The following is a 72,089-nucleotide window of genomic DNA, read 5'->3' on the forward strand; positions in this document are numbered from 1 at the left end:
CAGGCCTTGGATCATCTTAGTTGCTCTTCTCTGAACTTTTTCCAAGGTCTCAACATCTTTTTTGTAGTATGGTGACCAAAATTGGTTGCAGTATTCTAGGTGTGGTCTCACTAGGGTTTTATTTCCATTCAAAGGAAAGTAGTAGTTGTTAGAATTTCACTGATGACATAATTTCATTCCAAGTAAATTTGGGTAATGACTTGTTAAACACTAAGGTTTGCCTTTGAAGTACTAACTACCAGAAAACTGACCATTTGATGATAGCACAACTCTGCTAACAAGGATAGACATTTTCAAGTTGACTTTGGAAACAGAAGCAAATGCCTACTTAGACTGTAGATACAAGATTATGTACTCTATTGTTCAGAACGTCTGACTGTTATGAAAGAAAAATAATTGCTAATGTCCTTGGGTAGGTCTCTGCTTTCTGACTGTAGCTTCTCTACAGCCTCACCAGGTAACTGCTACTACATACAAAGAGGTTTTCTAATTGCATTACTGTACTTTTCTAGCCTTAGGGCTATTTTCAGGGCCTCACATTTTTATTTAGTCATTGAATTTTGGTGCCTGCTCTAAGTGTATTGAAAATCCTTTAAGGAATACCTGGGAAATGTTTGCTGATATTTGAGCAACACTCTGTACCCCCAGGCAAAATGAGTGCCATCCTCTTTAAGAAAAATCTGGAGACAGATTTTAATTTGGTTTAAATTTGATAGCGCCTATCAACTATATAAGGGACGCGGTGGCTCAGTGGGTTAGGACGCTGAGCTTGTCGATCGGAAGGTCGGCAGTTTGGCGGGTTGAATCCCGAGTGCCGCGTAACAGAGTGAGCGCCTGTTACTCGTCCCAGCTTCTGCCAACCTAGCAGTTCGAAAGCACGTAAAAATGCAAGTAGAAAAATAGGGAAGGTAACAGCGTTCCGTGCGCCTTTGGCATCTAGTCATGCCGGCCACATGACCACGGAGACGTCCTCGGACAAGCGCTGGCTCTTCGGCTTTGAAACGGAGATGAGCACTGGTCCCTAGAGTCGGAAACGACAAGCACGCATGTGTGGGGGAAACTTTACCTTTACCTATCAACTATATATGCTCTTTATCAGTCACAGATACCCTTTATTCCATTCCATTCCATTCCATTGTAACAGAATTGCATTTTCTAATATATATGTATATACATTTCTCTAAAATGCATTTAGATATGCAATTTATTCAAATTGTATTAAATTTATGGTGTGCTATAATTTACCATTTACCTTTTAACCATTTGTATACATTTTTTAAAAAATTACCACTGTTTTTTAGATATTTCATTCACAAATGTAGATACATTTCTTGGGCAAATTTTTGAGTGGAGAGACTTGTAAATATATTTAGTTTGGCAAGTATTATACTAGAAGTTGGCTTATACTTCAAGGACTAAAATATATCACGTCATATTCATAATGAAGATACTGTCAGAGACAAAAATCTTGGTCTCTGTGGCAACAAATATTGCATACCCTTTAAATGTAGACTCTTAGCTTATCTCTCATATTCACTGAATTAACTGTAAAATACCCAAAGCTAATATTTTAGAATTTTCGGCTAAAGATTGTCTCTGAGTAGCTGCAGGAGTCTGCCATTAATCTCTTAAGTTACAGCTGCTCTATTCTGAACTGTAAAGATTTCATATATTTAATGGTCTCAATGCAAGTTGCATATTTCTTTGAATGACAATGTGGTCTGCTTTCCAAACAATTGTGAGACTTGTTTGTTAGAGCTATTTCTATAATAATACAGAGACCTTGTTAATTTAAAAATTGACATATACAGATCATGGGTGAGGGAAACCAGCAGAGATAAGAATAACCATTCACTAATGAAGTATCCTGAGACAATTATTAATTTGCAGCAGCTAATTACTTTTCTTTAAACAAAACAATGTGAAAAATAGGAAGCAAGGAATAAATTGCCTTCTAGAATGATAAAACTTGTTCTAATGCTGAAGTATTCAATGCATGGTGACTCAAGGACATTTATTATGGTCTTGTCACTAAGGGACATTTTATAACATTTTATATGCCTAATACAGTGTAGCAATCGTCTTTAGACTTTTTCATTTATATAATTTTTATTAAACTCATCAAAGTGTAAAATACACATAGTGGGAAAATGAGTAAAGGGAAAAGGGGAAGAGAAAACTATAGGATAAGGGAGAAACAGAAAAAAACATTAGCTTCTGACTCTTCAGTGTAGTAGAATAAAAACAATAATATTATAGTCTCTACTTTTTACTTTTGCATACTTAATTCATACTAGCCATCTCTGTAGCAACAAACCTGTCCTATCAACAAAGCCCAAAATCAAAGTTTCATATTTTTTGTCTTGAACACAAAATCCAAATGTAGTTTCCAAGTAGAAACAAAGTTGGATGTGTACTTTTCTTTGATTAAAGCAGTTAATTTGGCTATCTCTGCTAATTCTATCAGTTTTTCCAGCCATTCATTCACTGTGGGAATTAATGTATCTTTTCATTTTTGGGCATAGAGGACTCACAGCTGTCAACATATATAACATATATAAGCTCCAATTTTTCCCCAAGTTTCTGGTCCATTAAATGTAAAAGAAAAGTCTCTGGTTTGATTTTTATATTCATTTTGAGAATCTTCTGTATTAAAATATGAATCTTATCTCAATATTCTTTGCTTTGTCATCCATCCACGAAAGATGATAAAAAGTTCCTTCTTTGCATTTATATTTCCAGCATATATTTGAAGCATCTTTGTATATCTTTAATAATCTATTAGGTGTTAAACATCATCATTATATAATTTTATAGTTATAATTCAATGTCCAATTTAAATATTTAATCTATATGTTTTCCCATTGTTCGAGCATTGTTCAAATATTACATTACATCCAAAATTCTTTATCTACCTGTAACCTGTAATCTACTCCTGATGTCTGAAGGCTGCAGTCTCAATAGTCTTGGAAGTTTCAGAGCTTAAGAAAGCTGTTTTGCATGGTGATGCTCTCTGTATAATGCAGAATTACTGCTTATTTTTATTTATTAGATCTTTATCCTACCTTTTCTGAAGAATTTTTGAATGACATACAGTGTTCTTCATCTTGTTCTCCTTCTCTGATCCCAAGGTCTATGAAAAGTTTAAGAACTTCTCATGATCTAAATCTGAGATATTGATAAAATCCAGTATTTGTGATATAAGCAATCCAAAATCTAATAGCAATCACTTTCTGACATGAATATTCCTCTTGAATGGCGAGTATATTTGATAAACTTAGGTGTTTTTTCTCTAACAATAATTTAGAAGATACCCACTCACCTAATCCCATTTAAGCAGAAATGCAACTGATAGCGAAGAATCTTTCCCGTAACTACTATACAAATAAAGGCAAATATACATGTCCCAGGATAATGTAAACCTATAGTCCCAGTGACTGACTCAAGTTCAATTTTGCAGTAACTACTGTACTATTCTTACTGCTATAAAAACAACAACCTAGGACAAATCAAAACCATACAAATACATTTTATTTATCAAGTCCAATGCATTTAGGCCTGACAGCTTCAAATGCCATTGCTTTGTCTTTTCTCTCAAATGATTTCATTTGTCAAGGCTCAAAGTCCAATGTATTTGCTGTTTGTTGTTTGAGTATAATATTTGCCACAGAATAATTCCTAAGGTTATCCTTAAACTATACAGGTTTTAAAACTGGAGCACCAGCTTATGAAATCAATAGGGTGGTATAAAAGGTTATGGTATATTTTCTATTGTATATTTTCTATTGTATACCGTATTTTGTCTACGTGAGAATACAACTGACATAAAATAAAACATAGCACTTTTTTTGCCTCCAATTTTCATTTCAGTTGCTGTGATTAAACATTGAAAATGTTTAATTTTAGAAATTTCTAGAAATTTTCCAGACCTTATTATGACAAATTTGAAAGCATGCTATTTACATTTCTTGGTCATTTGGAGATATGATAAAAAAGTGTTGATGACAGAGCATTCCTGTGACTCTCTTATATAACCAGTAATATACATCCTCATGAAGTTATTTAGAAAAAAATATATTTTCCCCCAACTAGTATTGTGAAAATATCAGTCTAAATACCCACATCACATTTATAAATATGAGAGAATGTCAGGGTACAAAAATGTTGGCAACAGCAATGAGCCTCTGGCTGATTTCCTTTCTCTTTACATCTCTACCTTGCCTTTTTATAAAGACTTGTATGTGATTGATCAGTTTAGATTTTCACATCCAAAGGCTGTGCTATTTTAAAAGACTATGTCTTGAATGACAGTCTATACCAAATAAATACTTATTTCACATGAAAAAACTGTTCCCACAATTTGCTATTGGCAAAAAAAGGATATGATGTCTGCATTGCTGACATAATTCCAGCAAAATAGTTACTTCTCTTGGTGGCAGAAAGCTCACTTGTGTTTGAAGGTTAATTCTTTCCATTGATGTTTATAAAGTTTGTGCCAAGTCTATTTTTCAAGTTACTTTTGAAAAATCTGAGAAATATAAACAGGTGGCATACTGACTGACTCTGCTGAGGTGGAATTATGAGAGTGGTAGGCCAACACTGTTCCTGTTTGGTTACCTTTGACTCTCATATATCTTGACTTTCATATATCTGTAAAGAAAGACACTCTCTTCTCAGGTTCTAACAGAAATATAGAAGTTGGTTAAATGTTTAATAGCATCAGTAGTAGTTAGGTAACCTCAGGCTTGAGCTTTGGGACTGATGGACACATTTGACATATGAAAAGCGGTCATAAATACCCACATAAAATAGCTAATATGGTGGGCATAACAAATCCCAAGCATTACATTAGATGATTAGCTTCCTAGGGTGTCACATACCATATTATCTTTATTTTTTGCCAATTGGCACATTTCCAAACTATGACTTTGGCACATTCATAAAAATATAGAAGATGTTAAAAGCTGCATACTTAGTGTCTACTATGAAAATATCTCATAAAAATTGAATGAGTGATTCTTGTACTCAAAAGAGTTGTTCAGGACTAAATGAATTCTGGATTGTTGGATTAAAACATTTCCCAGAATTTCATATGTTGCAAGAACTTGAGTTCGGTACAGCATTTAGTTATTGGGAGCCTTTATGTTTTGGAATGATCAACCCTTCTAAGTTTCTTCACAGCAGAATGAAGAAATTTCTTCACAGCAGAATGAAAAATAAAAGGAGAGCCAGCTCAGTTTTTAATTAATGAGCACTGTTAAAATTTTGTAGAAATGATGGGTTTGCATTTATTGTGTTGAAGGACACTATTATAGAACAAGAATGCTATAAAGTTTATTGCAAGATGGAATTCAAGGGATTCCTGGATATCCTGGAAATAAGTTAAGATTTGAATAGTTAAGGAATTATTTTTAAGATATGTTGATTAGTGCTTAAGTAGTACAAGATTTACTTTACAACCATGATCTGGATGACTGAGAATCTCCGTAGAAGATTTATTTTATGACTATGGAGATTCTCAGTCATCCAGGTCATGGTTGTCCCAAAGGTGTTTTTTCAGGAGGCAACTGGACTTTCTTGTTTTTCTTTGAAGACGTTTTGCTTCTCATTCAAGAAGCTTCTTTAGCTCTGACTGGATAATGGGGAATAGAAGGATTTATATTCCTTGCAGACAGCTGGTCATTTGCATTCTTTGGAATGCAACCATTTGCACTTCAGTTTGAGATGTACAAAACACAGACCATCCCTAATGGCCTGTGCCTGTCTTCAACAGTGAAGGGTCACTGGTCAGAAAACATCCTGTAGCCAGGAAGGCTCCATACCCTTTTGCACTACTCATGTGACCCTGAGGACACAGGTAAACCTCCAAAAGGCCTCAATGACTCTCTAAAAGAATGCAAATGACTAGCTGTCTGCAAGGAGTGTAAATCTTACCATTCCCCACCATCCAGTCGGAGCTGAAGAAGCTTCTTGGATAAGAAGTGAAACGTCTTCAAAGAATAACAAGTCCAGTTGCCTCATGAAAAAGCACCTTTGGGACAATATTTACTTTACTTTATTTTAAAACAAAATGTACAATTGTGATATGGGGAAGGAGGATTCTTTGGATAGTTACCTGTTCAATTTGCTGTCAATGGTATCCCAATCTTTCTGAATGAAAACCTAGTCCATAGAGTCCCTGCATCTTGTTATTAGGCAATAATTGGATATGAACATAGGAAGGACACACCTTTTGGAGTACCTTCGTTGCAAGTTGGTTATCTTTGTCTCTGGGTTCAAAAGTGCCTACACAAAACATTGTTTGTCCAGACAAATAAATGCTACAGCAGAGCTGAAACATATGATGTCATAAGCAATGTGCATTTTAGCACTCAAATCTTAGACAAATGTTATAGTAGACTTTTCAGAGTTACTGCAGATCCTTTTAATGTGTCTATATTATTAGAAGTATTAATAGAATGGAAACTAGTCAAGGAGAGAAGCAACCTAGAACTAAGGAGAAACTTCCTGACAGTTAGAAAAATTAACCAGTGGAACAACCTGCCTTCAGAAGTGGTGACTGCTCCAACACTGCAAGTTTTTAAGAAGAGACTGGACAGCCATTTGTCTGAAATGGTATAGGGCACGGGTCGGCAACCCGCAGCTCTGGAGCCACATGCGGCTCTTTCAGCCGTCTCCTGCGGCTCCCGGTCCTCTGCCATGTGCAGTGCAAAAAAAAAAAAAAGTGGGACTAAAAAAGTTCAACCAATCAATTCAAATTTCTCATGGGAAAAAAAAACTTGCGAAGCTTGAATTGATTGGTTGAAGTTCTTTGGTTTGTGGGACTTCCCACAAGCTGTTTGTGGGACTGCCCACAAGCCTCTTTTCTTCCTCGGACTGCACATGGTGGCAGTGGAGGAAGAGACAGGAGGACTGCGGGAAAGGTGAGTGGGTCAATCAGATGGGGCGTGCCGGGGAGGGAGAGTTCTGTTTGTGTGTGTGTGTGTGTGTGTGTGTGTGTGTGTGTGTATGCATGCGCGCACCTCCAAATCTGTTCATTGCCAAGTTTTCTTCCCAGTGAGGAGGGTCCGCTAGAAAGAGGGGATTTAGAAGCTTAGTTGGTCAGCCCACAAGCTTTTTCTTACCAGTTTTGCTAGATGAGGAAAGACGCAATCCCCTTTCTCGATCTGTACCCTCCCTAATACCCATTGGGCACCAATCTGTCTGTTAGAAGGAAAGAAACCAAAAGCCACCCTTTTCACATTCCTTCTTCCAAGCAGGGAACCTTTTGGGGAGGAAAGGGTGAAGCAAACACACCCCTCCCCCAACCATTCCTTGCAGAAGAAACAGAATGATCAGCCACATTTATTAGGAAGCTGCCCCTCTATTCTGGAGAGCCAGCAGGGACCCTGCTTCGTTTTTCCTACATCGACAGGGCTGGTACTCCCTTAGCCTGGAAAAAGAAGAGTAAAAAACTCAAAAAGATGGTTCTTGCTAGCGGCAGGGAGCTGTGAAGGTTGGTGACTCAGGAGAAACAGCCAGGGGGAAGGTGGTATCAGAAGAAAGGGATAAAAGGAAAGCTTTGATCTTGCTCTCTCATTCACTCACACGTTCCTCACAAAAACTTCTCTTGCTCTCATTCACTCACATTTTGCTCTAAAAAGCTTCTTTCACACACTCATTCACTCATTATTTGCTTGAAAATGCTTCTCTCTCGCTATTATTCACTCACCAACTCGAAAGGCCAGCCACGGCGCCTCCATTGACTTCCATGGGGATGCTTGGCAATGAAGGGGCCAATTAAAACCGCTCCCGCTAGTGCTGCTACTGCTAACTTTTCACTTGCTGCTTGGAACTGGAGAATCCCTGGATGGCACTGCTGGGGTAGAGAAGGCTGCCTGGGTTCGGCCGTGGTGGACACCAACGAAAGTAGCGGTGGAGGCGGTGGTGAGAGAGATGCTGGAGGTCTGCTGCATCTCTGTCAGCTTTCGCCTCCCCCGCAGAAAGAAATCCCTGTGCCGGCCCCCATGGTAGCAGGGAGCCCCAAGAGCAGGCAATCACTCCACCGGCGGCGGCTGCTATTAGGGGGGGCCTAGTGTGCTCATCAAGATGCTGGAGTGTCTGTGTCAGCAGCAGTAGCAACGCCTGCCTGGTGTGCAGAAGAAAAAGGAAGGTTGGTGGCGGCAGCGGCAGCTGCGGTTCAGGCAGCTTAGTATCCTTGCAAAGATACTGGAGGTGCTCCAGGCCTGGCAGAACCCCCACTCTGTGCAACTTTGGCAGATGGGTAGCAACGCCTGCCTGCCACGCGGAACAAATAGGAAGGTTGGCGGCAGCGGCGGTTGCTGTTGAGGCAGCTTAGTGTCCTTGCAGAGATCGTGGAGGTGCTCCAGGCCCAGCAGAGCCCCTGTGCTGCATGGCTTTGGCGGACGGGTAGAAACGCCTGCCTGCCACGCAGAAGAAAAAGGAAGGCGGCGGCAGGGTGCCCGGCAGAAAGTACTCGGCAAGTGGGCATGGGCTCCTCTGGGCCTGGAGCACCTCCAGTATCTTTGTAAGGGCACTAAGCTTCCTCAACAGCAGCCGCTGCTGCCGCCGCCAACCTTCCTGTTTCTTCTGCGTGGCAGGCAGATGTTGCTACCCGTCCGCCAAAGCCATGCAGCGTGGGGGCTCTGCCGGGCCTGGAGCACCTCCAGGATCTCTGCAAGGGCACTAAGCTGCCTCAACAGCAACCGCCGCTGCCACCAACCTTCCTATTTGTTCCGCATGGCAGGCAGGCGTTGCTACCCGTCTGCCAAAGCTGTGCAGTGTGGGGGCTCTGCTGGGCCTGGAGCACCTCCAGTATCTTTGCAAGGACACTAAGCTGCCTGAACCACAGCTGCTGCTACCGCTGCTAACCTTCCTTTTTCTTCTGCATGCCAGGCAGGCGTTGCTACTGCTGCCGACACAGACACTCCAGCATCTCGACGAGTGCACTAGGCCCCCCCCAATAGCAGCCACTGCTGGTGGACTGATTGCCTGCTCCTTGGGGCTTGCTGCTGCCATGGGGGCTGGCACAGGGATTTCTTTCTGCGGGGAAGGCGGAGGCTGACGAAGATGTGGCAGACCTCCAGCATCTCTCTTGCTGCCGCCTCCACCGCTACTGTCATTGGCGTCCACCACGGCCGAACCCGGGCAGCCTCCTCCACCCCCAGCAGTGCCATCCAGGAATTCTCCAATTCCAAGCAGCAAGTGAAAAAGTTAGCAGTAGCAGCACTAGAGGGAGCGGTTTTAATCGGCCCCTTCATTGCCAAGTGTCCCCATGGAAGTCAATGGAGGCGCCACGGCTGGCCTTTCGAGTTGGTGAGTGAATGAGAGCGAGAGAGAAGTATTTTCAAGCAAAGTATGAGTGAATGAGTGTGTGAAAGAGGCTTTTTAGAGCAAAATGTGAGTGAATGAGAGAGCGAGAGAGAAACTTTTGCATACAGAACATGTGTGAATGAGAGCAAGAGAGAAGCTTTTCCAAGCAAAGGCGAGTGAATGAGTGAATGAGAGCGGAGGGGGAAGGGCAGCTGTGTGTCTCGCCTTAGGCTCCACTCTTCTGTCAAGCTTTTTGTTCTTTTTGCTTTTTTTGTGGCTCCCAGTTTTTCCTTTTGTGAGGGAACCGGTTCCAAGTGGCTCTTTCACTGTTTCAGGTTGCCGACCACCGGTATAGGGTTTCCTGCCTGAGCAGGGGGTTGGACTAGATGACCTCCAAGGTCCCTTCCAACATTATTATTATTATTATTATTATTATTATTATTAAATAATATTATAGCTTTTCATTATTATTAAACAACAACAACAACAACAACAACAACAACAACAACAACAACAACAACAACAACAACAACAACAATAATAATAATAATAATAATAATAATAATAATAATAATAATAATAATTTCCTTCAGGAAGAAATATCTTTAATCTGAAGTTTTCCCCATAAGTTTAGCCATAAATTGCTAGATTATGCAATGAGATGCACAATTAGTTTTTTGTACAATTTAGATCTCACTGATGCACCAAAAGTATTCAATACAATAAAAGCAATAAAATGCAAGTAAAAAGTATAAAAATAAGAGAGGTAATAATTGTCTTCCCAACCACATACATTACCCTTTTCAAATGGAGTTCTAAATGTATTTTCCAAATGGTGCTTGAGTTCTTTCGATTTGAATATTTTTGTGATTTTTTTTTGGCTCATATTTATTTTTTAAAAGCTATAATATTGCCATATGACATGCTCTTTTCTTGTTCCTTGCATACACTAATAGCTAGGCAGCAGAAACACATTTTCCCCTTTAATAGTTATTCCTGATTTCCTGCTGAGGATATATAGTGAACATAAGAAATTAGCTGCAGAGAGAATTAGAGGGTGTTAAGTATGATTGTCTGAGCTGTGAAAATGCCAAAAGCTTTTTGTGACATTTTTCAGATTTTAAAATGGAAATATGTTATTTGCACTCTAGTTCCTGATGGAATATGACACACTGAAGGCAAGCTGAGAGTTTCAGACAGTTTCAGAAAAGGCTTGGGCTTGGCTTTTCATAAGCAAAGCATAAAACAATTTGTAAATGATGGACATCCTTTGTTGAAGAGCCAGGTAAGATTCAGGAAATAAATAAAAGATGAATGGGAATAAAAAACTGGATCAAACTTAACTTACTATTGAATGCTGAGATATAAGCAGTATTATTTTAACCTGCACTTCAGATCTAAATCTTAAATCTCATTTCAACCTGATACAATTTTTTAAGGTTTTTTTCTCTCCAGTATTTCTTAAAAATACTATTTTTGTAATGCCATTTTATATCCATTATGCACAGATTCTGAATGCCCCTGCTCTGGTAGTATATTAAATACATTTATTATGGAATAAGATTTCACAGAAAAGGTAAAAGAGACCATATGCACCTATTGTTAAAAGCAGAAGATGAAAGTGAGAAAGTGTATAGTACTTGCCACCATTTATCAGTGCTAATTTGCTTGTTTAGGAAAAAAAATCTCTGCAAACCATTATTGTTTCTGGCCAAAGAGAAAATGACAGGCCGGCCATATCAATGATCAAGAATACCACTTTATATTAAATCTGTAATTTAACTTCAACCTTTCTAATCTGTTATTCTGCCTTGTTAAGTAAGCTTCCTTAACTCTTTAAAATAGACTTTAGAAAACAGATGAGGCTGCAGTCAAAAAATGTTCTCTTCTTATTTTTTTGCAAATGGGAGCAAAGATCACATCTTTATTGCCAATTCATTCTATAAAGGAACTATATTTGTAAGTAAGATTGTGGTACTCACTAAATTTAATCAGACATACTCTCTTGTGAGGAAACTATACCTCCACCCAGAAAGTACTGTGCTGAAACACACAAGATTTAACACTTGCTGGCTAAACAAAAGGTTAAAAAAAATATCAGTGCACTTTGATTATCCTTCGTGACTTTCCTCTATTGGTTCCTGGCAAACTGCAGAATATGTTTGTCTTTTATAGAAAATCTTTAGTTTTTCTTATGAGTAAAAGTTGAAAAATGTTCAGATAAGGAAAAACATAGTATCCAGACTTTTTCCCCCTTCTGTTCAATTGTGTCTGATTCTTGGAGGACTGTGTGGATATGACTATGCAGTTTTATTGGCAATGATTTTCAGGAGTGTTTGGCCATTGTCTCCTTTCTAGCGCTAAGAGAAAGTGACTGGCCCAAGGACACCCAGCTAGCTTTGTGCACAAGGTGGGAGGAGAACGTATGGCCTTCCAATTTCTGGTCTGATGTCTTAATCACTATATCCAAATGGCTGTCAGTATCCAGATAAGAATGTTCATTTACAAAACTAACAGAAGAATGTCTTAAGACAGGGGTCCCCAAACCCTGGTCCATGGACCAGTACTGGGCTGCAGCATGCCAGCAACTGGTCTGCACAAACAAGCAAAGCCCTATCCGCGGGATGCAGGCAACACACAAAACCACACCCCCTCCGGTCCACGGAAAAACCTCTCTCCACGGAACCTGTCCCTGGTGCCCAAAAGGTTGGGGACCTCTGGCTTAAGACTTTTGAGGCCCATCATTTGATAATAACTTATGCATCTTACAGCATTCAAATTATTGCAGTATGTTATGAAAACTTCAATTATTATTAATTATAGTTAATTGTTAGATTTCCTATTACTCACTAATAGATCACTAGAGATCACATGATGTTTTGCATGTTAAAAAAATGCAGAGTTACATTTAGATTTTCTGAGTCTATTGAATGTTTTTCCACTGGTGTCTGTAAAACTGACCCCCTGCTGTTAATTTATGGAAAACACACCATTACACATATTTTTCTGCCCAAGTTGGCATTACAAATTGCAGCCTTACAAGTTGGTGGCATTTTTTTAAAAAAATCCGATTTATATCCCGCCCTTCTCCGAAGACTCAGGGCGGCTTACAATCTAAGAAGCACAAATCAATGTGATTAGCAATAGCCTTCATTCTATGTATATGCCTGCTTATTAGGGCTTTCGCCCCCCCCCCCAAGCGGCATTTTTACAAAATCAGCTTATTGCCCCCAACTACCTGGGTCCTCATTTTACCTACCTCGGAAGGATGGAAGGCTGAGTCAACCTTGAGCCTGGTGGGACTTGAACCTGCACTAATTGCAGGCAGCTGGTGTTACTTAAGGAGGCATTAGCCCACTGCTCCACCAAGAGCAAGGAGAAACATCTTCTCCTTGAGGAATTAACAGTACATATGAAATGATCATTTGCTTTCTATGTTAAAGTGATCATTTTAATTGTATTTACAAATCTAACCCTGATTTTGGACCTGTTCTCTATTCTGACTATAATCAAGGAAACAGTGAGAACTTATTATTTGTATTTATTAGTTTGCTGAAAATCTATCTGAACAAGTCTACTAATTATCCTGTGATACATTTTTAATTTCCCTATATTGTTAAAATAACCAACCCATTCTTTTAAACTCTATTATATTTCTTAAATTAAAGTAAATCCTGCAATTAGGACACAAGTTACAGCTCTTTTCTAAGCCATGCTATCTTGATAGCTGGAGAGAATTACACTCTGATGGAGATGCTACTTCATTGGCAGGGATTATTAGCCATGGTAGAACTCTCTTTCTGCCTCTGATATTCACCATAGAGAGTTCCACTAATGAATTACTCCTACTAGCAGTCTTTCCATCAGCAGGTACAAGTGAGTGGCTTGAAAACAGGATGTTCTGTGAGTGACCAAGAAACAGATTTTTATGAGAAGTTCTGGAGGATTCAGAAAGGGCTATTATGGGTTGCTGATGTCTTGTGGCCTGCAGGTTTCCTATTTATTTTCCCAAAACTGTCTTAAGGATTGGAAGCTGGGTAACCACAAGCTAGAGGGGAAGACCAAAGATGAACCTAGAATGAGAAACATATTTTTATAAACTGTACCCATAGGTTTAGCCCTTTCACCTGGCCATCCCAACTTAAAAGACCAAAGATTAGCAGTGGATAAGGCTGAGGTGCATAAGAAACATGCCTATACTTCCTAAGTCATATTTTATGCACCCATTGTTTAAACCTTTAGTTGTTGGCTGAGTCATAGAACATGTTCTGTGCTGGAACAAGAATAGAAACACTCTGGGAACAGAAACTGGGAGAAATACTTGCGGCAAAGATAAAAGGTGAAAGACAAGTTAAATAGAATTGTCTCAATTGCTACAGAAGGACAAGCTAAAAGCAACACTTTTACAGCTCCAGATTACAACCTCAGATTGTGTTCTGAAGCATGTTTCAGATTGGCTGACATGCTGTTTTGAAAACACAAGTACCCAAGCTGTCAACTTACTGCCTAGATTGTTTCAGTTTCTCACCAACAGAGCATACAATAGATTCTCTTCATATTTAGGCAATTTTATTCATGCTAGTCTGTGGAAGTAACATTCTAATGTGAAATTAACTCTGAGACTGTTTTTCTTAGTCACACTGATGTACGTTCCTCCTCTCCTTGAATCAGCAGAAAAGTATGCCAGCATATTTTGCAGTGCCCTGATGGCTGAACTCTATTCTACCTCACTGATGACAAGATACATCTTATGAAGATGGAGAAAGAAGTCAGTTGGCAAATACCTTCTCCGCCTCATCAGGAGGGCATTAAACTAGAACAAAGAGGGGAGAGTAGCAAAAAGCCAGAGCTTACTAAGCAGCCAAGAACTGGAGCCGAGAAGGCAGAATGCAAAGGGAGAAACAGAATGCCAGGTTGAAAATTGAGAGCTTCACAAGAAATTACAAGACAGAGTCCTCTCAAAATGTCAGATATGCTTAAACCAATAAACAACGTATGGAAAATAAACAGGAAGATACCAACTGAGAAAGGCAAATATGATGTGATAGCATCATGGAAGACTGATAGGATACTGGAGGGCTACAATTTTATTCAAGACGAATGACAATGAATGGATGCAACAGAAAGGGTGGGGAAGTTGCATTATACAAAATAAATACACTTGTACAGAAATTCAGAAATCACAATGGACAAGCCCTTTTGAAAGTACTTGGGTGAGAATAAAAAGACAGAGAAACAAAAATAATACTGTTATGGAAGTTCATTATAGGTTATTTGGGCAAGCAGAAGATGCAGATGAAGTCTTCATCTGTCAGTCTTTTAGAGACTTGCAGTTATGACAATGGGGTATTTCAATTATCTTGATGACTGCCAGAAATCTAGAGAATTTCCGCTGGCAAAAATCAGAAGCCCCAGAAAAATTATTGGCTGACACCCTTATTGATCCAAAGGTGGAAGTAAGAACAAGAGCGGTCTGATCTCCTGGACTTAATCCCCACCCAAAAAAGGAAGATTTGTTTCAAGAAGTGAAAGTGCTGGCACCTTTGGGTAAAGTGATCGAGTTATTTTTAATTTGTGATTTTTAGAGAAAGAGCAACTGAGAAAATTCAGACTTAAATAAGAAGCTTATAGAAACTCGTTAAGCAAGAAAAGTATCCAGAAAGGATAGGCAATCCTATGACATGATATGTTGAAGGTTGAACATTATTCACAATAAGAAAAAAAAATGGGAGAAATCTAAAGATCTCACTCTAAAATGCTGAAGAGAAAACTTATTATTTAGAGGGCTTGGAAAGAGAATATAACTAAAGAAAGTCTCCAAAAATGATAGGACATCTGTCAGAAAGACTAAAGAACTAAAGAAGGCTAACTAACTAACAAATTCAAGTTTTTAGGACCAGGTGAATTATGTCTCAGGGCCCTGAATGAACTAGGATAGGTGATCACAGAAACACTCTCTGAATCTCTGAGAACTCCCGGAGGATGGGCAAAGTCCCAGAAGACCAGAGGAGAGAACTCCATAAAACCAGATCTTGTTTTTTATGGTTATGTTAAGATTTGTGTTGTATTGTTTTGTTTTCATTATACATTGCCCAGAGTCAGATTCGTGAGATGAACAGGTAAATATACTTTATAAATAAATACATCGGGATGAGAAAGGTCAAGAACAGATCTATCAGTTTAACATCTACACTGGGCAAGATCTGCAAACAGATTCCAAGCAGACCATTTAATAGGGATGCTACAATTAAAAGAAGGCCTGAAACAAACATTCCATACTTATTTTGTATCTCCCTTGGATAGAGTTACTAGCTTAATGTTACTAGGGAAATGCAATACATATAGTGTACCCACATCAAGAAAATGTTTAAGAGTATGTCTCATGATACTCTTCCTGAATGTATCCTCTATATTTATTGTTTGGCAACTGTAGGAACCAGTGTCCGGTCTTTCTGCCAGTTCCAAACAAATGGAGGTCAGTACCATGGATGCCTTTGCAAGCTACCATACAAGATGGGGCATACCTATCAGCTTGTGGGAGCCAATGGAAGATTGGCAGATCCCAGTTGCATCATCACCAACATTATTAACTGTGTGTAACATATTAGTTGCATTGGAAGAAGAGGGAAAACACTATCTTTAACCTGGAACTGTTTGAGGTGAATTTAGGCTGCCAGGTCATAGATTAAGATGAAACAAAGATGTTGTAGGATACAGTGTATCCTCAACAAAGTTTAGCAGAGCTTCAGTATAAACTCTGTATTTTCCTCTTTTGGGTATAACTCCTTGCATCTTATTTCAATACCTACTTGCAACAGAATTCTCTTCAAAATGCATAGTGATAGGGGCAAACCTTTTAGAGACCGAGTGCCCAAACTGCAACCCAAAACCCACTTACGTATTGTTGGGTGCTGGGTGGGTGTGGCCTATTGGGTGGGTGTGGCCCATTGGGTGGGTGTGGTCAATTGGGTGGGTGTGGTCAATTGGGTGGGCGTGGCTGCAGTGGTAATGGCAGACTGGATGGAACTAAAAAGTTCAATCAGTCAATTCCAACTTTATGAGATTTTTTTCCCTACGAGAAATTGAAATTGATTGATTGAACCTTTTTTTTTTGCACATGGCGGCGGAGACCTAAAACGAAAAGGTTTTATAAAACCCAGCTGAAGGCTTAGGACTGGGGCGATGGCGCGCATGCCCATAGAGAGTGCTCTGTATGCCACCTGTGGCATGCGTGCCATAGGTTTGCCACCACAGGGAAGGCTAAATGTGTTCCCACGTTCATTATCAAGTCCCACACATCAGTTTAACAGAGGATACTGAGAACTAGACATTTATGCAAAATAGATAGGTTGCATTTTGAATATGCAATTAGTATATTTATTAAAAATACATAGATTATATTGTGCACACTTTTTCCACGTACAGTAAAATGTTTGAAATATTTCCAAATTCCTCATATTTTTGACTAAATTGAACTTCTATGTATGAACAAATACAATAATTAGGACAATACCAGTTGGAGGAGGACCCCCCTAGATATTATGGACAATAGGGTTTTGTTTTATTTTTTAAAAGATTTTAAATTGTAAAGATAGCAAGCATATTTTTGGTTATATAAAAAGTGATCTTTTTATATAGTCAGATATACAGATACATATATTTTATACCAAGATTTGAAATTAATCTTGGAATACCTCCTTTATTTGATAATTAGGAATTCTGGAAAGATAGTTCATTTTAAAAAATGAACAGTGAACATGGACATACATCCTGTCTATAGGGTAACTGCAGGATACAACTGAAGAAATACATTCCATGAAGTGAAAGGATTTAAAAAAAATCTGTATGCAATTTCATTTAACTGAGGAACAACTTTATAATTTTGCTTTCAACCTCCTCATTTTATCTAAGAATAAGCGACACTGAAATTACTTTGCAATAAAATAAGATATGATTGCAATCCTAAACATTATAGAATTGCCCTTGTTGAACTTCTTTTTGATAATTAGCTGTTTGTTCCAGATGTATTTAGTATTTATAATGTCTAACAAAGAAGGGATATGCAGCCATAATGATATGGATCCATAACTATATTGATTTTCCAACACTAGAGTCAATCTTTCACAGAGTATTAAAAGAAAACCTGATCAAAAAAGTCTAGACATGATTTATGATCTAACTTTATGTTTGCAGCTATCTCGTAGTGAATAATAGATGGAAAAATTATTGTCAAGAATGAGATTTTATGTAAAAAACAGCAACAGCAAGCATTTATGAAAGAAAAAAAATGTTTTTCTTCTTTCTTTCTAACAAGGAACCTGCATTTTGGAAAGCATGGAGGCAGTTTTGATTTTAACAGCTGGATTGTATATTTGAAAAATGAAAGAATAATTATTTGCTCAGTTTCCTCTTCCCATCATGCTTTGGAGACAACCTAACGCCAATTCTGTACCTGATAAGATTCAATTTGCATGTCTGGAGATGTTACTTCACTGTAAGAATGCAATCTGCTACAGATATCACTTAGATATTTGTTAAAATATTCCACTCCCTTTCTTTCTTGAGCCATTTGCATGAAAAAACTCTTCTTCAACATTCAAAAGTTATTAATTATTTCCTTGGAAAGGACTTGCAGTGATGGACTGAGTGTTTTTAGACTGAAAAAGGGACTAAAGTTGGCTATAACCATCCATGTGGTTGGTTATCTCTCCCAGTCTCATGAAGGAAGTGCTTCATATTATTCAATTGTCATCTTATCTGTAAAAGGGGGCCTCCTGAAGTCTTTCCATCTAAGATAAAGAACTTTCTAATATTTAAATCTTGTGAACTATTAAATATAACATTATTCTTGATTTCAAAAAGTAATGTTTCAAGAACATAACAAGGTTATATCAGAGCAACTTTTGTTTTGTTGTCAATTTTCTATGGTTGGAGTTTTGCCTCCTGATCAATGGTTCAGAGGTTTTTTTAAAAACATGTTTCATAACATGACAAAGTTTGAAAACTCTATAGCTTGAAATATGGCTTCTTCAAAGGCTACACAACTCTGTAACATTGAATGTAAAGGAGTGCTAATTTCAAAAAGGACGTTTCAAGTAGACTTACGATATTCCTAGAGTAACCATCACCAGGATGAATCATGTCAAGTCTCTCAGGTACTTATTAAAGATACAATGTAAACTGTTTACTTCTCATAATGAAGAAAGCAAAGACAATAATCTAAACTGAGAAAAACATCACGTCTTTTTGTGTTTGCAAATATCTGACATCGTTCAGCATCTGTCTGCATGATCAATTATGAAAGCTGAAATTTTGCCTATATTTTCTCTATGTAGACATCTTTGGAAGCATTTGCATTTTTAAAACTATAATTTACACAATATCACCTAAAAACAACAACAGGTGACTGCAGTATATTCAGTGTGGGTGGAAACTAGAGAAAAACATTTAATTCCATTATCCCATAAAAATAATCTACAGCAAAATTGAAACACACACATTCATTGTCATATACTCATGAACTTTCTTTGTGCAAAGTAAGTATAGAATCAGAAGTTATCTACTATCCACACAACTCAGAGAAAAATGAGGCAACTAGCTCCAGACAATCATTTGTAATGTAATGATTCCAAAGGGATTGATTTTGTTTTACTGCATTTTCAAGTATTTACCAGATAGGTCATTCATCTAATAAAAGACCATAGCTGTAATTAAAAAGGTACACATGGCTATAGGACCAACTTTAATTTAGAATAAATGAAAGCTGTGATATGATCAGGAGATTTCCAAAAACCCTAGATAAAATTAGGGAAAACATTTTAGAGATCAAGACTGCCTGAGGGTGAGGCAGAACAGGAGTTCAGAAAGCCAGGATTTTTGTTATCCTATATGCTCATATCAAATAATGATGTTTATAATCTACAACCAGCTTGTCTATAGCACTCTAATTGATTTTTATATGTTTATTCTGCAGTGAATGGATTGTGGGCAGCCTGAAGCTAGAACTCAACAAAACTTTAACAAGACATGCCACAGTAAGTTCTTTGTGGATCATACCCTGAATTTAAATGACTTAGTCCCACTTTCCAAAGCTATTGGCAACCTCAGTGAACTCTCCAACCTTCTTTAGAGTTGCTAAAGCAAATGTGAACTGTAGTACAAGTAGTCCTAGACTTACAACAGTTCTTTTAGTGACCATTCAAAGTAGGAACGAGACTGAATAATGTGACTTAAGACTGTTTCTCACACTTACGAGTGTTGCAGCATCACCATAGTCATGTGATCAAAATTCAGACACTTGACAACTGAGTCATATTTATGATGGTTGCAGTGTCCCAGAGTCATGTGATCATCTTTTGTGACCTTCCGACAAGCAATGGGAGAGCCAGATTTACTTAATAGTCATACTAATAACTTAACAACTGTAGTGATTCAGTTAACAACTGTGTCAAGAAAGGTCATAAAAATGGAGCAAAACTCACTTAACAAATGTTTCATTTGGCAACAGAAATTTTGGGCTCAATTGTGGTCATAAGTCGAGGACTACCTGTACGTCCTTATTTGTCCACTTGGGCAGACCGCATTATCCAGTGATGTACAGATGGCACAGACTAACAACTACTTCTCTCATTAGATTTTCTCTCATTAGATTTTTTAAATTAAAAATTATGCTCTTTTAGCTATTATCCAAAAAAGTCATGTGCAAGTAGAAAAATTTCTTATATAAATGTTATTGTTAAAACAAAAGAATGAATAGGATTGTTTCAGAATTATTTCTTTTTTTTAATGTATTATATTATTTTTCTGTTATTACAAATTGTAAGTGCTTAGTAAACAGTGTGATGTCCAGGTCCATTTGTTACTCAATATTGCATCTTAACTTCCTCAGTATAGATCTGTTCAATACTGCATAATCCAATGTTTTTCTTGATCCTCACTTCTTCCAGTAGTATTTTCATTTTACCAACACTAAGCAAATGCAATTCTTACTACTATTAATAAATAAAAGATTAAATATACACATCCTCATCATATTTTCATAATGTTATACAAATGACAATAATATCAGTTTATAACATCTTTTCTAACCAGATTATATTTCAGTTGTATTTGCCATGACAAAGTAATGTACAAAGTATACATTCAAGAAATAAATTTGAAACAATCCTGTTCCAAAAGGCATTTTATCCAGTATCTCTGAGAGTTATTCCAAATGAAACCTAGGTAGGATTGTAATAAATGTCATAATTCTGTAGGACAAACAATTTTGATTTTCCACACCAGAAAAGGCTCCATTCTGTTTAGTAGATGTATTATTGGTAGTAAGTAGCACAACTTTTGGCTGGCCTTTCCTAGTGCATGAATGCCAGGGTGCCACTTTATAATTCCGAAATAAAATTGAGAAGTGATAACATTCATAAAAGTAAAATAAGCTGATTTCCAGAACAGTTCGAGGGACTTCAGAAATGTGCACCTTTCTTTACGAAAAGAGAGATCAAAGCATGAGCAGTGGTTAGAATGCAGTATTGCAGGCTAATTCAGCTCACTGCCAAGAGTTTGATCCTGACCGGCTCAAGGTTGACACAGTCTTCCATCCTTCTGAGGTAGGTAAAATGAGGACCCAGATTTTGGGGGGGTGGAGTGTAATATGCTGACTCTTTAAACTGGTTAGAGAGGACTGTAAAGGGATATGACAGTGTAAGTGGTGTAGCTACTGCTACTGTGTATTTCAGCTCAGAGGATCCACAGTGATTGTTGATGGTAAAACTTCATGATGGGGATTGTGAGTAGACAGAAACCTATCCATTTTACTTGCATTCCACTACAGTCATATGTAAAAAGGGGGCAAGGCTTCCTGTGGTTGCATCATCTGACTTTTTAAATTCCTCTCTCTAGTTGCCCTGTTACTGCTGGACCAGCTTGAATTGGCTTACCCAATTTTCTTCCTGTTACTCTTTATCCAGTTCATTACAATCTAAATTATTTACTTAATTACATAAGTAAAGTATAAATTTCAATACACACTTTTTGCAATATGATCTAGAATTCTTCTATAAAGGAATGTATGTCTAATTTCTAAGGGTTAATTGATTAAATCTGCAATCCTACCGAGCAGTAAATCTCACTGAATAAAATGGAACATCCTTCTGAGTAAGAGTGCACAAAATATGTGTGTGTGCATACATCACATTGTTTTTTCTTGCTATGTCCCATTTTAGATTGGATGATGTAAAAAAATAAAATAAATTTATTTCATTTTAACATAGCATAAGTCTTTGGAAACTGTCTAAATGTATTCATATCCTGTTCAGGCAGTGCAAATCATTTTTTTGTATTTCATCACATTAAATCTACCATTGTAAGATATTGTCATTAAGATGTCAGAAGTAATTTTGCACTTAACCTTATTCTAGAAACCTGGATTTTTTAGATTATTATCAATATCCATTGGTCTTCATTTTCCCCCCGCAGTTATAACTGTGACTTCAAGGGTATTCTTATATCTTTTTCTTTCAGAGGCTGGAATGTTTAAACAGATCTCTGCAAAGGAAGTAATGACAAGTAATCAAATCTCATGTTTCAGGGGAAAAAAACCAACCTGTTCTTTGATGTTTGCTACCTTGTCTTTTTTTTAAAAAAATGTCTATGATGGTCGCTGAAGACAGGATATAAGTCTCAACAGATCAATTATTACATCTGGTATGCACATGAAATTCTATAGGAAATATTCTGACTCCTCCCCCCCAAGTGGAATTCCAATTAAAATCAGTTGCCGTTCAGTGTACAGTTCAGCAACTGTCTTCTTAGACATGTTTCCTGAGCAAATGTCCAAGTTTGAATTCAAAATAGCAGTAGAACAAAGGAAGAATCCCTTTTGGTCATTTCTGAAGAATCAGATGAAGAATGCAGATTGCCAATAATAAGCAGCAGATGAAGTCAATGATATTTAACATTGTTAAAAAGATGTAAAAATAAGAACAGCAGCAGCAGCCTTTCATGTAGGCAAGCAGAATGGCATGGAAAAGGCAACTGGTACTCTTCATTTTATTCTTCTTCTCTGTCTGGGTTAAATAGCTGCTGGCCGGAGCTTCCTTTGTACATGATTCATTCTGATGTGCTGTGTGATAGGGTTCCAAATCCCAAGCAAGTGGAAGCCATTGAGCAGGGTCATGAGATCATTCCAAAGTTTTTCTTTTATGTCTTTTCATCTGAAAATATACTGATTATCTTTGGCATATCCTGTTTTCTGGATGTTCTCTCTCCACGGAGAGCACCAAAGGCCAATTATAGGTTTTAAAATCTATTTTGTTGTTCTGGTGGTTGTTCAATTGCTAAGTCATGTCTGACTCTTCCTGATCCCATGGACCATAGCATGGCAACCCACTCCATGTGTGTGTGTGTGTGTGTGTGTGTGTGTGTGAGAGAGAGAGAGAGAGAGAGAGAGAGAGAGAGAGAGAGAGAGAGAGAGAGAGAGAGAGAGAGAGAGACTTATTATTCCAGTCTCACTTAATAATTTCCCAAGACAGGACCATATTTTGCAAGAAATCTGAAAATTTCCACTGCTTCCTGTGCTGTCTAATGGACAGGTTAGTAACTCAAGCCAGTGAGATCTTAATTTCATTAAACCTTGTTTCAAAAATCTCATTTCTTTTTGGATATCCACTTCTAGATTCTGTGTTATTGTAGCCTGTGAGCATGATCTGCTCAAGAATCATACATAGCATTGAACATGGGCATCTGAGGCTTCCTAAATCACAATTTTGTATTTTAAGGGAACCCAGCCATATGTGCCAGTCAGCCAATGCCTATTTCTATCCCAAAGTGAACCATGCAAATGTTCTTGGCAATGGATATGGGCTAAAGCTGAAGAATAGAGGCATTGTCATAGGATTTGAATGCCAGTCTGACCTGATGTTGAAAGCTTCTCTTATTACTGTCCTTTGGATATGGACCATATGGCTGGCAAAGTCCATTAAAAAAATGAAACAGTTTTGATTGGTAGTCTGAGGTTCACTAAAAAGAGCTCTGGAAAATGCCTGAGAAGCCAAGACAACATGAGAACTGCTCTCAATTGCAATCTTAACTCTTCGTGTGGTTTTGGTCATTAGCAGTCTGTGCATTCAGTGGTTGCTGTGACCCAAGGGGACACTTTGGCCTGTAGGAAACCCTTAAAAGGTCAAGACATCATCCTGTGAATGTTATGCTTAATATTGTTCCTGAACACTTGGCAGAATAGCTTAGCTGTTTTCTTTTCATGCTGTTTTCTTTATTTTTGTATACCACTGTAAAAGGTGCTCTTCTTCTTCTTGCCCTGGCTATTTAGATTTGCTACTTGGTTTGGGTAGGCTCTACTCTGTTCTGAATTCTTTAGATCATGAGTCTTCCTCAAATCTTGGAACATCAAATGAGTGCATGTTGTTGAGCTCTAGTATTTAATAAGCCATGATATGTGCTTGTGGCTTTACCATGCAAGGGTTAGCAAACTGGGCCATGACTCCTGGAGCAGTCCTGAGCAACAGGAGGGCAGGGAGAAATCCATTTTTAACTGCTTAAGCTTGCAAACCCAAAAATCTAGTCTTGCTATACTAGTTACATAGCACCTTACATTGTAGACACTCCCTATGAGTTCTGTAATGAAGAAAGGTAACCTGCAAAATCCTAGACAAGTGTCATTTATTTATTTACTGTATATGCTTACAGTGAGAAATGCTGCATTCATTACTGAATGAAATTTGATTGAATAAATGTTACTTCTGAAAAAAAATGACCTGCAGAAAGTTTTTCTTCCTTAGTTTGAATTTACAATGCATCATGTTTTCATCTTAGTATAAATAGAGAAGTCTGGGATTCTTTGAATCCTGCAGGATTATTAATTTGCAGTTTTAATAGAAGGAGTCCCATTTGAATATCTGACCTTTGTAGCCACTTGGTGTTGAACTTTTGACTAACTCTTAGAAATTTCTGGTTCTGTGGTTGAATTACTGGTATATGTTTACTGACACTTTGACCTGACACTGATTTAATTGAGAAACCAGGGGAATAAGAAAGCAGAAAGAAATGATTGCAGAAAAAAGTTATTTCCATCAAAAGCTGCACTAATGCTACAGTTGCACAGACAGAATTTTGCTGTGGGGCCTAGAGAAGTGTCCAGTGTCATTTTCAAAAAATTTTTTTGCCTTTCATCCTGACATGAATATGTATGATGCTGACACATCTGTATGCAGCATAGGCATTTATATACTTCCTTTTCCTTCTTGTGTAAAAAGAGTTTCATATAAGTTCCTGTGAAGTTCTCTTTAAAGATTGAGTTTAGAACTTTAGGATATTGCTTCAGATTACCTAATAAGAACTTTCTGAATAAGCAGGTATCCCAAAAGATCTGAGCCATTGTTCACTGTAGAGCAGGGCAATTGTATATTCTTTCTTGGTGTGCTGTGACATTAGAACTACTGGAATTTGTAAAATTCTGCAAGTAGAAAAGTTTTTTTTAAAAAAATGTTTATTATTTATTTATTCATGTCTACCTGTCTCAAAGATGGCACAAGATTCAAAGATTAAAACAATAGCCCCAAATAATGATCTACGACACCAAAGAAAAACAATATATCCCAATTATCATATCAGCAGCAGAATTTGCCTAACCTCCTGGTCCAAATGCCTGGGGAAACAGATAAGTCTTCAGAGTCTTAAGGCAGTAACAGGGTCAAGGCCATCCAGGCAGACACTGTTCCAGTGTTGTCACCAGATTAGGCACAATTTCTGGGTCATTGCTTGACAGAGGGGACCTGTCTCTGCTGGATCTGGTGGGATGAACAGAAACAACAGGACAAACTATCTACAAATAGCCAGGTTGTAGTGATAACTAGCAACCTGGATTATATGTGGAAACTTAATTGGCAGCTAACACTCCTTGCAAAGTAGCAGCGTTGTATATGATTTCTTCCAAATCAGTGAAAGACCCATTCTATACATTAGGTCCAGGGAAGCCATAAAGGTGTTTCTGTGGTCCATGCCACTCCATGTATTCTCATTTTATTTATTTATTTATTTTATTTATTAATGGGATTTATATCCCGCCCTATCTCCCGAAGGACTCAGGGTGGCTAACAACAAAACATATAATAAGTACAGAGATTAAGATAAAAATAAAATTAAAATCATCTGTGCAATAAATTAAAATTAAAAACTAAAAATAAATTAAAAATTGTAAATATAATTAAAATGCCTGTCAGTCCAGGTCAGCCTGGTGGAATAGGAGTGTTTTGAGGCCGCGGCGAAAGGATTGGAGATTTTGGGCCAGGGGGGAGCTGATTCCATAGGACTGGCGCTCCCACAGAGAAGGCCCTCCCCCTGGGGGTCGCCAGCCAACATTGCCTAGCTGACGGTACCCTGAGGAGGCCTTCTCTGTGTGAGCGTACTGGGCGATGGGAATTCGTTCCCGGCAGCAGATGGTCCTGCAAGTATCCCGGGCCTAAGCCATGTAGGGCTTTAAAGGTAAGTACCAGCACCTTAAATCTCACCCGGAGGGCAACCGGTAGCCAATGCAGCTCACGCAGGAGGGGTGTAATATGGGAGTATCGGGGTGCTCCCATCACTACCCGTGCAGCTGCACTCTGCACCAGCTGAAGCCTCCGGATGGTCTTCAAGGGCAGCCCCATGTAGAGAGCATTACAGTAGTCTATACGGGAGGTAACGAGTGCATGGGTGACTGTACGTAGGACATCTCGGTCCAGAAAGGGGCATAATTGGTATATTAGGCAAATCTGGGCAAATGCCCCCCTAGCCATGACTCCAATATGATCTTCAAAACTGAGTCGTGAATCTAGGAGGATGCCCAGATTGCGTGCTCTATCAATGGGAGGTAACATCTCTCCTCCTATAGCCAAAGATGGAACCTCTTGGACTAAATGAGATGATGGTATATAGAGCCACTCATTCTTGGCCGGGTTGAGTCGAAGCCTGTTTTTCCCTATCCAAATCTGTACCGCTTCCAGGCAACGGGACATCACATCGAGGGCATCATTTTCCCTTCCTGAACAACTTAAGTCCAACATCACAGAGGTGAGGGCTCTAAATGTTTTAATGGTGGCTTCTCCTGTGTGGTTGGTGCTGATTTTGGAGAGTAAAAATCTGACAATGCTATGATCCCTGGGGCCTCAAATATACATCCCTCTTTCTCAAATGGTACTCTATTATGTGCCTACACTTTGCAATAGATAAGATGTCATGAGCCCATTTACATTAAAATGTAATGGAGTTCTTTTAGTTCAAGCTTTATTTATTTATTTAAATGTTGTTTTTAACAAACAACTATAGTGTAATGTGAGGATTTTTTTTCATTGTCTTAGGCTTTTTTTCATGAGCATTAGTTATAGAAGAATATTGACTTCAGAATACATTTTACTTATTTTGTTAAATGATCCTTTTATGTGTACAACGAGAGATTATGCAAAGCTGTTCCTGATGGGTTTAAAAGATGACTTCCTGACACCACTTTATAAGCAGAAAGTGTAATCTGCCTTTCTCTTGCTGAAAGTACCAAGACCTATCAATCGATTGGTATCTGCACACTGTCATTTGAAAACCTGTGACTAATTGTGGAAAGGTCGAGTTCATGAGTCACTTCAGAAAGGCTGCATTTCTCTTATTTGTTGATTTGATGTGTCCATGTGTCATGTTGTATTCAGTGCTTTCTGTAAGGATTTCTTCCAAAGCAAGGTGGTAGAACACAGTTTGACTTCATTTGTCTCTTTCTAAAATTTGTAGAAATACAGCATGGAATCTATTTCCAAGCATATATATATATATATATATATATATATATATATATATATATATATATATATATATATATATATATATATATATATATATATATATATATATATATATATATATATATATATATATAAATCCACATAACAAAGACTCCACTGTGCCAATGATATCATCACCTCACCTTAGCACACTGTGGCCTCCTAACATCAAAGGTCAGATTAATCTGATCTATACTTTATACTGCACTAATGCATTTTTAAAATGGGCCAGATGTCATTTGAAATATACATGGCTTGAGCTTATTCTAAATATTGCTACATTCCAGTTAAAATCCTTCTGACACTGTTAGCATTTAACATCTACATCACCCTTCTATCTCAATTCATATATGTCAGGGTCCTTAACTAAATGAATTTTGTTTATGTATATATTGCTGTGATTAATTGTGATTGTGCACATTTTCACATTTTCACTCCCAAGAACAACCCTACCAAAGATTTGGTTGAAAATCTGTTGGTGGCAGTATTTGCTTAGCAGTTTTCTGTAATTCAGTTAGAGTTTGAATGGTAGCCTGGGAATTTAGGACCAATGTTATTTTTAATTAATTAATGTTTTTAATTCTGTTAATAGTTTACTGAAGAGTGGTTTGATAATATTCATTTGAATGGTCCAAGAGAACGTTGAAGCTACCTTTGTCAGTTTCTTGATGGGATTACCTATCTGACAACAAGAATATATCATTGTTAAGAAGCTAGAAATTTAAGCATAATGAATCAGCCATGTTCAGAAACATTTATTTCCCATATTATAGACAGTATTATAGTAGGGATCTCTAGAACCTATATTTGTAACTGAATCTATAAATCATCACTCAAATTTTCCAGAATGCCTTGAATTTACACAATATTAGCTATCTGAGAATTCTACGGGATCTGAAAATATTATCTCAAATTCTCAGTATATTGCTGAAACACTGATAGCTCACCTGGTTATGCTGAAGAAAGTTTATAGCAGGGGTCCCCAACCCCTAGTCCGTGGACTGGCACCAGTCCACAGAACGCCAGAAACTGGTCCACACAAACAAGCAAAGCCCCTTCTGTGGGATGTAGGTAGCACACAAAACCACGTCTCCTCTGGTCCACGGAAAAACCTTTCTCCATGGAACTGGTCCCTGGTGCCCAAAAGGTTGGGAGCTACTAGTCTATAGAGATACCACAAAAATGTATGCCACTGGAGGTTATCTGACCTTTCAAAACTTGGAATTGTTCTTAGTCTGACATCGCTAACTTTTGGTTCCAGATCTTTTGAGGTTAGTTTGAAAATAATGATATTTGGTTTGCTATTTCCAATAATTTCCAATTATATCACTGAATATTCAGATATTGTCCTTTTTTAAAAAAGCCAAGGTTTCTGATTATAGGCAGTTGGCAGGAATTCCCTAGATTCATATTTCCAAGGTTGAAAAGTTGAAGAATTCTTTTAAGAAAACATGTATTAAAAAAAAACAGCGAAGGGGACTTTGACCTTTTCTATTTATTGCTTGCACAGAAGCAAGTTGTTCAAACATTCATTTTCATTAAAAAATATGGTGTGCAGAGTAAAGATATTTACAATTATTTGTTGGTGACTTTGCTAATGGAAATTCTTTCAGGTGACTAGGTACAGAAACTTGATAAAACCCTAATTTTGAGGAGGTGTGTACAGCATAATTGTGGACTACTAACCTCTATGAAATTATTTTCAATTTTTTTTGACTGTAGGTCCAAGCTCTTCCACCTTTGTACCAGAAATAGGTTCCTAAGATTTACTATCTCTACATTATTCAGTGCAAGGGATTATAGGACTCTCACTCATATGAAGGAAAAATGAAGCTTGACTTTCAAACAAAATGGAAAAGTACATCCCCAATTTTGTTGTGATGTCAAGTTCACAACCAGAAACTGCTTCTGAGTGCATTTTTAACTGGTGTGAAGTGACAGATTGCAGAGATCACTTTTGGAAATGCTATAGGGCTCTAATTTTTACAACAGTGAATGGCTCTTGTGCAATTGCTGAGAGTTAAGAGTTTTTCCTTGAGCTTTTTTTTGTATCATTTGTTGGTACTGAAGACTTTTGCCCTTGGTCACAAAAAATGAGAAGCTCACAAGATGATAACTTCTCTCAAGATAATTGCACTGGCTTTGCACATCCTGGAAGGGAGTTTTTCCAATCTCTCTATCTGCTTGGATATTTCTTCTTCCCAATCTCTCTATCTGCTTGAATATTTCTTCTTTCCTAGTAAGTCTATACACGGAGTATGTCAAAACAAAATTAGACACAGTCAATAGCATTCACAGTTGCTATTGCTTTAGTTGCCCCCCTGCCTTATAAACTCATGGTTTTGTTTTGATATTCTTACCTATTTTGATAATTTTACTGGATTATTTTAATCTCCATTTTCCAGAAAAGAATTAGGCAAAACCTGCAAATGAATTGATTCCTCCATACTTTAGTTTTTAGGTTTTTTTTCTTCTTCTCCACTTTAGATCAGGTATTGCATTTTCACAGGAAAAAATAATCTAATTAAGAGCATTATGCTCTTAGAAATTTGACTAATATCCTCGCAAACCCATCTGGGATTTTAATGTGGATTTTATTTATTTTACTTATATCCTGCCTATATTATTTTTTATAAATAACTCAAAACAGTAATATATCTAATGCTCCTTCTTCCTATTTTCCCCACAACTCTGTGAGGTACATTGGGCTGACAGACAGTGGCTGGGCCAAAGTCATCCAGTTGGCTTTTCATGGATAAGTTGGGACTAAAAGCTCATGATATCTTGTTTTTTAGCCTGATGCATTAACCATCAAATTATACTAGCTCTTTGGATTGGTGCCACCATTTTGATTATTTGTAATACAAAGGAAACAAAATGCAATACCTCCCCTCTTTCTACTCTAACTTTGCAAATAATCAATAGGTGGTGCTTATTTTGTTTCAGTGAGCAAGAGTAAAGCACGAAATTTCATAGTTTAGCTCATACCGTACTTAGTTTGGCTCTCTATCTCCAACTTTTTAAAAATAGGGTATATATTTTGCTTTTTAAGTAATTAATCAAAGATAATTATAATCTACTAAAGTGCTAAATTTATTATAGAGTTAATAAAATGCTTTCATATGAGAGATAATTTTAGTTTAAGGAGAAAAAGCTACCATTAATTCCTAGTATTTTGCTCCAATTTTTTTATCATATGTTATTCAGCAGCCGTGACTATCACTAGGAATAGCTTCCTTCTGTTAGTGCTAAAAATGTTAATGGTTCTATAGACCCTCTTCAGCTTCTTCTTTGATGATACTTAAAGAAGAGCTTTTTCAGTTTGAAAGAAGCACTGCCTTAAACTCTTCCCTTAGAGATGTAGCAGTTACAGGACACCCATAGACCTGTTCTTTCTATGAAAATAAGTGGAATTCAACGTACAGAAATTCAATTTGAGAGTGTTGAAACTCTGATTACATAAATAATCCATTGTGAATTCATTTGTTTTTTTTTAAAACAAAACTGTTTGATAGATTTGCACAAAGCTTCCACATAAGATATTACAGTGGATGAAATTTTTTTCTGACCTAACTTTCTTTCTCTCCTTTTTCTAAATAAAAACAACTTCTGATTGCAATCAAGATCTCAGAAATAATTTCTGCTTAAGTGTGTATGTAGAAAATGATTTGAGGAATTCAGAAATGAGAAAAAATTGAACTGAGAAAGGAGAAATGATTTTAACAGTAATTTAATCTAAAATATTCAATCTAGGGGCTGCCCAATTCCAGATGACTTTGGGTGCTCAAAAATGTAACAATAAAATACACCTGAGTAATCAGAAACAAAATAAAGACAAAACTGAAGAACAAGGACAAAATGGCGATCCACAAGAACCCACAGAACACAGATCATAAAGGCTTCATCTATCCTCGCTCATGTCCTGGGAGAACAGCCATTTTTTAAAGGCCTTCTTGAATGCCATCAGAACTGGAGTCATATGAGGGAGCCTCAATCCAGATAACTTCTCTATAAAATTATTTTATCTCCTTTATTATGTTATTATCACAGGTAGTGGCTCAGTGGGTTAGGATGCTGAGCTTGTCAATCAGAAGGTTGGCAGTTTGGCGGGTTGAATCCCAAGTGCTGCATAACAGAGTGAGCGCCTGTTACTCGTCCCAGCTTCTGCCAACCTAGCAGTTCGAAAGCATGTAAAAATGCAAGTAGAAAAATAGGGACCACTACGGTGGGAAGGTAACAGCGTTCCATGCGCCTTTGGCATCTAGTCATGCTGGCCACATGACCACAGAGACGTCCTCGGACAAGCACTGGCTCTTTGGCTTTGAAACGGAGATGAGCACTGGCCCCTAGAGTTGGAAACGACTAGCATGCATGTGCAGGGGAACCTTTACCTAGGGTTAGTGTTAGAGAACTTTTTCTTACAAACTAAGCTCTGTTTTTTTTATTATTAACAGGTTCCTACAAAACAAATTTCAGCAATACTGTAAGTTAAAAACATCCATAACAGGACAATTAAAAGAGAAATTTTTTTCCAACTAATACCCAAAGAAATGGGGGATTAGCAAACCATCTATAGCAGAATAAGATGCTGAAATCCTTCTAAGTATTGCTACACTGGATCATTTTGAGCTACTTTTCCATTTTTTATTTTATTTTCTGGAGCACCCATTTGAAAAATTCAAAATCCATTTTAAAGTATACATGCAGATTTATCCCACTTAAGCTGATATATCTCTGCTTGCCTATACTCTCTCATTGTTTTCCATAGGTGTGTGCTGGGTGTGGTAAAAAAAGTCAAAATTGTGGCTGCAACAGTAAGATTATACCTCTGACTGTTTTTATGTGCAAGTATGAATATTTTCCCCATTTCCTTTAAAATACATAAAGCAGAGCCTTTGCTTTCTCCTCCCCATGTAAGCTTGAGTGCAAATAACATTTATAGCAACCATGAAAGAATCTTAGATGTTTGTATAAAGTCACCCAAAGGTGTTGAGATAGGTACTTAACATTAAAAATAATGATTTTCTATTCATTGATTTTTTTAAAAAAGTATAAGAATAGTTCACTAACTGTACAATGTTACAATATCCTAAGCCTCCTCAGCCAGAATAGCTAAAGTATTGCAAGAAAACCTGTGTGTGTTATGTTTTCATAAACAAAAGTAAAATATTTTTCATAAACGTAAGGAAAAGTGTGTCCTTTAATTAGCAGAGAGAGAGAGAAATATGAATCGCTTTGGGAGATCAAGGACAGAGCTTTAACAGGAATTGTGAACAACTTTAGGTTTTTATCATTTCCAAACCTGTTTCATTTTTTAATTACTCTTTTTAATTACTCTTATTGGTGCACAATGCTACATACAACATAATAAGCTCAGAAAGCTTACAGACATATTTAAAATGTATTTATTTATTCTAATTTACTTTCCAATTGTACTCTGACAATAAAGGTTGATTTGATTTGATTTGATTCTAAATATTGGCAGCTTTGTGGAAGATCTTCTGGAAATATTCCACCTTTGTTAGAAAGATACATTGTAATCTCTTGAGAATATGTATGTATTTGAATGTTTTTTAGTAAATAATATATGTTGGCTTACTCGGGCAGGGAAATGTTTGGGGCAGAAGAATTAAAGATATGAATTGGCAAGGAATGAAAGCTTGTACATGTGGCAAGAGATTTTGGAAACAATAGGGAAATGTTTCTTATGGATTTTGAGTCTTATGTAAAACATCAAACAATTACCTAATTAAACACACTGTTAGTTTCAAAATTACAAATTGGAACAGGATTTGCAAGGGTCTTTATCCCTCATGAACACCCACACCCCCCCCGCTTTATTCCTGCCCCTTTAAATGAACAAATTATATAAACAAAATGGATGGTCATCAAATATTGGTCAATGACACTGGACCTGGTTTTCTGTTTCTTTTCAAAAGCCTTAGTACACTCAGACGCTGGAGATATATGTGTGTGTCCCATTTAAAAAAAATATTTATAGATAAAATACATATGGTGATTGTGCATAGAGATGGAAACTTTTTAAAATAACAGAAAAATTAGATCCAATGTTTACCAACGATGTGACCTCTTCTTCCTTCTAACTGCAAACAAAATTTGTTCTCTTGCTTTTATTTCATTTTGCTTTGAATATGCATCTTCCTCCTCTGCGTGAACAGAGCAATAGAATGAACAGTTCAGAGAACACCACAAATCATATGATTTTAATTTTATTCCTCTTAGAGCAACACAGTATTTTCCTCCCTTTTTTGTCTTATTCAGAGTCTATATCATGAATGATGACTGCAAGCCTGTTATTCTTTCTGCCACTATCAAAAGCCAAACACTGGTTGAACAGATATTTAGTGCTTCTGATGATTGAACTTTCCTCTGTGCAACATCTGGTGTCTCCAGCATTTCTGAGTTGCTCCCTAGAGATATCTTTACTCATTACAGGAGCACACTAATTAGGTATCAAGGAAAAAACAACAACCACCAAATCTGAAAAAAAATGCAACCATGCAATCAAGTGCTTTTAATAAAGTACAATGGTGTTCCTATTCTGTTTGCTCAAGAACTCATAAAACCAAAACCTTTTGTTTACTTATTCTGTAGTTATCAGTCCCTGATAACTGTAGTTATCAGTGACACTTGACTTATGTTGGTTTATTTTTGGTTGATTTTGCTCAGATTTGAAGCCTAGTAGAAGGTATAGAAAGATCTTCTAGTCTTAGGTGTTGTAACAAAAGTGTAACTCACATATTAATGTCTGACATTGGGACACATGGATAAAAAAACAGTTTGCATCATAATATACTTTCAATATTTATTTCATTATTTTGGTTTTTAATGGATGCACATACTCCTAGCCTCTTCCACACATATGTTCAAATGCAAGTTAAAGATAATAACTGCCTTATTTATTTATTTAGATTTATATAGCTCCCCCATATTTTCAAACCTGACGGTGGGCAACCAGAAAACTCTAAAATAGTACAATAAAGGCAAAAATATTAAAAAATACAACAATGAACCATACAACCAATGGATATGACTTCACTTTGTCTTCTGTCCCCAGCAGGAGATAACCCAAACTCTTAGAATACATAGAATCAGTGCTTTTTTTGTAAAAAAAAAAAGGTGCTAGAACTCATACCCATCATACAATCCGCCTTGCCTATCCTACATGGTTTATCTTTGTAGTTGAAAAAAAAAACCCTTCAATTTTTAGTGTATCTAAAAGACTAGGATTTTGTTCAAGGAAATTCTGGAAAATCCTTTGAAAAAAGATGCTGGAACTCCATTCTGGTATGTTCTATGACAAAAAAAAAGGCCTGCATAGAATACTCAGAACTATTAAACAGTTGGTCCTGGGTGGATGAGCTAAATAATCCCACAGACATGGAAGGTAATGTTGGTCCTCTTTATTCGTAAGTGGTATATCTCAAAATGATATCTGAAGGTGATTGTTTTAGAGAAAGAGATCAGTTCAGAAAAAATAGTGCCTATGTTTGCAAAAGATTCCACAGCACCAAAAACTTCTTGTTTGACAACCTGGAGAGGTACTTCTCACCCAGTATAGGTAACACTCAGACTGAGAAGGAATGATCTGACTTAATATACAATCTTTTTTAAAAAAATCTTAGTGTTCTCTTTTTTTATTTTCACGTTCAGAAAAGGAATCTAACTATAAGGAAGGGTTTCTTGCACAATGCACAGTTTCTGTAGTACCATTCCTGAACTTCAGATGTTTAGTGTGATATTTATTTATTTATTTATTTATTTATTTATTTATTTATTTATTTATTTATTTATTTATTTTAATCCCATTTATATCCCGCCCTTCTCCGAAGACTCAGGGCGGCTTACAATTTAAGCACTTGAAATAGATAAAAGTCTATTTAGATTAGAATTTTGGTATACCATATTGATTGGGAGTATCTGAAGTAATCCTGTTTGTTTTAAAATAGATTTATTTCTTCACAAATGTGGTGACCTTAATTCCTTTTACTCTTCTTGTCTTCTTTTTTGGCAGACCCTTACAAATTGGTTATGCCTTCTGTGTTTTTCAGCAAAAAATCTTATTCAGGCTCAGATTTATAGCCTGCTGTATTGAAGCTATTTTCTTGTATTTGGGTCCTTTCCTTTCCTTTCCTTTCCTTTCCTTTCCTTTCCTTTCCTTTCCTTTCCTTTCCTTTCCTTTCCTTTCCTTTCCTTTCCTTTCCTTTCCTTTCCTTTCCTTCTTTAACTTCTGCTAATTATTCTAATTGACTGAATTGTAATAGAAGAGGAAGCAGCTTCTCTGGAGATGACAATGCCTCCATACTTTCAAACAACCTAAACTATAAAGAAGAATATGATTTTTTTTCAAAAACAGAAGCCAAGAGAAATAATTGGAAGTCAGCTAAAAAGAAATTATCATCTGATAAGCAAACTCCCTATTTTTTTTCCTACTATATAAATAAAATATATTTTTTAAAGTCTCACTTGGAAGTTAAATAGCACATACATGTCAGTTTCTCAGAACAACTGATTGATTGCATTCATTTTGTTGGAAATATAAACAAGTTTTATATCTAAATTTTATAGTATTGCAGCCAATCCATCTGTCCTGACTACTTGTGTACTGCCACATAATGAAGCCTGTATTAGGAACAAATATGCTCCCCCCCACCTCTTTATTATGCATGTGGCACACAGGGCAATTTACTACATACCAGATGTAGCTAAGTAGTTGGGATCATGTTGTGATTTATTCATTTAAAGACAATCTGCTATGGTAATGTACAGATACTTTATAAACAAAATTATATTAAAGAAAAAAGTAAGCTTATTTCAACAATGGTTTGAAATTGCTAAATGGTTACTCAGTTCCCCTGTGAATATTTGTATTGTGTTAAGGTGAAAAATAGGAATCTTGGTTCCTTTGGCAAATTATATTTCTATGATTCTCTGGTCACAGCTATTCAATGGGGAAAAAATGAATGAATAATTTTAACAAAGAGTGAAGGATTTTGTATTTCTGCACAAAACTAAGAGATGGCTGTAAAGCACAGCTTTACAGCTAGCAAAAAAGCACTGACAGTTTCTAGCTATGACCACTAAGGGCAAGTTCTATAACTGTAAACATGTAAATATGTTCACACCTATAGAATTTAGTACCCCTAGAGAGCTCAATTTTTTTATTCTATAAAAGAGGGGTCTTTAAACTTGGTCCTTTTATGACTTTTGGACTACAACTCCCAGAATTCCTCAGCCAGGCAGTGGACTTCTGGAAGTTGAAGTCCACAAGTCATAACAGGGCCAAGTTTGAAGATCCCTGCTATAGAAATTTTCTTTTAATTGTAGATTTTTAAAAAAATAATCCCTGAACAATGGAGAGGGTGGATATTTGAAACTGTCCTTTGTATTCAGTTTCGCTTTCTCATTTGAAGAGCACCTTGTTCTGGCCCCCAGAACTAAAATGCTTTGTAGTTCCAGATTCCAGACAGTATAACTCAATGAAATGGTTTTAAACAAATATTTATTGTCCAGGAACTCTAAGCAGAGACTTACTTTGCAGTAGATTCATCCAGTCATAATCATATCTGTCCATTTTCGTAAGTAAAAAGGGATAATTCCCCATCTCAGCTGTGTATGGTTACAGATGCTGATCAGCATGTGCAGCATGGTTGATTAGACAAAGGCTTTACAACTCTGGTGTCTAGCTAGGATGTCCTGCAATAAACGTTTAACTCTTCCCACTGTCTAGATAAGCTATAGGACTAACTAAAAACTAGACTACATTTCCCAGAAGCCATCTCTTAAGGAAACAGCATTAACCCTGAAAATGCTAAATACTCTTAACACAGTTCTTAATTCCTAAACTAGCTGTAATAATGGACCAGCTGACTATATACTGGTCCAGCATACACCTCAATTTTTATGAAGAATACATTTATTCCCCCAATAATGTATTTGACAATGGTAGATTGGTACCTTTTTAGACGTGTCTCATAAGGATACAAACATCTTCTCTTGGTTCCTTCCAAGATGGAAATAAAGCAAACCAGAGAATCAGTAGAGAATTAAAGATATGCAAATTCCTCCTTATTTATAGCAAACAAATGTCTATTTATTTAGTTTAGTTTAGTTTTATTTGATTTCTATACCGCCCTTCTCCCTAGGGACTCAGGGCAGTTCACAGGGCATATATAAATAACAATACAAGAGTTAAAAGGAAATTAAACCAGTGCCCAGTTAAAAACACCAATAATAAAATACTAAAAAAAACAACACCAATTTAAAAACCCATATTCCCCCATCAGGCCAGACCAGCTAATTCAAATAAGTGGGTCTTCAACCCGCGGCGGAAGGATCGGAGGTCTGATGCCATCCGGAGCTCAACCAGCAGTTGGTTCCATAATGCCGGGGCGCCCACAGAGAAGGCCCTCCCCCTGGGGGCCACCAGTTGACATTCCCTGACCGGAGGCACCCTGAGGAGGCCCTCTCTGTGGGCACGTACTGGGCGGAGGGAAGTTGACGCCGGCAGCAGGTGGTCCCCGAGGTAACCCGGACCCATGCCATGTAAGGACTTAAAGATCATGACCAGGACCTTGAACCTCACCCGGAAGACAACTGGTAGCCAATGCAGCTCGCGGAGCAAAGGTGTTAAAATAGAGTTAAAATAGCTATGTTTTTCAATGTTTTCCTTTATATGGGTATGCATTAGATATATATCTTACTTTACATGGGTATGCTATATGATGACTCTATTGTTTCTAATGGAGAAGCCAGCTTTTATATAATGGTAATACTGCTGCCTATTCACTACTCGCTATAAAATCTTTATTCCAACACCTGCAATAGATAACCCACCTGATCATGTAGTTTTGACTAATCCATAAACATCCCAGGACAGTTTGTTCCCGTTAACTTTCTCTTATTACCCTTTCTATTTGCACTGATTCCTTCTACTGATTGGAATGGATGATTGTAACTCATGTGTTTCTTATTAATTTCTTCAGTTTAAAACTATTCATCTTGAAGAATATGCCTGCTGGCTGAAAATGAACTTCAATGAGTTTCCTGGGACTTTCTGACAGGTAAGAGTAGAGGACTGCAGCAATAATAATGAAACAGAAGATCATTAAGGGACAAGATGAGTTGGAAGATTAAAAATATCATGAGAAAGAAAGCTTTTCATTGCTCCCTGCAAGTAGATTGTTTTAAATACATACATATCTTATAATATTTTTATTAGTTGCCATAGTTACAGTACCTGGTTCTCCTGCTTTCTTGCTCTACTTCCTCTTCTCACCCCTCTGGCAAGTAGTCCAGATCAGAAAATGCTCTAAAGAAGAAAACATCACAGCCAGATTATATTGGATTGTCTTGTTTTGATTACTGGGACATCAATTTAAGTTCATATAATTCTTAAACCCACCTGACCTAGGGGAACTGGATGAATTTTAAGGCTTTTTCAATCTTATTTTGAATTCTATAGATTAAGAATTTTAAAATTTATAAATCCCAAGTTCTGAGAACCCACGATTATACATGAACAATTAAGGGTGTACTATGAACTGCATTGCTAAAACCAAACAGGACAAGAGAAACATGAAACAGAATAAATCACAATAATAAAATTATGCCCCTTTTATACAATAAATCAGATTTGTCCTGTGCTGGCTATCAGGGTAAGAGGGAGGAAGATGCATGAAGCTTTTCTAGCTATGAAGAAAAGGACAGAAGAGTTTTTGAATGGGGAGAGAACTACTTCTCACCTGGTGAAAAGTAAAGTTTGAGAGCAGATCTGCCTATTGCAAAAGCAAGAGACAAATGAGCAACTAGTTCTCACCTCAAAATATAACACAACTAGTCAGTTTCAGACTCAGACAGTAAAATGGAAAAAAAATTGGAATCTCAGGTTCAGTTTTAATAAGGCTTGCATTTGGTACTTAGCAAGTGCTGGAAATTTTTGCAATGGCTGAAAAACTGTTAGGCATAAGCTAAGAGACCAAACAGTGAGATCCAATCGAATCCAATTCTTTATTGGTTTGCACTTTATAGACTTTATATCCTGAAAGATTCTAGAGCAGGGGTGTCAAACTGCCAACCCGTGGCTGGATGCGTCACAAGGAAACCGCACCCACCCCATTGCTGGCAATGGGGAAAAAGCTCAGATATGTCACACGACATCACACGATGTTGTGAGTTTGACATGTCTGTTCTAGAGCATGGTTACCTGAACCTCTCCCCACTTTTCCCATCCAACATTTGACTGCTCAATCTTTTGATCTGAATCTCTTTCTGGAAAAGTTCTAAGTAGCAAAATCCCTCCCTCTGCTGCTGCAAATGCACATTCAGTCACAATATTTATATATATTAGATCTACTTATTACTATCTATCATCTCTTTCTATCAATTGCATTGCCAGCCATAGGAAAACTGATACATAAATGGACTATTTAGCTATATTTAAAATTAAACAGACCTATGCATCCACAGAAAATATACGATGTAGCTGTAACAAGGTTGACTCAGCCTTCCATCCTTCCGAGGTAGGTAAAATGAGGACCCAGATTGTTGGGGGCAATAAGCTGACTTTGTAATAATGCCGCTTGGGGGGTGTATGAAAGCCCTAATAAGCAGGCATATACATAGGATGAAGGCTACTGCTAAGTTTGTAAGCCGCCCTGAGTCTTCGGAGAAGGGCGGGATATAAATGGAATTAAAATAAAAAAATAAAATAAAATAAACAAAAGAATAATTGATCATCTGTTTCACTTTCTCATTCATCAGATATTTATTTTTGTTAGTGAATATATCTGTCTAAATGAGAAAATATTATGCAGAATACCTTCCCTATAGCTAAAACCTAAATAAAATGCTGATTTTACCCTGATAGAGAAATAGGTAAAGGTAAAGGTAAAGGTTCCCCTGCACATGCGTGCTAGTCGTTTCCGACTCTAGGGGCCGGTGCTCATCTCCGTTTCAAAGCCGAAGAGCCAGCGCTTGTCCGAGGACATCTCCGTGGTCATGTGGCCGGCATGACTAGACACCAAAGGCGCACGGAACGCTGTTACCTTCCCACTGTAGTGGTCCCTATTTTTCTACTTGCATTTTTACATGCTTTCGAACTGCTAGGTTGGCAGAAGATAGAGAAATACATTAGCTTAAATCCCAGAATGCATATTTAGAAGTTTAGTTCTAGCTAGATTATTTCCTGTATTTTCACATCCCTTGAAATTCAGCTAAGTCATGAGACTACATGACATGTAAAGTCAGTAAATCAATAGAATGGTATTCTGTCCGAAGTTGGTATTCTTGGTATTTATAACGAAGTCAATGACTCTTGCATCAGTCTGATCTAAAGGCCCAAGCAAAGACATGATGTTAAATGTGCCTTTGCATTTAAAGTGAACATTACTCAAAAAATGTAACTGCAGAGTGAGAAGGCAGATCATAACTGAGATCACAGCAGGTGATGACAGGGAATGTAATGATTTTTTTTTACTGCTGGACTCTTTATAAGAACTTATACTCTTTTGAAGCAGCTATTTGCATTTGAAAAGAGACCCCTTTGGTGTCAGTGGAGCATTTCCTACAAATATAAATATCAGCTTCAAATAAAAGTTGTTGAAACTATAATGGGGGGGGGGTTCATTTTCCTTGTCCTCCTGCAATTCTAAATATTATAATCTTACTACAAGAGCAGCTTCTGCTTATATTTTGAAATCTTCTAGTTCAATATAAAGGTAATTTAACATGGAATCTAGCAGGCTCAAACATTACTTTCATAAATGCAGGGATTGGCAACTTTTCTAGCCTGGGATGTTGTTGTAAAGTTTTGTGCAAGTCTCCAAGCACCTCCCTGGTTCTATCAGAATTCAGCAAGATCCTGCAAACTGCAGACACGCTCCAAGGCTTTGAAAAAGAGAGAGTGTTTCTAGTTTTCTAATCAATCACCAATTTTTCTTCTTTTTCCTGCCTTCACAGAAAAGTCTGGCTCCCACACGGCAGATACAGAATTCTGAATGAGATGGATGAATGTTTTTAGCATAATCTTACATGCTTTGCATTCATACTAATTCCTGAAAAGCACAATGCAAACTACAGCAAAAGCATTTCTTCCTGGAGCTTCCACCTAACTTTGCCTGTGAATATAAATATTGATTTTCTATATGCAGAGCATCAGAAAGAATCCAATGGAAGAAGTTTTCTTCATGATTGTATAGGTATATCTTTTCTTTGTAAAAATGTTAGATTGCTATTTATGATGTAGCTACTAGTTTCATGAAAAAGGGTAAAAATACTAGAAGAGCAGCTTGTCTGTAATAAAAGCTAATATTCCAAGTTTTTTTTAAAAAAAATCCTTCACACCATATAATTATAATATATATTTTCTTACTTTTAAAGCACAATAATTTTACTCTCATTATTATTCTTGACTCCCCAGACTCTGTCATCATGAATCATCATTATAATTTTTGCCAGATCAATGTGTGTTTGAGATTGTTCCCAAGAATTTACAGCAACACTAAAGCTTTTCATCTAGTGTTTTTCATCCAAAAATACTAGAACTTAAGTAGGATGCTTAAGGCTGTGATAGATTCATTTTACAATTTTTCATTTTAATTATTTTTGCTATCATATGTAAAAGGATAACTTCAACATGCTGTTTATGTAGTGAAAAATATTTCTAATTCTTTTTCTCCATGCTAGTTTGTAAGCTAAGGAGATGTTTGATTCACAGCTTTAACAGAACAAGCCATGTAAGTAGCATGGAGCGAAACATATGATAACCCATAAGATAAATGATAGAAACATTTAGTTGATTTTTTTTCTTTTTTCCCCTCCCCCCCAGGTTTGTTTTTTACAACCAGTCCATATTGGTGAATTTAAAAAAAGTCAAAATTGTAATGAAAAAAGTACCAATGTGGTATAGCAGAGAAGAAAGGTTTTACAAGCCCATGTCCACCATATTCATTGGATTTCAATTCATAGTCTATGTGGAAAGTTGTAGACCAAAACAACTGTAAGAATCAAGAAAAGAGATTTTGAATTGGGCCAAGGAAACTCATACTTGAATCTCTTCTAATCTATGCAATGAAGTTAGTGGCCACTGAATTGTTTTACAAATACATTGCAAGTATATTGCAATTAGGAAATTTGTATTCATAAGAGCCTTGGTGGAGCAGTGGGCTAATGCCTCCTTAAGTAACACCAGCTGCCTGCAATTAGTGCAGGTTTGCATCCCACCAGGCTCAAGGTTGACTCAGCCTTCCATCCTTCCGAGGTAGGTAAAATGAGGACCCAGATTGTTGGGGGCAATAAGCTGACTTTGTAATAATGCCGCTGGGGGTGTGTGTGAAAGCCCTAATAAGCTGGCATATACATAGAATGAAGGCTACTGCTAAGCTTGTAAGCTGCCCTGAGTCTTCGGAGAAGGGTGGGATATAAATGGAATTAAAATAAAAAAAATAAGGAAAGAAGCTTCTTACCAAAGCTGGATTTTATGGCTTCAGTTTTATTTACCAACATAGACTGGTCATAACTAGTCAGTTTGTTGAGGGTGGGAGAGAGAGAGAGAGAGAGAGAGAGAGAGAGAGAGAGAGAGAGAGAGAGAGACAGAGAGACAGAGAGACAGAGAGACAGAGAGAGAGACAGAGACAGAGAGAGACAGAGAGAGACAGAGAGAGACAGAGACAGAGAGAGACAGAGAGAGACAGAGAGACAGAGAGAGACAGAGAGAGACAGAGACAGAGAGACAGAGACAGAGACAGAGACAGAGAGAGACAGAGAGAGACAGAGAGAGACAGAGAGAGACAGAGACAGAGAGACAGAGACAGAGACAGAGACAGAGAGAGACAGAGAGAGACAGAGAGGGGGGGGTAGAAAAAAATCACGTCATTGTTCCTATCATTTATCTTATGGGTTATCATATGTTTTACTCCATGGCTACTTGCTCAAATGATAGAAGATTCCCATATCTCTTCAAAAGAAGTAAGTAGTTTTCCACATGGCCCAATAATCATTGGACTGTAGGCTTCACTTCCAGTATATCATACTATCACAGCTTGCAATCCTTTTTTTACCTATCTTTACCTACCCTTCATACATACCAGTATGAAATGTGGTCATCTCCTTTGGCATCACCTGTGTTCTCTAAAGATTCAGCATTTCTCTCTCTCCTCTCTCTGTCTCTCTCTTAAAAAGTATTTTTATGAATGTTTTTTATACTTCTCAGCAGCTGAGTGAAATGTTACTCTAGAATTTCAGAGCTATTGCTTTGAAGATGGACATCAACATTCCAAAAATAGCTTTGCTTCTATAATGAAGAATCAGCCTATCTGCTTATTGCTTTTTCTTGTGCAAGTTCCTATTGAATTGTGAAAAGTAAAATCATGGTAAATTATTTTCAGTAGGAAGAATGCTTAGAAAAATGTTAGTAAAAATAAATGTGCAGGAAAACAAGAGAGGTATTTATTATAACTACGGTATATATCTATTTTTAAAAATGCTTTTGCTACTGTTTTAGGTTATAAATGCTTTATAATAGTGAACAAATGTGGGATAATATTTTAAAATACCCACTGAGTGCCTAAGGCATTTAAAATTAAACATCAGAAGATCTGAATCAAAAATATTTTAAAAATATTATGTAAGCTCAGTGACTTGATTTGATAATTTCAGCTGTTCACTGCTTCAGGCTATCTTTGTCATGCTGTCAGTGTGTCTTTCCTTCTCATATTGGGAAAATGGAAAGTGATGCATTAATATATAGTTATTTGAAAGCTGCAGTGAAGGCTGACATCATTTTTTATAAATATATAGAAGGGGGATAGTAGATAAAAAAATAGGAGGAGGAAGGCATGTTGGTATGTTTGCAACCTTTAGTTGTACATAAAAAAGTGGGATAAAAATCATTTGTATGTGTTTGTGCATATTTTGACACAGAATAATTAAAAGTGATAGGATGGAACTACCAGAAAGCTACATAAGCAGACACATACATCACGTGCAAGTACCTTGGTATCTCACAGTCATATAGGAACCATGAAGAGGTAAGGCAAATGGCATCATCCAAGTACCACAAAAGAATAAGATAGGTCCTGGAAAACACCTCAAAGGGAAGGACAAGATCCATGACATCATCATGTATGCCCTTGCCAATCAACAAATACTTTCTGGTATAGTGAACTGGCTGAAGGTGGATGTGGAAATGGCTGATATGAAGACCTAGAAGCTCCTTACAATGTACAGATGTTTCTACCCTAGTCCAACATCTAGAGACTGAATACTAGCTGGAAAGAGGATGGGAGGGATTTGGTGAGTGGTAAAGCTACTGTCTGGATGAAATCCAGAGCATCCAAGAGTACATCAGTAAGATGGAACCCAAAGATGAGCCACTGAGAAAATACTAAGACAGCAGCAAACATAGGGAAAAGATCAAGCAGAAGAAATGCCATGGCAAAACAAGATCCTGCATGGGATGTACCACTGACAGATAATTGGAATAGCTGATATTGGGAAATCTTACCAATGTCTGGAAAGGGCTGGGCTAAAAGACAGTACTGAGCACTGATCACGGCAGCACAAGAACAGGCATTTAGCACCAGATCCATAGAAGCAGGGGTCTACCACTCTAGACAGGACCTGATGTGCAGACTTGCAGAGAAGTGTCAGAGATAGTTCAATATATAGTCTTAGGATGTAAGATGAAGGCAGAAACAGCATTACATTTGACAGTTGTTCACATTGTGCATAGTATCCATAGTATCATATCCATCAAAGCAGGGACCTACCATGCTAGACAGAACCCAAGGTATAATCAGTATAATCAGAAGCAGATGTTTTTAAAAAGTCTGTGCATTTTCAAGGAGTAGAAACTGTTAAGATTGAAATGTTAAGCTCCTCAGGGTGCAATGGTTCAAACATAGAGGGAAGGTTGACTCAGCCTTCCAACCTTCCAAGGTCGGTAAAATGAGGAGCCAGGTTGTTGGGGGCAATATGCTGACTCTGTAAACCACTTTTAGGTTCCCCTGCACATGCGTGCTAGTCGTTTCCAACTCTAGGGGCCAGTGCTCATCTCCGTTTCAAAGCCGAAGAGCCAGCGCTTTTCCGAGGACATCTCTGTGGTCATGTGGCCGGCATGACTATACGCCAAAGGCGCACGGAATGCTGTTACCTTCCCACCGCAGTGGTCCCTATTTTTCTACTTGCATTTTTACGTGCTTTCGAACTGCTAGGTTGGCAGAAGCTGGGATGAGTAACAGGTGCTCACTCTGTTACGCGGCATTCAGGATTCGACCCGCCAAACTGCCGACCTTCTGATTGACAAGCTCAGCGTCCTAACACACTGAGCCACCGCGTCCCTACGTAAACCACTTAGAGAAGGCTATAAAGCATTATGAAGCGGTATGTAAGTCTAAATGCTATTGCTATTGCTAAAGGGCAGTATGTGGAACCTGCTCAAAGTCTCTATTTCTACAAGTTCAGCAGGACACATGGAGCCTAGAGAAATGAAAAATCATGCCTTTCTATTCATTTTCATGCCTGCATACATTTAGAGATTTTTATTTCTTAGCAGTTGTGCTGAAGATTCTATTGTAAATATTGCTGCAGTTAAAAGACCCGCCTTTTAATATTGCTGCCTGGGCTTGAGTGGCAATGTCTACTTTGCACCTCAGAACTGAATTGAGTGAGTTGAATAATTTTTATTTTAGAACACACATCTTCCTCATTCTGCTCATGCATTAGGAATAGGAAACTGTGACATGACTGGAAACTGTATTGCCAGGGCTCCTAGTCAGAAGATAACTCCCAGCTTGTTTAAATGAATATAGTTACATTATTCAATGCAAAGAGCCTGGAAATCAAGAGGGTGGTTTTTTGAATTCTGGTTTCCATCTTTCCATACTTTTTTTGTTTGACAATTAAAGGCAGAATTATAAGCCACCCAGAGTCACTTGATTGAGTTGTGTGGCAATAAATAAAATAAAACAAAGAGCCCTTCCCTTTTATAATGGGAAAACCTGAAAGGTGATAGGATTACACCATAGTAAGTTTGGCATTAAAACTTTCTATCTCTACAAGACTTTATTTCCATGTATCACAAAACTGAGTCAAATCTTCAGAGTAGTCTTATATAAGTTTTTAAAAATAAGAAACATTACAACTAGTGCATTATTTCTACTCCCAGGTAATTTTCCATTCACCTCTATTCAAGACAACTTACAAGGAAATATCTCAATGCTACTGATCAGGTGATATATTACGTCCTTTCTGCTATTCCATTGCATCTATTTACTAACAATAGTGTGTGTGTGTGTGTCTCTCTCTCTGTGTGTGAGTGTTTGTGTGTTGTGTGAGCTTGCTGCCATGTTTTCTTACTTGCCATTTTATTATTACTGCCAAATATGTAGACAGGAATGTTTCCATATCTTGGCAAATTACAGACAATTCAAAAACCTGAAGATATTTCCCACCTACCCGGAACATTTAAACTGACACGGGTTATTCCAGTCCAGCCCATCTCACGGGCAACCTATCACTGAAGCCCTCTGGCACATTACAAAAATTAAATAATTGTGACTTTAGACCATCCCAGCAGATATTTCACATCTTTCTTGCCCATCTTTCTTGTGTGGATTATAACATTTCTGTTGTTTCTTCTGTGGGCAATTAGCATCTTTAGTGCATTATGCTGATAGTTATTACATCTCCTTCTCACATAATGTTACTGCAATAGACTACAGTGTGAGTGGTGCAATCTTTCTATTGCAATGTGCTTTAGTAAGCAGGCGAGACAGCGAGTTAACAGTTTAACTCTTTATTTAGAACCAGGCGAACAACATAAGAACATGACATCTATTTATACTGGCAGCTGTCGGCAGTTTGACCAATCAGGGGTGAGTTCGTTCCCGCGCCGTTTGTTTCCGCCAATCGGGGCCGTCCGGGTTTGACAGCTTGGAGCTGTCATCGGTAGCGCGTGTTGAGCTGTCAGCCGGTTGGTGCCTGCGCAGTTCCGCCCGGCAGCTTTTGACAGCTGTCAAAAGCTGCCGCGGCTTTTACCTCAGCCCTGTTAACTTCTATTATAACACAACGTGTGAATACATAACAATAAGTAAATACACAACACCCCTTACCCCTCCCTCTGATTGAGTTGATGTTTCCCCAACTGTTTCTTTTTTGGGTTTCCCCATTCGAAGTCTTTTAGGTAGGTGGGAGGTCTTTTTATTCTTTCGGAGCGCCGGGGGGTTGTCTCGGTTGGTTGTTCCTTTTCCCCAGGGGCTTCTAGGTCTGGCTCAGGGGGAAGGGGGCATGGCTCCAAAGGTTCCGCGTCGCTTGGGGCGGGGTGTTGAAGTGGTATATTTTGATCGGGGGGATTTTGGCGTGCACGACTTTGCGGCGGTGCTTCTGTCAGCATTTCATCGTTACCCCTTCGCCCTATGTTTTGAGGACTGCGACGCCGAAGTTGGTCGATGTGTCTGCGGATATGGATATTATGTCCAATGTCTATGATGTATGATAGGGGGCCCGTTTGTTCAATGACCACCCCCTGTGTCCATTTGTTGCCCCCCTGTAATTCCTCGCCCAGACAGCTTGCCCTGTGTTGAGAGTTCTATGTTGGAGGGGTGGTTCTGGGTCTGGAGGGGATCTGTCAGGATGTAGACGGTCTAGTCTGGTAGTTAATCTTTTGCCCCAGCGGAGCTCTGCTGGAGACTTTCCAGTAGTTGTGCATGGGGTGGTGTGCTGTGATAAAAGGAATTGAGCCAGTCTTCGGTGCCAATTGCCGGAGATGATTTTCCGCAGTGCCTCTTTGGTTGATTTCACCATCACCTCTGCCAAGCCGTTCGTCGATGGGTGAAAAGGAGCCGTGGTGGTGTGCCTAATAGAGTTCGCCGTTGTGAAACTCTGGAATTCGTAGGAGGTAAATTGGGGGCCGTTATCAGAAACTATAACATCTGGAAGCCCATGTGTTGCGAATAACCCTCTTAAAACTTGTATTGTGGCAGTTGAAGTTGTGCTAGTTACTGGTGCCACCTCTAGCCATTTCGAATAGCTATCCACGACTATTAAGAATGATTGTCCCTGGAATGGACCTGCATAATCTATATGGATACGAGACCAGGGTGTCTTTGTAGTTTCCCATCTGTGTATGGGAGCATGTGGCTGGGCGGCTCTAACAAGTTGGCAGGAATAGCAGCCAGCTACATGTGTTTCAATCTGCTTATCTAATCCTGGCCACCAGACATAGCTTCTGGCCAGAGCCTTCATTTTGACGGTCCCAGGGTGACCTTCGTGGAGGCTCTCTAACACCTTGAGTCTGTGTTTGTCGGGTATGATTACCCTGCTGCCCCATAGTAGACACCCTTGATGGGTGGATAATTCCTTTTGCTTTAAAATATAAGGTTGGAATTCCGGGTCTGGGGGTGTGTATTGCCAGCCAGACGTGACATAGCCTAAGACTCTGCCTAAAATTTTGTCTGCAGCAGTAGCTGCAGAGATGTCTTTAACAGATAATGGGCATTCTGGTAGGTCTGAGATAGCCAGTATTCTTCCAGCTGGTGCTGGGTCTGGGTCGACTATTGGTTGGGGCAGTCTGCTAAGGCTATCAGCATGGCCCATGGATTTCCCTGGCTTGTATTCCAAGTTGTATGAATAGGCTGACAGAAAGGTAGACCATCTCAGGATGCGGGGAGATAATATTTGTGGTGTTAGTTTGTTTACTGTAAAAAGTCCTAACAGGGGCTTATGGTCAGTAAAAATGGTAAAGGGTCGGCCGTATAGGTAGTCATGAAATTTTTTTACGCTAGCTACTATAGCTAAAGCCTCCTTGTCAATCTGAGCGTAATTACGCTCAGGTTTTGACAGCGTTCTGGAATAGAACGCTACAGGTGTCTGTGTCCCCTCTTTAGTTAAGTGGCTTAGGACCGCTCCGATGCCGTAGGGAGAGGCATCGCAAGCCAGACATAAGGGCAGCTGTTCGTTATATAGGGCTACTGTTGTATTGCTGGAGAGTAAGTTTTTTAATAGATTAAAACTTTTATCATGCTCAGATGACCAAGTCCAGGGTTTGCCTTTGTCTAATAGCCTATGTAAGGGTTCGGCAATGGAAGCTTTATGAGGCAGGAAGGTATGATAAAAGTTAACTAACCCTAGGAAGGCTTGAAGTTCTTGTTTATTTTTAGGGGTTGGTGCTGTTTTAATAGCTTTAATTTTTGTTTCAGTGGGGTGAATTCCTTTAGCGTCTATTTTAAAACCTAAGAACTCTGTTGAGGGCACCCCGATGGAGCATTTGTCTCGTTTTAATTGAGACCAGCCTCCCTGAACCTAAGGAGCACCTTTGTTAATTTGTCAGCTAGGTCTTTTTCTGATTCCCCTGCAATTAGGACGTCATCAAAATATGGACAGACCCCGGGGATCCCTTTAAGTGTTTTTTCCATGATTTCCTGGAAGATCCCCGGGGCTGCAGAGATGCCGAATTGAAGGCGGTTAATTTTAAATGCTCCCTTGTGGGTGACGATTGTCTGAGCTAAAGCGGTGTCAGGGGTGACAGGCAGCTGTAAATACGCCTGCGCCAAGTCTAACTTGGCAAATATGGCGCCTGACTTAATGGCCACGAGGATGTCTTTGACAGCCGGGACCGGGTAGGCATGTGCATTTAATGCGAGGTTGAGGGTCGCTTTATAATCGGCACATAATCTTATTTGGCCATTTGGCTTAACTGGGGTCACTATGGGTGTCTTCCACTCAGCCCCTTCTACCGGTTCTAGGACTCCTAAGATAGTTAATCGGTCTAGCTCAGCTTCTATTTTTTCCCTCAAGGCGAAGGGAACTCTTCTTGCCTTGATTCTGACAGGCATTACATTCGGGTTTAGTTTAAGTGATACGGGCGGTCCAGTGTACTTCCCTAGCGAGCTGTCAAAGACGTCCGCGAATTGAAGGCAGACGGATTCTAAGTTTGACAGCTGAATGGCGTTGACACCTGTCAACGCTATCCCTAGTGCCTCAAACCAGTCTAGTCCTAGCAGGCTGATTCTGTTTTCTCGGGTCACAAGAATAGGGAGGGATCCTTTAAATTGTTTGAACTCCACGGGGACGGAAGCCTTTCCCCGGAGTTTAATGGGCGTTTTCTGGAAGTCAGCTAGGCGGAGTTTGGTGGGTCGAAGGGCGGGCCGTTTTCTACTTTGGTTACAAATGTCCCTGTAGGTTTGCCACGAAATGAGTGAGACGGAGGACCCAGAGTCCACTTCCATCTCACAGAGGATTCCATGAATTAGAACGTCCACCTTGACTTTGGGCTTAAGAGTGCTCTGGACTGTGTATTCCCCCGCCCTTCCCCTCACATTAAGCACTAAGGGTTTAGGACTGTGCCTGGCTCTGGGTGTGTGTTGGCTCATATCTGCGGGTGTCACCTCCAGTTCATGCAGATTTTCTCGACTCCGGCTGCGGCACACAGCTTTGAGGTGACCTGTCTTCCCGCACCCATGGCATTTGGCACTGCGGAACCGGCACGTTGCTCTCGGGTGGCTTCCGCCGCAGCTGGCACACTTAGCCCTGTTTGGCTGGAAGTTAGCGCCCCTCTGATTGTTGGCAGGCCCCCCTCGGTAGTTGCGTTGCAGCCTGAGCTTTTCGAACTGCCACTGTACCGCGTCGATGTCCATGGAGACGTCGTCATCTTCGGGACCGCTGAACCCGCCGTCCTCCTGGTGCACGGACCCACTGGGCCCGCTGTCAGGTGAACGTCGGTTGTCGCCGTGGCAGTCCTCGTATGCAATGACTTCCCTTGCCACATCGGTCATTGTCATTTCTGGCTTGGCGATCAGCTTCTTCCTCAGCCGTTCGTCTTTGAGCCCTATGACAATCTGGTCCCGGATTCGGTCTTCTAAGTCCGGGAACCGACACCGTCGTGCGGCGTGTCTGACCCGAGTTGTGAAGTCATTTGCTGGCTCGTCAGGAAGCTGTAGTTTTCGGGCGAAATTTACTCTCCAGAAGATTTCTGACTTGATGGGCATGAAGTATTTGCTCAGCCCCTCGGTCAGGTCGGCGTAGGAGATAGTGGCGATCGGCTCAGGGGTGAAGATTCCCACAGCGGCATCATATACGGCGGGCCCGCTGAGCCAGAGGAGGGCGGCTGCCTTGGCCCGGTCGTCCGTAATCTTCTTAACCACCAGGTATCCTTCTACCTGGCCCAGATGAGACTCCCAGCCTTCTGGGTGGCGGGTATTGAATTCTCGAATGTGGCCATGGTTCGTCATGCTGTCTGTAACTGTGGGTGCCGCTGCTTGCATTGAAGGGAAGTTTGGCTTCCGAGTGACTTCAGCGAGTGACCAGCTCAGCTAAGGGAAAAAATCTCTTCTCCCCTTAGGTAGTGACTTCAGCTTAGGCAAGCAGGCATCCCATCCTCGTCGCCAGTGCTTTTGTAAGCAGGCGAGACAGCAAGTTAACAGTTTAACTCTTTATTTAGAACCAGGTGAACAACATAAGAACATGACATCTATTTATACTGGCAGCTGTCGGCAGTTTGACCAATCAGGGGTGAGTTCGTTCCCGCGCCGTTTGTTTCCGCCAATCGGGGCCATCCGGGTTTGACAGCTCGGAGCTGTCATCGGTAGCGCGGGTTGAGCTGTCAGCTGGTTGGCGCCTGCGCAGTTCCGCCCGGCAGCTTTTGACAGCTGTCAAAAGCTGCCGCGGCTTTTACCTCAGCCCTGTTAACTTCTATTATAACACAACGTGTGAATACATAACAATAAGTAAATACACAACACAATGAAAGGTGAGTGTTGATCACTGGAAAAGAGATCAAAGCCTGTCTTGAGACTGAGACATGATGGGCAGGCACAAGGACAATGTGAGCTTATTTAATTTTTGATTGTTTTTGATTTATTTGGTTTTGTGTATAAAAATAAAAAGTATCTTATTTATGTCTGCTCACTGTAAATATAAATCACTCATTAAATGCAGAGCTTTGATAGGTTGCATCTCATTGGTAAATATCTTTGCCTAGTGTCAAAATGGCTTTCCACTTTGCTAAGGTATAATATGTTCATCTGGCTGTTTATAAAATGTCTTGCTTGTGTATGGATCAGGCAGCAATTGACTATGAAGGCTGTAATAACCATTAATCAATCAACACCATCTTAAATCAGCTTGTTAGTCCACATTTTTCTCAACTATTTGGCCACTTGACTAAGTAAGAATCGTTGAAGATCAAGCTTTGCTATGAAAATCATCTTGTTGAAATATTGAAACACATGTCTGAACAGATGGCACCTTCAGGTTTTAGTTTGGGTCAGCTGGACATGAGTAAGAATGATTTGTGAACATGTTTGTCTATAAGAAGAGTTCTTTGTCTTGCATTCTGTTTCCAGCTCAAATGCTGATCAAATATGCTAAAAACACCAGGTTTTTATTTGAATTTTGCCTGCATCTTAAAGGTTACTTGATTTACAATAATGCAGCACTTATGAATGGCTGTTTCATGAGTAGAGCTAGAGGTTTCCAACAATTTATTCTCCATGATAAAATCTTAAATCAGGACATTTGAATTAATAAACACTCTTAGAGTTCCTCAGATCTAAGAGACCCCATTGGGACTTTTATAATCCAGCAAGCATACAGAATTCTGTTCTTATTTACCATATAATACAAAACCAGAATGCACACCCAAATCAATGTTTAGGTATATACAGTACTTATCCAAATAAGTCTATTTTAACAATAATTTACCCTACAGGATTTCGGTAAGATTATATTTGCTCTCTAGATTCTTAAATATACTTCTCTCATTGTCAATTTTTATAATACTGCTTCATATAGTTTATAAAAAGATCCCCAATGACATGAATTGATTTTATGACTCCTCTATGTTGAAATAATGTAATTTACAAGTCAATTTTTCCAGTATAGCAATTTTCCATACCATATTGTGCAAACTTTCAATTGAAATACTTTCTAATGGTTTCTGAAATCAAGTAATAGTAACTTTAGCAGTAGACAAGTGTGTTATTAAACGTTTGTATTCTAATAGTTTATTTGTATTTAAAAACAGACTAGTGAATACAGTTGAGGAATTTAAGCATGTTTACCTTTATTGTCTATATTTCTTCCTTCGTGCATATGTGTGTATTAACATTGATTTTTTTCCTCAAGAATTCCATATTATCTGCTCAAATGACATTATAGTTGAATTCTATGTATTACAATGTTGGTATTAGAAGAGAAACAGGGATGCGGTGGCTCAGTGGGTTAGGATGCTGAGCTTGTCAATCAGAAGGTCGGCAGTTTGGCGGGTCGAATCCCCAGTGCCACGTAACAGAGTGAGCGTCTGTTACTCGTCCCAGCTTCTGCCAACCTAGCAGTTCGAAAGCACGTAAAAATGCAAGTAGAAAAATAGGGACCACTACGGTGGGAAGGTAACAGTGTTCCGTGCGCCTTTGGCATCTAGTCATGCTGGCCACATGACCACGGAGACATCCTTGGACAAGCGCTGGCTCTTCAGCTTTGAAACGGAGATGAGCACTGGCTCATAGAGTCAGAAACAAGTAGCATATACAGTATGTGCGGGGAAACCTTTACCTTTATTTTTTATTTTTTATTTATTTTAATTCCATTTATATCCCGCCCTTCTCCGAAGACTCAGGGCGGCTTACAAGCTTAGCAGTAGGGCGGCTTACAAGCTTTACCTTATTAGAAGAGAAGGTAGTCAAGCTACAGCTTCAGAGGGTCCTGGAGAAAACTGATTATTGTGACCTTTTGGAACTGGCTTTCAGATTGGGACATAGTATTAAGAAAGCATTGATCATGTTTGTGGATCACCTTTGGAAGAGGCAGGATGGAAGTGGTACAGGATGGGAGTGATATCTTTCTGAATCACCCACACAAATTAGGAGTAGGGAGCACTATCTTCCAGTGGTTCCTCAGTCATTCCCAATTAGTATTGACAGAAAAAGAGAGATCAAGCCCATAGCTCCTGATAAGTGGAATGTCACAGGGTTTGATGCTCTTCCTGTTTAACGCTCCCTATGCTATCCATCTGATAAACTCACAAGATTCATTTTTCTCATCATGCACATGTATATATAATCCATACTAGACTGTTGTTTCTCTGTGTCATATAATATATGTGGGTATATGCATAATTCTGTATTTATTTGTTTATTTTTGTCATATTTATGTAACGTATATCAGATGTGACCCTTTGAGAGCTGTATGCAATGAAAAAGCGTCGGAGACGGGGCCTAGAGAGCGTTTGGAGGTCCAGCCGATCTGAATCCGACCGATTGCGACTAAGAACCCATATTAGGTCTTATCTCGCAGCAATGAGGGTAGCGAGGTCTAACTACTTCGCTGCCCTCATCGCGTCCGCAGATAATTGCCCGGCCGCCCTGTTTAGGGTGACCCGCTCCCTCCTTAATCAGGAGGTGAGTGAGGAACCCTTGCAGGGGCGTGCCAAGGAATTTAGTCAACATCTGTCGGACAAAATCGCTCGGATTCGGACCGGTTTGGACTCCGACTGGGCAGTATCGGACGATCAGGACACGAGCGGTCTTGTCAATGTCACCTGGGAGGAGTTCGATCCTGTAACTCCGGAGGAAGTGGACAGGATCATGGGGAGGCTGACCTCCACCACATGTTTATTGGACCCGTGCCCTTCCTGGCTGGTTTATGCAGCCTGGGAGGGGACACAAGGCTGGTTCCAGGCGGTTATATCTGCCTCTCTGAGTGAGGGTAGTTTTCCCGCCGCCTTGAAAGAGGCGGTGGTAAGACCTCTCCTCAAGAAGCCTGCCTTGGAGCCGGCTGTTTTGAATAACTTTCGTCCGGTCTCCAACCTTCGCTTTCTTGCGAAGGTTGTTGAGAGTGTGGTGGCGCATCAGCTCCCTCTGGTCCTGGATGAAGCGGATTATCTAGACCCGTACCAATCGGGCTTCAGGCCCAGGTACAGCATGGAGACGGCATTGGTCGCGCTGGTGAATGATCTCTGGAGGGCTCGGGACGGGATATTCCTCTGTTCTAGTCCTATTAGACCTCTCAGCGGCTTTCGATACCATCGACCATGGTATCCTGCTGCGGCGTCTCAGGGGATTGGGAGTGGGAGGCACGGTTCTTCAGTGGTTCTCCTCCTATCTCCTGGGACGCTCGCAGTCGGTGTTGGCAGGGGGGTAGAGGTCGACCGCGAGGCCTCTCGCTTGTGGAGTTCCTCAGGGGTCGGTCCTCTCGCCTCTCCTGTTCAACATCTACATGAAAGAGTGAGATCATTCGTGGTTTTTCATTTCGACCCCAAACCACCCCAGTGATGCCCTCGACGTGATGTCCTGGTGCCTGGAGGCGGTCCGGGTCTGGATGGGGAGGAACAGGCTTCGACTCAACCCTGACAAGACTGAGTGGCTGTGCGTACCGGCATCTCGGGATATTCAGGATATCCCACCCCTCATTATGGGGGGTGAGTCATTACCTCCTGTAGATAGGGCTCGCAACTTGGGAGTCCTCCTAGATTCACAACTCTCCTTAGAAGATCATATTGTAGCTGTGACTAGGGGGGCCTTCGCCCAGGTTCGCCTGATGCGCCAGTTGCGGCCCTATCTAGACCGGGATGCCTTATGTATGGTCACTCATGCGCTCGTGACCTCTCGTCTTGATTACTGCAACGCTCTCTACATGGGGCTACCCTTGAAGACCACTCGGAGGCTCCAACTGGTACAGAATGCAGCCGCGAGAGTTGTACTGGGAGTTTCCCGATACTCCCATGTTACACCTTTGCTCCGCGAGCTGCATTGGTTACCAGTTGTCTTCCGGGTGAGGTTCAAGGGGAGCACCTGCAGCCGGCGTCAACTTCCCTCCGCCCAGTACGCTCCCACAGAGAGGGCCTCCTCAGGGTGCCACCGGTCAAAGAATGCTGACTGGTGGCCCCCAGGGGGAGAGCGTTCTTTGTGGGTGCACCGGATTTATGGAATCATCTTCCGGTTGAGCTCCGGATGGCGCCCGATCTCCGCTCCTTCCGGCGCGATCTTAAAACCCATCTCTTTAAACAAGCTGGCCTGGCCTGATGGGACGGGGTGGGATTTTTATAAATGAACTTCAATTTTTAATCTGTATTAATTTATTATGGGCATTGTTTAATCACGTTTTAATAATTTTTAATTTTAGTATCTAGTTTTTATGTATTGCCCTGTTCACCGCCCTGAGTCCTCCGGGAGAAGGGCGGTATATAAATTAAATTAATAAATAATAAATAAATAAATAAATTTCATTTTAATGTATGCCGACTAGTGTATACTCAAAGTAACAATAAAAGTTATTATTCTAAATATTCTATTATTCTATGAGATCATTGTATTAGGTCATCAATTAGTTGAGGTTCAGGTATCACTATTACAGTGGCGATACTCAACATTTGCTGATGTTGTTGGGTCTTGCCCTGAGGTTTAGTAGCTTTGGAGCTCTCAATGGAAAGACCAAGTGGCTGTGGATACTTGAACTATCTAGAATTAGAGACTTTCCATCTCTAGTTCTAAATGGGGATGCATTTCTCTTTTGAAGACTGGCATGAAATTGTGAGTTTTCTTGAAGTCATAGCTCCAGATAGGAGAGCAGATATCATCTGTGGCCATAAAGATTTTTTGCACAGATTCATCTTTTATGTCAATTGTGCCCATTTATAGATTGGGAGGCTCGACAGGCAGTAACTGCTGCTTTGATCACCTTGCATGTGGATTATTGAAGACTGCTTAGAAGTTGTAGCTGGCCTAGAATGTGGTGGTATAGGCAATTATAGCTTTGCCCATGTAATACCTCTGCTCTGTACAGGTGCATTGGGTATCAGTAGGCTTCTGGAAAAGTTCAAGGTGCAGTTATCATCTATTAAGGCCTTTAAATCATAGAACCTGGCAATCCAAGGACTGGTCATCTGTAATGTCTGCCATCCTGTTCAATCTGACAGAAGTGGCATGCTTTGTATCCCATCAGTTAAAAAGTATCATGTGATGAGACCTAGGAAGCAGGCCTTCTCTGACATTCCTTCTGAAATATCATTTTCCTAGATGAATCATTAATAGTCTTCTTCCCAAGCTTGGGTTAGATTGAGTGATAGATCCCTTGCAGAAATGTTGCATGCACATGGTATTATACACTTTCTTGATATCAACATGTGTGTAGTTTAATCTATTTTTAATACTGTGTGCTACCCAGAGTCACCATGGAGTTGGTCAGCACCCACAAGTTGGTAAGTCAATAGGTGAATAAGTAAATATCCCTTTGAGATATATAGTCTGCTTTAATTTCAATTACTTACAAGTAATAAAGGTGGGATAATATCTAATATATGATAGATAGATAGATAGATAGATAGATAGATAGATAGATAGATAGATAGATAGATAGATAGATAGACAGACAGACAGATAGATTCATTGATAATCTTGCTGTCTTACAAAATGATATGTGCTTACACTAATATGAAGGAATTTTTTCATAGGAAATAGTTTGCTCATCTACACATTTAGATAAAATTATATGGCAAAATTTAATTCATTAAATCAGTACCTTGTAATCCAAATATCAAGAACATCTTGGAATATGAATTAAATCTGACGCCCCAAGTTGGTGCGCCATGCAGGAAACCAAGCTAGATAAAGACAAGCCTATCAACATCTGTTTAAAAGAAATGTGGAAATTTAGGATTCTTGAATTTCTTGGAATATGCATTTATTTGTTTGTGTGCATCTCTGTCATCTAACCAGGAATTCATTATTCAGAGCACATTCAGCAAGCAGCAAACAGAGGATCAACTATTTTAATGTTGCATATTAGAGTTTGATAGGAACAAAAGCATTTTCTATTTCATTAGTAACTGAAGCGAGGAAAATATGTTTTACTGGCATTTTAAGCCAGAAATCTTCAAGTAAAATAAAAAACCCTATTATATACATACTTTAATCTTGTTTTTTTTTAAATCTGAAAAAGATTTAGCAGGATAATTTTCAATCATGTTCACAAAACAATTTAGCTTGAAAATTAGAATGACTGTAGCCAGTGCATTTAAAAACAGATATTTTATGTTCTTATTGTTCAAATTAAAATGTGGCGGTAGTGGTATAATGTCACTGGGAGCTGGTTTGTTCTTTAGGGAGCTAATCATTTATAAAAGGAATCACGCACAAACTGGGAGGTTACTTGTCTATGTATTCAATTGCTGCAAATGGCTACTTAGTAATTTCGACCAGTGTACAATGAGATCTTTACCAGTGGGTCATATCTGGTCATAACATAACTGAAATAACTGTGCAAAAGACATACGACAGATAAACAAGCATGTGATTCTTGTAGCTGTCCTTTTAAAAAGTTATATAATATGGGCAGCTAAGGGCTACTTTAGTGAATAACATTATCACAGTCAGCATGGCTCTGGAGTTTGAGAGGAATGTGTAGGGGTTTTTTGGGTGTTTGAAATCTAAAATAAGGCACACACCGCTGGAAAAAAGGCTTCAGCCAAAAAGCAGTGTGAAAACACTTTGCTATCCCTTAGTAGCTTGCCACTAAAATATAATAATGTGATTTGGGAGAGCAGTGGCTTGTAAACCCTGAATCAGTCTTCTTCAGCACAAAAGAATGCATATCTCTATCCTATTATTTATTATTTATTTATTTATTTATTTATTTAATTTATATACCGCCCTTCTCTCAAGAGACTCAGGGCGGTTAACAGGGCAATACGTAAAAGACAGATACAAAAGTTAAAATTATTAAAACATGATTAAACAATGCCCATAGTACAAATTTAAAATTAAAGTCATAATAACAAACCCACCCCATCCCATCAGGCCAGAGGCTATTAGTCTCTGTAATCAAGTTGTCTTGATTTCTAGTTGCACCTGAACAATTACTTCCTAGTTCTTTTTTATATATTTTTATTTTATACAGAATGAAAAAAACACCCAATTACAAACAAGATACAAAAAAGAAAAAAAGTGTATAAGATTAACAATAAACATACAACCTCCACCCTGGTTGAATGCTGATAGGTTTACTCCCTTGCATTGTGGGCAGTGGTGGGATTCAGCCAGTTTGCACCACTTTGGTAGAACCGGTAGCTAATTTTTTATTGCCCAGGCCCAGAATGGACTTCCGGAACTGGCATCCACATAGAGAACTGGTTGTTCACATATTTGAATCCCACCACCGATTGTGGGTAGTACAATGTTATACATTTTTCATCTATGCCTATTAAATTACTGTTTTATATCACATTCTCTCAAATATACAAATCTATCAATCAAATTGACCCAGTAACTGTTCACTGTAAAAAGCCATTAACTGTTAATTCAAATATATATATTCAACTTCAAAGCCTTATGTTAACAGTCCATTATTATATTTAACTCACAGAAACTCCATTAAAGTCTTCCAGTCTTTTATAAACTTATACAAACCATTGTCTCTAACAAATGCAGTGAATTTTACTATCTCTGCCAATTCATTCGGTTTCAAAATCCACTCTTCTGCTGTCAAATTCTTTTTTCTTTCCAATAATTATCTCATAATTCTTTAGCACAAACACAAATGATCAAATTTTTGATAGTGGTTTATGCCTTGTCTTTTTAGGTACCTTTCCTGGGCAATTGAAAACTACTCTTCTCTTACCATTCTGTTATTCTAGAGCAAACAAAGCAGTGAGTAGATGAACAACTAATAATATGTAGAAGGGTACAGCTGCTATGAGCTGGAAATAGAAGCTCAAGGACTTTCATTCTCGAGGCTTTGAGAGTCACTTTATAGAAAGTGAAATGATAGATAGATAGAAGTATAATTACTGTTTATTAGTATACATCAGTATAAGCTCTTCAATACATACTGGGCCCATAGCTACTTCTTTTGTATGGCTTTGCTTCAGAACATGCTTTTCTTTTCTGCAACTCCATGTGTACTCAGAGGGAGGGAGGAATCTTATTGAATATCGATGACAGCTGAGCTAACCTCTGAATAAACAATGGGGTCAGGCTACATAGGACTTTCAGGCTATGCTAAACATAAGTCCTATCGATTTTCCTACAATTGATGCTCAAGTCAGTATATATAGATTTTCAACCTTAGCCTATACATATGAGAAATTGTCTCTGGATATTATGCTTGGATACATTACTGTGAAGTTTTTAGTCACTTATCTTCTAAAATTAAAGACTATTTAAATTTTAAATTGGGGCTGCTTACAGTCTACTTAAACATTTTTTCAGAGCTACTTTGCTTGATTCCAGAGTGGTTGTTTCTAATGCAAGTGAGTTTGAAAAATATGGTGCACAAGAGAGGCTTCACGGTTTTGCACCTATTTTAGGAGTCAGCAGAGGTATCTATTTATTTATTAAATGTGCATACCATCCATATCTCCACCAAATGATTCTGGGCGGCTATACCTATACCTTGCCTTTGAAGACCCTTTCATAATTCTAACTCTCTGATTATTCTGCCAACTGTCAGCAGTTCCATCCTGACCAGCTCACTCAGTCTTCCATTCTTCCAAGGTTGGTAAAATGAGGACCCAGATTATTGGGGGCAATATGCTGACTCTGTAAACTGCTTAGAGAGAACTGTAAAGTTCTATGAAGTGGTATAAAGTGCTACTCTCAGCATAACATTCTGTGATAGTGGCTACCCCTTTCTTCTGATTGGTACAAAAACTAGCCAATTGCATTTGCACATTCTGCAAGAAGGTATTTCCCAATGGGCACTGTGGAGAACCTAAATGTAGTCTGTCTCCCCATAATATTGACTGTCATAAAAATAAATGGGAAAGCTAAGAGCAGGGATTAGCAATAGGAACTACCATGTTCTTTACCGTTCAATTTTAATTAGAGGGAAACATAAGATAACTAAATTCATACTTTTATCAGATAAAGATCTATGTTAGCCTTTAGTTTAATTAGATTAGGGTCTCTTTTTGCTGTTAGCCATGTTTCTGTATGCTTGAATTTTCCTCAGAATAGCTTATAATGTATGTTCTCTGCAAAAATGGGATGCTGAATTTTTAGAAGTTGATTTGAAATAGCACAAGAACATTCAGTATTTATGAAGTAACCATAACTAACAAAAATGTCTATAACTGAAATATTAATATATATCTTGATGTCTGGGAATATTTAGCATCTCACCTGTTAATATTGATTCTAGGCTAGGAATGGCTATTTTTACACTCAGGAGTCTTATACTATATATAATTGAGCTATTTCCTAAAATAAATAAACACTTTATGTAAAATAGTTAGAATTAAGAATAATTCTATGCAGGGCTCTGCGAAAGTCAAGTTTAACTGAAGATGAATTACAAATACTTTGAACTAAATGTTTTGTATATGTTTTGTTTCACAAGAATTAAGGATGTTAATAGAATGCAGTGAACAAGAAGTAGATGAGTTTAAAGTAAGCAAAATTATTCACTTTATACATGAATGTGAAATAAGAGAGCATGTTTATAATAAATTTTGTTCTAACGTTATGCTCCACATCAATACAAAAAACAAGACAAGAAGTAGATTTATGAGCCACTGAAATGGAAATTCTTTTAGCTAAATACAAGATTATTTCAATAAGGATTAAATGCTGGAACTTATTCAGTCCATATTGAAATGATCTACTAAATGTTCTCCTATTTCTATTTCAGTGGCTCATATAGCCACTGATCATTTCCTAATGTCAAAATGCATGATGTGGTCATCCAACCATTCCTAGCTCAAAGCAACTTCTGCTGAACTTTTCTGCTGCCTATCAAAGTAGTGTTTTATGACTTGTGCTAGCTTAAATGATGCTATCCATTTTGCCTACTCTATGGCAAGATGCCCTCTGCTTCTATCACTATTCAACAATCTTTTTTCTTTTACAAATTCATGGATAAAATAGTGGATATGTGCTAGCTTGCCTTAATTATTTTGCTTACAAGTTCATTGAGGGAAGGGTGAATTAATGTCACAATAGACCTATCCTGTTTTCTGACAGAAAGCATGGTAAAGCTTTTATGTTTTTTTTAACCAGTCCAGGAACAATTTTTAAAAAGCAATCCACCTATATGAGAAATAAAATATGGAGAGAACATCAGTCCATCACAGTGGCTAAGTGAAGGAAGGAGGTGAAATTTGGAAAAGCACATCTTAAGTTGATTTCATTTCTTATGTATAGGAGTCCAGTAGGTTAAGGCTGCAGTATAGGGAATCTCTAAGCCTGTGAAAGCTTAGAATCACCTAGACAAAAATATTATGCCACAGAGCATCATGAGTCTTTTCATTAGAATTTCCTCAATGAAATAACATCTCATCCACACATTCATAGAAATTGCTCAAAATTACAAAGATTGTTGTTTCATTCGTGCAGAGTTTCTTTCTTCCTCTTTTCAAAGTTCTCACCCACACCTTTTTCATAAATGAAGTTAAAAGGCTATAATACTTTTTAGAAAAGCATTGTAATAATTAATAAGGCTACGCAAACCATTTGAACAAGATGTTCCTCAAAGCATATTCATGCAAGCCCTTCAGAATGTTGAAGCACTTTGTGTATCTGGCTATTCCTGTTTACATTTGTTTGTTTACATTTATATGTGCACCCATACATGGTGCTTCTCTTGAGACCACTACCAAATCAAAGCAGTGTACATATACATACTGTATATGAGCAGACAGTTGGTTCAGTCTTTAGAGTAGCTCTGCAGGTCTTCTACACTATGGGACACTTACAGTAGCATAATTTTGCAAAACACCTCTTTTGAATACATTGTATGACCCTGGCAGTTAGACTGTTGAGAGACCTAGGTTTAAATCCTTAATTCAATCTAAAGCCGATTGAATGATTTTTGGCCAGTTGCTAATTGTCCATGTATTGCAATTCATACTGCAGCTATGAAAATAAATTTGGAGAGAGAAACTTTTGACTTCTAATACTGTGCCCATATTTAAAAAACAATGTAATTATAATTGCACTGAAAGCATACTGTAGCATAATCTTGCATTCACAAAAGGGTTATTTCATTTGGAACAGGGAAACTGATTCTTCAAGACAGATCCATGAAGATACCATTGGAAAAATAATCTGAATGAAAACATATCTGAACTTTCATTGAAGAAATGTCCAGTGTATCTCTGCTAGGTTAACATTTTGTGCAATATTCTGATTCTCTATAAAAATGCAATTTATGGCAAAGGATATAAAAGTTCAGAAGAATGTTCTAGAAGTTTCATTTCTCTTCAAGGCTTTTGATCCAAAAATGAACATTTTTTTAAAAAAAAAATCCAACCAAATTAAACAGGAAACACTACCTGTGATAGCCTTGATGAACTTTAAAGGTTTTATTTCTCACAAAGATATATGCTTCTTGAGCAGACTAGACCTTTTTATTCTATTTTTCTCTTCCATTCAGTCTGTAGAAAAGTAGTTTTTTGCAAATCTATCTAGTTGAGCCTTAGATCACCAATTGAGTTATTTGATTATTTTAGTCGGTATCATTTATTTATGCCTTGCTCTTTTATTGAGGTCTATCACCCATGAGAAATATTCTGCTTCTGGTGCACCTCTTTAAGTGATTTTACTCCTAAAATCTGGTGAACGTTTATGACAAGTACTCAAAAACTCTTGGTTTTCTGGAGAAAAGGGCTTATTTAAATTCTTGTAGCCCATCCTTTATTTTTTACAGTTAACTCTCCCATCTCAGACATCTCAAAATGTTATTTGCAATTTCCAAGTGGAGAGCTCAAACACTGAAAATCAGTGAGCTGGGATATTTGCTGGATAGGAATGGGTTGCATCCTAGCAGAATAACAGAGCTAGGAGGGACATTGGAGGTCTTCTAGTCCAAACCCCTGCTCATGCAGGAGACCCTATACCATTTCAGACAAGTGGCTGTCCAGTGTCATCTTAAAAGCCTCTGGGGATGAAGCACACACAACTTCTGAAGGCAAGCCATTCCTGAACAAGTTATGCAGAACAGGGGTCCTTTTGTGAACTGCTTTCACAATAGACCCTGTTGTGAACATATATTTAGTAGTTAATTGAAACACATTAAAAATTGTGCTTGAGCAGACATTTATTGGTTTCCTAGGAAATTAACAAAACAATTTTTATGATATTTTCTGTTGAAGCAAACAACTTCTACCTGTATTGCATCCTCATCTACTAAATTAAAATATTAAATCTAAGACCTAAACATGGCTGCTTACAGGCGAGGTGGCAAGAAAATGGAAGTAAATCTTTTAAGCAGATTTTCACTTCACCTCCTTGGAATATTTTTTCAAGTTGCAATATTTATATCAAACATTTGGTCAATATTGATATTAAACTAATGAATAGCTTGCCTGTAAGAGACCTTGAAATAGCATAAGGATGTATGCAACTTCTACTTTGGTTAAGGTGTCAGTAGTAGCAAGCTAGCAAATTGTTATACGAAGTATTCCATATGCCAGATTTATTAAATAATTATAATTGAAAGCTTTAGATAAGTGGAGTTACTTTATCTGGGCTTGACTGATGATGCTTAATATTCAATTAAGCATCATGTACTTGGGCTCAGATGCTAATGTGGACCTGAAATGAAGCTTAATGTGTTTGACCCTAGTAACCCAGTGACTTTGATTTTATACGAGACAGATACCTAATGCATTTTATAGAACCAAGGGACTCACAACATCTCTTCATTACTGGGATGAAATGTCCAGTTCATTCTTTAAAAGCTTACTTAAGTGTCCCTAGTCTATTGATTTTTTAAAAAATGAAAAGAATCAAGCTTCAAGAACCTTTAACCTACATTAATTCTTTTTTATTTGCTAATCTAAACAGGAACTAATCACTGGTGCAAAGGATTAACATACACAGAGACCAGATGGTATAATTTAAGTTTTATTGTAAAGTCCTAGGGGAATCCTATGGTGTGGAATTGGATTAACCTTTTTGACACTCTTTCTAATAACCCAAAGCTACAGTATAAGGCTTAATCTCTTGACACCTTGCATGAATCATCTTCAGAGTACATAGATTCTGAAAACGTGCATGGAAAGACATATACTTTATCAAAACAATATGATTAAATGTTTTCTTGTACAATTACCACTAACTTTTACTGCAGAATTATAATCAGTTATCTTAGTGATTTCCATCCAATCTAATTCTCTCTATACTTATTTTCTTTATGTATAGATAAACATTTAAAAACTCTTAAGAAACAATTCCCAGAATATGTGAAAACAATGTACTGTGTCAAACAACACTTTAAAAGATTTAGATCAACAGATACATTATTCCAGTTGCATAGTTGGATCTGATTAAGTATTTACACATAAAAGGGCGATCCTGATCTCAAATATTTATAGATATCTCTTACTGACAAATGAGATTTATGCATGAGAAACCAGTGGCAGGATTGAAGCTGAAAGTCAATATTTATTGATCTTGGTGTATTGTTTACCAAATGATCTTTTCAAGATGACATTACAATAATAATTGCATATATTATTTTTAATGCACCTAATTGTAATAAGAAGAGGAAATTTAGCCCCTCATCTATTCTTATGACTTTTTTCTTTCCTACTCCAATATTGTTGTTCCATGGAATGTTTAAATAATCTTATTGTTGTGGAGAAAATATAACTAGGAGAATGTTTATTTCTCCCAAATTGAGAACATTCTTTTTGGATTTTCATTTTTTCTTTTTTAAATACATTTTTATCCAACTCGGTATGGTACAGTTTTTCAATACAGCTACACAGATACTTAAAATTACAACATTATGAAGAATGCCTGTCTTAGTACTGCAGCACATATAACTAACAGTATTCCAACTTGGTTACTTTAAAATTTCTGTAAAAAAGACAGTGACTTTACTTTGCTAATTCAGTTAGAACAGGGATATCAAACTGCCAGCCTGTGGGCAGGTTGCATCATGTGGAGGCCGCGCCCACCCCAATCCCAGCAATGCGAAAAAAGTCATGGGATGCAGCGTGAGTTAGATCTTTTTATGGACCAATTCAATATAATCTAATTCAGGCTAACTAGGAATAAGGAATTGTATCACATAACAGTGGTTTAAATTGAAAATTGAAGAATGCTGAGTTTTACACATATATAGAAAGAGAGAGAGAGAGATGACAAGAGAGATGACATTGAAAAAAACTGATTTGGATAGTTTAAGGATTGTGGTCCTGAGTGCAACTAAATGATACCAATTTTCTACATCCTGGAGCCATTCAGCTGTCACCAAGAGACAAGGGCAGGCAGCAGAAGAAAGGTCTGAATGTTTTCATTAACCAGATGGCTACAGAAAAATACGTCTGGTAGGTTGCAATAAAAGTAGAATCTAATTTGTTGGGATTGAACTGATGCAACTGATACAAAAGAAATGGCATAGCATGGATGTTGCAAGTCATGGTTTAACCACAACTATTGCTGGCTGATTGCTCAATAGGAGTAGAGTGGCTGCAAACCTCTAAACTGTTGCCACTTCTGATTAAAATAACCAGAGAAGGAACAGGTTGACACGGCATGGTGATTGGAAAATAGACTGAAGAAACTTCCTTTTGAATTGCATTCTTAAGAGAAATTCCTGTTGCTGTTGTTTTTGGGTACTTTATCTGAAACAAATAGCATGTTGAACAAAATATACTGTGTGTTTATTGCTCTGCCTCCCCTAATATATGATTCTATGTTATCAGCTTTTGACTGCCAATTACTATTATTAAATACATAAATAATTTATTATTAAATAAATAATATCTCAGATGAGATCTCTGATAACTGGGTCCACCTAATTTTATGATCTCTTAACAATTCCTATGGGATTGCCTTGATCTCTTCCTAGTATCATTTCCCCCTAATTCTTTGTATTCTACTCATGAATATTTCGGAACAAGGACATTGGTTAAAGAATTAATTCAACCCTTATCATCTTTCTTATCTGTTGAACATTTGAGACCTTGTTAGGTATCTTTCCACTTTGAGAAATATAGTTAATTGGGATACAAAGCAAAGACATTTCTTCTGTAGGCCGTACATAATGCAATTCCTTTCCATATGAAAAAAGATATAATTGGCTTTCTCTTTTCCAAAGAAACTACAAAGACCTGTGTTCTCAATCTGCTTTACTGTGCTATCACTGTTTTAAACGTTATTTGAAAATGAACTTTTATTGTCTTCTAAGTGTATTTAATGATATTCATATAATTTTATAAAAGTATTTATTATATTGATTGGGATAATCACATAAGCTGTTAGAATTTAATTTTAAAGAAATATTGAAGAATCATATCTAAAATAATATTCAAAATATCATTGGTATCTAATAACTTCAGCTTACTTCCACTTAAAAATAATATTTGCATTTTCTCCATCAGCTACAGCTACAGGACACCACACAACATTTATTTATTTATAGAACCACCACATGGATATCACAGGTACAAAAGAAATTTAAGCCTCAAACAAAGCTGCTGTGAAGTTTTTGCAGAGTGGTTCTTTCCTAATACTTGAGCAATTTCTGTAAGTTCTGTAATTTTGGAATTTTGTTTAGAAATTGTGTAGTTCATAGCTGAATTTTTCCAATCTGAAATATAGAAAAAATAATAATGGTTCATATTATTATTATTATTATTATTATTATTATTATTATTATTATTATTATTATTATTATTATTATCATCATTATTATTAATTATTATTAATTATTATTAATTAATTATTTTATTATTATTATTATTATTATTGTTGTTGTTGTTGTTGTTGTTGTTTGTTGTTGTTATTATTATTATTATTATTATTATCCCTGATAATATTTATCTTTACATAAAATCATCCATAAACTATGGGCAAATCTGTGTTCATCTCTGAATGTTCACTTTCAAACTAAAAGTCTTTCCTGCTTCTGGATGATAAAAAAAGTCATTTGTTAAGGATGTTTGTGGACAAATTCTCCTTCTTGTACTCACTGGCTTAATTCTCCTTTTCCATATTGATTCATTAAGAGTTCAGAGAAGTATTGTGTCCTTGCAATGTGTAAGTACTAGTCTCATGATTCTGTTTATAGCCCATGAATTGAGCATAGTTTCTTTTCAGAAAAGAAATAAATAATTTGTTTAATTTGCTCTGCTTATGTCTGTTTGTTTGTCCATGTGCATCATCTTCCCTTTATCAATGTTTGTGATATGCTAACAACTAAAATGAATGACCAATGCTACAGGGAAAGACTATCTATTGCAAATGAATTATCATTTTTTCATAAATGAATAACATGAATAAAATCAAAATTATATAAACTGTACTGCAACTAAACAAGAATAAATAAACAACATTGTACCCTTATTTTTTCATATTTTTTGCTAGGCATGCTTGTTCTGAATCATATGAAAAAGGTTTTTCCTATTGTTTTTCCTCTGTGTGTCACCAAAATGAAGGAAATGCACAAGAATAGTCCCTGTAATGATAATATATCAGATGCACAAACTTTAATATTTTTATTTTTCTACATATAGAAGATTTGGGAATGATGTTGGGATATTTTGATTTCACACATACAAACAGACTTTTGTTGTTGTTTATACCTTTGTGCTATTATATTAATTAGTGATTTCAATGCAAATGAAGGTAAATATGTGTGTCCCAGGATAGTATTGCAGGATTCAATCTGAGTTGATCACTGGGATCAAAGGTTTATTCTTCTAAGCTTTTGGATTTGTGCTGGAGCCTATCAGGAGGGAACTTTTCTTTCTCCAAAATATGTGCACTGGACTGTTCTACACATTATATTTATATGGCTCTTGACTGAGGAGAACTGTGAGAGTGGTGGTTAGACTGGTTAGATATGGAAGACCTGAACTCATTGGTAGCCTTTCATTGCAATGAACAAGGATGTGCATTCAATTTCCTAGCTAATACGATTGTTGGCCAAGCAAAGCAATGGTTCAAGCCTGGGAAACAGGCTTCAGTCAATAGGAGTGCTGATTTACCTCCATCCTATCAGATACATAGAAGCAGAAGGTACACTGACATAAGGAAACAACAATTAATAACTTAACATAATTAATAATTAAAAGCTACACACAGCCAGGAGTCATATAAATATAACATGAGGAAAAGCCCAGTGTACATATTCTGAAGAGAGAGAAGTACCCTGATGATGGGCTCCAGCGTGAGCCCAAAAGCTTGGAAGAATAAACCTCTGGTCCCAGAGGCTGACTCAGATTGGATTCTGCAGTAATTTTAATGCATTGGGTTTTTAATACATTTATTGTGTTCTGTCTATTGCAGAAAGTACAAATCAAATCAAACAGCAAATGTATATTTTTATGTGGGTGGAAGTTTGTTCTCCGAACTTGTGGGTTGGTTTCTAAATGTTTTGTTACCAGGCTGGTAACATCTTCAGTGGAATTAAACAAATCATACACCACTAAACACCATACCCACAAAGATGACTGCCACAGAACACTCCATGTCCACAGAAAACATCATGAAACTTCTTGATGTATGCCTCAACACATATTTCAGGTTCAACAGGAAAATCTACCCTAAATTCTGCTGAAGATGTTACCTAGCTTGGTAACAAAATGTTTGGAAACCAACCCACAAGCATGGAGAATGAATCTTCACCCTCACCCTATAACTGAGTTACAGATATTCGCCACCATATATGTTTATCTTAATCAAAACAAAATTGTTATCATCAGGATAGCATTTCTGTGGGTTAGATTTAATGTCTTGCTTATCTATGGTTCTGGAGGTAAGGAATAATAAAATCTTTTTAGAAGACCAATCTGTTCCTGCTTGGAAGAGTCAGCTAAATTAATTTCCAATAATCTCTCATGTTATCCTTTAAATTATTTGTAGTGATATTACTAGAAACTACAACTCTAAATGATCTTGAAGTTCACTCACCTAGTCAGACTAAGTGAAGAGACTGAGATTTTTCTGCTAGTGGATAAATCTACTGTACAACAATAATCAGATGAATTGCTAAAACCTGCTCAACAGCAACTGCCACAAAGAGACATGGACCAAATTTTATGGAACTGTTTAATTTGGGATTTAGCTTTAATTCTTGTGGATTTCCATTTTGATTGCTAAGTGTCTGATGTTTTATTTTGTGATATCTTTGTGCTTTCATTTATTTCAAACTGCTGTATGCTATTTTCAATCTCAGACTGTAAATACACATTTATGTACATATTTAAATAAAAACTTCATTTTTTAAAAAAAACCGTGAATAAATTCCTTCGCGATCTTAAAGCTCAGTCAGCACATTGACATTTTCTGGTCGTTTTCTTGATGTAGGTTGTTTCTTTTTTACAATTTGTCATGTGGGAACCCTCCTATTCTCCTGTCAGTAGAAAGTTTCAGTGGGGATCTTTGATATGCCCTGAGAGCTGCCAGATCTTTTTTAGTTCACATTTCCAGGCCAAAAGCAACTCTTTAAAACCAAGATCTGAACTCCAGTTAAAAAACGGCAAACTATTGGTCTCTGACAACACAGCTGACCTTCTATTGTTTCTGCACATCTGAATCCCTGTATAGATAGCTGAGACCAAAGATGATCCATGACCTTGTAGCTCCCAGATTTGCTGAGATGACCTTTAATACTCAGCTGAACCTGAAATATCTAATAATTTCTGACAGAAGCTATATTTCAGGGAGTTCTCCTTCCATTGCTAGTTTGTTCTTTTTTCTTCACATCTACTATTTCCTTTTCAAGGGAAATACATTAGGTATATTACTTGTTTGTACATTTCAAATATACATCAGTCATTTCTTCATAATTATTTAATAAACCACTAGAGCAATACAATAAAATGTTAAATTTGGACATAAATTACTGTGCTTTTGCACTGTAGCACATTTGCAGGAAATTTCAGGTGGTCCTTGTTTAATAGCCATTTGTTCAGCAACTGTTCAAAATCATGATGGCGTTGAATGAAGGGATTTAAGACTTATGCCCTAAAATACAGCCACTGTGGTGTTCATGCAGTCACATGATCAAAATTCAGGCACTTGGCAGTTTGCCTGTACTTATGATCAACCACAGGGGTGGTGCAACTCTTTTACCCACCTATCACACCTCCATCTATTCTTTTAAATGACCATGAAGCTCCAATGGTGCAGAACAAAACAGCCACCACCCCATTAAGGGCCAAACACCTGCAAGCCCTCAAAGCAGATGTCCAATGGAACACAAGCATTCCAGAGGCACCAAGGGTATCTGTGGTGTGAAGCAGACCTCCCCCATGAAGGAGTGCCACTTAGGAGTGTAGTGAAAAGAGGCATTTTAGGATGCTTTTGCTCAGTGATTACCTTTAACATTTGTTTTTCTTCCTCTTTTGCACAAAGTGTCAGGCTGGACGTAGCTTGAAGGAATTGGACTAAAATGGTGAAGATCAGCTGCAAGGTGGAATGCAGGAAAGCAAGAGTAGTTGGGCTGGGGCTTTCATGCATTCAGTGTTGTTTTTTTTTTGTTTTTTTGGGATGGAGGGTGCTTCATGAAGACCATTGGAACCTCCTAGGCATTTGGAACTTCCTGTTTAATAACTCCTTTGCTCAACAAGATTCTGATCCCAATTGTGGTTGTTAAGTGAGAACAACCTCTTACAGGCCTGCAAGAATTTTTAAAAATGTCAAAATTCTTGGCCTCTTGCTGGAAAACAGCAGACTTTCCAGGAGGTGCATACTTCATTTCAGTAGGAGAGGCATCAAAGAAATTCATTTCTACTAGTTCATATTCACTTTGATGGAAGAGAATTTACTCATTTTTGCCTTTTAAGTAAAGGCTAATTTAAGTAAGAAATATTTAAGGGCTTCTGCTTTTAAACACAGCATGATTCAAAAATTATTTGGAAGAAATGTTTTGAACCATGCTTAATACAATTCATCTCTGCTATTCACTAAAAACACATTTTTCAGGCTTCCAAGTGAATCTGAAAAAAAGGATGCTATTGCTTTCAAAATTATATTTGCTTTAATTAGTGGATACCTT

The sequence above is a fragment of the Vipera ursinii genome (genome assembly GCF_947247035.1).
Source record: "Vipera ursinii genome assembly, chromosome: 2".
Lineage (NCBI taxonomy): Eukaryota > Metazoa > Chordata > Lepidosauria > Squamata > Viperidae > Vipera > Vipera ursinii.